General features: G+C 43.6%; 1 protein-coding gene across 2 annotated transcripts; it reads right to left on the bottom strand.

Annotated features, from left to right (window-relative positions):
• Nucleotides 1-12,931: 12,931 nt before the first annotated feature.
• On the bottom strand, nucleotides 12,932-65,562 carry ANXA2 (annexin A2). 2 transcript variants are annotated; one of them, XM_077264066.1, is made up of 13 exons: nucleotides 65,399-65,562; nucleotides 28,219-28,277; nucleotides 27,888-27,990; nucleotides 25,593-25,687; nucleotides 25,338-25,451; nucleotides 24,626-24,716; nucleotides 23,907-23,986; nucleotides 21,445-21,504; nucleotides 20,857-20,950; nucleotides 20,674-20,769; nucleotides 20,349-20,407; nucleotides 17,522-17,644; nucleotides 12,932-13,152 (listed from the first exon to the last, which is right to left on the bottom strand). In XM_077264066.1, exons 2-13 carry the CDS (start codon nucleotides 28,264-28,266, stop codon nucleotides 13,093-13,095), a joined length of 1,023 nt encoding a protein of 340 aa, XP_077120181.1. In that variant the 5' UTR covers nucleotides 28,267-28,277; nucleotides 65,399-65,562; the 3' UTR covers nucleotides 12,932-13,092. The 2 variants fall into 2 exon arrangements, with proteins under 2 accessions (XP_077120181.1, XP_077120182.1); XM_077264067.1 differs by lacking the exon at nucleotides 65,399-65,562 and adding an exon at nucleotides 34,617-34,736.
• Nucleotides 65,563-72,089: the final 6,527 nt, after the last annotated feature.

Raw genomic sequence — 72,089 nt, 5'->3', positions numbered from 1 at the left:
TCGGTTCGGCTCCCATATCTCTGAATCTAGTAAGTTCGGTTCTGCTCCCATATCTCTATAATAAGCTCTGTTCTGCTCCCATATCTCTGTAGTAAGCTCTGTTCTGCTCACATATCTCTGCAGCAAGCTCCGTTCAGTTCCCATATATGTGTACCAGCCTGTTTTTAAAGCCTGTTATCTCTGCTACTTTAATGCAGTGGCCAGATATAAGCAGGGAAAAGGAGGGCCACCGCAACTCGAGGGCCACTGCCTTGTGATTGCCCCCCAGGCTGAAAATTGCCAGCCAGCCCCTGTCGCCAGTGCTATAAGAAATTAACATTTAATCCCCTTCTATCTTATAGATCACAACTTGGGGTGCTTTTACAGGATGCAAGGGACTCAAATCTTATTACTAAGGAGATACAGGATTTACTTAATATCAAGGAACCAGCTATATCCACTATTTATTTATTACCAAAGATCCATAAAGATCCCGTATGTCCCCCAGGTAGGCCGATTATATCTGGTGTTGGAACTTTGACAGAGAATGCTTGCCGATATATTGATTCACATTTGAAACCTCTTGTTGAAACCCTACCGTCATATTTATGTGATACCACGGATCTACTTCGCAAAATTGAATCTATGGTTATCGATGATGATATGCTTTTAGTCACTTGTGATGTTGAAGCATTATACACAAGCATAAAACATGAGGATGGTCTTAGGGCTTCTAGGTATTTTTTAAGCATGCTAAATTTTAATGTTGAGGAGATTGATTTTATTATAGTACTTTTAAAATTCGTTTTAACTCACAATTTTTTTACTTTTAATGGCTCCTTCTTCCTGCAGCTCCAGGGAACAGCCATGGGTGCAGCATGTGCACCCTCTTGCGCCAATCTGTTCCTGGGGCTGTGGGAGAGGGAGCTTTTTTCTACCGATGCCATGGATCGGGTGGTTTTTTGGACCCGTTTTATTGATGATATATTTTTTATTTGGCGTGGTACTTCGGTTGAACTTTTAGATTTTATAAAATTATTAAATACAAATCAGCTCAACATTAAATTGATGTGCCATTTTGATAGGAATTCGGTGGATTTTTTGGACATAACTATTAAGCGTGATAATTTTGGAATGCTGCAGACTGATTTATTTTGCAAAAAAACGGCAGTCAATTCAGTCTTGCACGCTTCTTCTTCACACCCGAAACATTTTGTTAATGCCATACCTATTGGACAATTTTTAAGGTTAAGACGGGTGTGTTCATCATTTGATGATTTTAAAATGAGAGCAGAGGAGATGAAGCAAAGATTTCTTGACCGGGGATATAGTCACAGATGTGTCAAGAAAGCTTACTTTCGTGCGTTAAAAACAGAACGGGATAATCTAATTTTCTCCACTAGTAAGTCTAAGAAGGAAATGAAAACAAGATTTATCACTGAATACCACTCCCATTGGGAGTTAATGCGTGATATTTTATCTAGACATTGGTCTATACTTACCAGTGATCCTATTCTAAAACAATATGTTTCTGAACGACCGTGTGTTACGGCACGTCGTATACGTAGTTTAAAAGACGATCTTACCAGGAGTTTCTATCCCGTCAACAATCAGTCATTACTTTTTCCTTCTCTTCTCCCTAAACTGTGCCCCATGTGGCAATTGCATTGCATATTCCAACATAGATCACGCTACAAGTTTTGTTGGGTCTGATTGTAAGACATATAAAATCACGCAGACAATTACGTGCAATACTAAAGCAGTCATTTATCACGCAACATGCCCGTGTTCAAAAATTTATATTGGGCTTACTACTAGATCATTTAAATTACGTGTGCGTGAACACGTGAGGGACATTATAGCAGCAGAGAAGGAAGAAACTGTGGAACATCTTAAAACATTACCACGGCATTTTAAGATCCATCATGGATGTGATCCTACTGGTCTTCGTTTTGTTGGGATAGACAGAATTATTACTGACTTACGTGGAGGTAATGTTAGCCATAGGTTGGCTCAGAAAGAGAGCAGATGGATCTGGACTCTCCGTACGCTTCAACCTCTGGGTCTCAATGAGGCTTTAAGCTATGTGTCATTTCTCTGATCATCTTTGTATTAACTATTATATTATTCTTTTAATATCTTTTTTTAAAAAAAAATTTGTATATATTTTTTATATCTGTTATATATTTATATGTGTATATGGTTCTTTGTATCACATTTAAAGAAAGGTATATAAACAGGTTTTTATATTTATTAATAAAGAATTTGTATTTCTAATATTTTGCAGTTTCTGTTTTAAGATCGTATTTTGGACTGTATACCTTGGTGGGAATGATATCGATTTCTTGGAAGATCCGGATCCATATGAAGAAATTTCTGTATTAATGTGTTATCTATTTATATTTGTATCATTATATAAAATCTTATGTTCTGTAGGAATTACTTTGTTGTTTAAATATGTGTATAGTTGTATAGTATATTCTTTCTATTTTGCTGTATTTGCGCTCTGTGTTGTGACTGGGCGGTTGTGCGCGTGCGCGGTCTTCCTTGGCTTTGGTCACATTCAGCTCGGCGTTCTTTGGTCCTGGTGATGTGCTCTCCGCCTCCCCCGATCACGTGATCTACGTGGGCGGGGTTTGGCGGCGTGCGCGTTGCTGGGGTAACGCTGGGTGAATGGGTCCGTGGTCCGGGCGGTTGCGCATGCGCCAACGTGCCGCTCAGCTTTTTCAACTCAGAGGCAATCAGCACAACATATAAACCAGCCCCTGTTTAGCCTCTGTATACGCCCCCGGAAGAAGGCATCAGCCGAAACGTGCGTAGGGACAGAGCACTTATAGGTATGTGGAACCTCTGTTAGTTAGTTATTTATAATATTTACCCCGTTGCTGCTAGGCTGTAGTGGCCATATAGGTTAGCACTATTTGCACTTTACCCTTAAGCAGCCAGGCTTTAGCAGCCATATTGGTTAATACTATTTGCACTTTAGGTACTTCCTGGTCTCAATATTATTTATGCTGCACTAGTTTCTTTTGGTTGTTAGGTGGAGTTTTTACTGGGTCTTAATATTAGCACAACAGCACGTTTAACACTTTATTATCCCACAATTTAGTTGGGTTTGCAACATTGCATGTGTTATTTTGCACTATTTATGCCCTGATTCATTATATTATATATATATTTTTTTAGTATTTGGCATAAGTGCACAGATATATTTGGGTTTGTGCAATATTTTTAGTCACAATTTTCAGTTTTTACATATATATTTATTTGTGTGCAATATTTTACATTTTTTTCACCATTTTTATCACACATTTAGGTTTTTTCTTGCATGAATTAATTTATTATGATCAGGGATTATAAATGTTTATTTATTTATCCATTTTAGTGCAATATTTACATTATATATGAAATATAGGGGTATTTATTTATTTATTGGAGGTGTCCTATCATGCCATTATAAATTGTTCTATAGCTATCAGCTTTATTTTTATTTATTATTAAATTTTATTGTAATATTACTAATAAAGAAATAATTTTAATACTATGTCTTTGTGTTGCACTTTTTATGTTTGGATGATTTACGTTTAATGGTGCAGGATGTATATTTTGCATACAACTGGTTATTGTTCTGATTAACTACCATAAAAGTTACAGATACCTCCATTCTTTGTAAGTGGGAAAAGTTGCAAAGCCGGCAGTGTATCAAATACTAATTTTACCAACTGTATACGCACAGCAAAATGATGGCCAGCTTCAAGGATTTGGCTTACCAGCCTATCCACTTCACTCATGGCTGGAAAGCAGAGCACCATGCTCGGCTGAGATCATCAAACAGACAATGATTCCATGCATACATCATTGCTCCAATTAATTCAGTCCACGAAGACTAGTTCACTTGCTAGTAAGTAGAGTTGATTGAATAGCTTCGGATAAGTGCTTGACTGTCACACAGCCGTGACACATGCAGCTGCGGAGCCAAACAGCTAATTATCGGGAGCGCTCCAAGAATCTGGGTTACCGGAGCAGCTATTCAGTAAGAACTATAGCTGTTTGGATAAGCACTTAGCTGAAGCTGGGGCGTGTCCTAGCTGGCCATGTGAGCAGTCGCGTAGCAGAGCGCTCCCGCTGCTAAAAAGTGATTTACCCTGTGCAGACACCGTGAGCCGGGCTTTTCGGCTGCTTACTGGCTGGCTGAGGGTTGGGGGAACTGTGCGGTGCAGAGCGGTGGATCCGACAGTGGAGGAGATGACCAGGCGGCGGCAGAAAGACGCGGGAGCTGGCGAAGCAGGAGTCCAGCCAAAGATGGCGCCGAGGCCAGGGAGCAAGCTGATAAAGAAAACGCCGCATGCCAGAGATGTATGGAAGTGGTGGCGAAGCTCCAGCAGTATGCCAGAGTGGAGGCTGTGGAGGAGTCAGAGCAAGGAACCGGAGCTGGAGCTGATAAGGAGGAGGAGGATACAGTCCTGGCTGCAAAGCATGAGGTACAGAGGGGGAAGGAGAGAGGCAGCATGGCGGGGGCAAAAGGCGGATCTGAAGGTTTGATGCAGGAAGAGGAGCCGACCCTCAGATGTTATTGCGTTGATCTCATCGTGCCAGCAGTCCCTGAATTCCCTGACCCTGCAGATGCAGGAGGTAAAAGGGGACACAGCACAAATTAATGCAGCCCTGCAAAAGATGGACAGACGCATGGGGGTGGTGGAGGAGAGAGTGAGCACGGCAGAAGATCACATAGTTAAGCTGCAAAAAGCGGAGAAAAAGTTCGCCCAAGCGAAAACAGATCCAGAAGGAATAATATACGTATAGTGGGGTTGCCTGGAAAGACTGAGGGGAGAAACCCCACAGAGTTTGTTGAAAGCTGGCTGCTGGAGAAAATTGGGGGCTCAGTGCGGACAAAAGTTTTTGCTGTTGAAAGAGCTCATAGGGTCCCGCCGCAGCCCCCTGCTCCAGGAGCGAATCCCTGTACCATGCTTGCCAAAATACTGAACTACAGGGACAGAGACATTATCCTCAGAAAGGCTAGAGAAATGGAGGATCTGACAGCTGGAGGTCAAAAGATTGCCATTTACCTGGATTATTCTGCTGCAGTTCAGAAACAACGGATAAAGTGCACTGGGGTCAAGAGACGACTGAGGGAACTGGGAGTGCAATACTCTATGCTGTTCCCCGCAAAGCTGAGAGTGGTGGCTTTTGATAAGACCCACTTTTTCCTGACACCAGAGGACGCTACCCAGTGGATTGATACTAATGCTAAAAAATTTAAGGGAAAAGGCGATTGACATTTTATGGGGATCCAGATGGGAGATATTTCTCTGTCGCTGAAGGAGGGATCTGCGCTTAATAGCATATTTGCCAGATGGTTGAGCAATTGTTGAGGATTGTGCCAGGCCATATTGAGCGTTCGGCCGAAGAGGGCAGCCACTGTTAATAAATATGGGGGAGGAGGGTTCTGCGGGGTACTGCAAGTTTGATTTGAAGTTTCTCTACATATGTATATAAGTTGGATTGTTCTGAAAACAAAAATTGTGGGAAATTCTGTTTGCCTTGGCAGCGGGAGGCGGGTGGAGAGGGTAAAGCAAGGTAGAGTGTTCGCAATGGGCGATGGAGCCCCACTCTTGATAAGAGGTAGAATGTGTGGTATTGGATGGGTTAGGGGGGGTAAGTTTGGGGTGATAGGGGGTGTGGGAGGGATTAGACAGCTCAAATTTGGAAATGAGGTTGCTATGAAGGATGATGACGAGCCACAGGATGGAGGGCCACACTAAAATATTGAGTTGGAATGTGAGAGGCCTTGCGGATGGGACCCGGCGGGCGGCGAGTCTACAGTATGTTCAAGAGCAGAGAGCCTCAATGATATATCTCCTGGAAACGCATTTGGTGCATGAAAAAGTGGATGTATTAAAGAGACGCTGGATACAGAAGGCATAACACTCTAGCTTCTCTGTGTATTCTAGGGGTGTGTCTGTGTTGGTACCTGTTGTGAATTAGACTTTTTTGGCTCCCTCTTGTGGTCACTAGTGATATGACTCTGGGATTGTCTTTCCTCGGTTTGGCACCCACCTGGGTCGTTAGTCCAGGGGTGTTGCTATATAAACTTCCTGGATTCTTAGTCCAGTGCCTGGCATCGTTGTAATCAGTTCCTTTCTGCTTGCTCCTGTCTGCTGGTCCTGGTTCTTGCATAATTAAGCTAAGTCCTGCTTCTTTGTTTTTTGGTTATTTGCATTGCTCTTATTTTTGCCCAGCTTGTACTAAATGTGATTCCTGATTTTGCTGGAAGCTCTAGGGGGCTGGTGTTCTCCCCCCGGGCCGTTAGACGGTTCGGGGGTTCTTGAATATCCAGCGTGGAAATTTTGATAGGGTTTTTGCTGACCGTATAAGTCATCTTACTATATTCTGCTATTAGTCAGTGGGCCTCTCTTTGCTAAATATCTAGTTCATTCTTACGTTTGTCTTTTCTCCTTACCTCACCGTTATTATTTGTGGGGGGCTTGTATCCAACTTTTGGGGTCTTTTCTCTGGAGGCAAGAAAGGTCTATCTTTTCCCTTCTAGGGTTAGTTAGTTCTCCGGCTGGCGCGAGACGTCTAGAACCAACGTAGGCACGTTCCCCGGCTGCTGCTATTTGTGGTGCTAGGATTAGATATACGGTTAGCCCAGTTACCACTGCCCTATGAGCTGGTTTTTTATGTTTGCAGACTTGGTATGTACTTCTGAGACCCTCTGCCATTGGGGTCATAACAGGTACCCGTGGGAGTGCAGTATGAAGAGGTGACGGTACAGGTGGATGTGGATGGTCAGTATGTGATGGTGCAATATAAAATAAATGGAGTATTGATGTGTATAGCGGCAATGTACATTCCGTCCCCGTACTCAAGTAAGAAAATTAGGGAGGTGTTGGAATGGGTGGAACGCCGAGGCCCGATACCTTTTCTAATCATAGGGGATCTTAATAACATATGTGATGAATTTTGGGATAAAAATAAAAATCCCCAGAACAGGACAGTGGGACACATTACTACGTTTGGGACTCATATTCGCGAAGTTGGTATGACTGACCTATGGAGAGTTAGGCAAGTTGGGAAAAGGGGGTATTCATGTTACTCACCGACTCATAGTACTCTATCAAGAATTGATCTGGCACTGGGCAATCGTCTGTTGGATACTATGGTGGTGGATGTTCGATATTTACCCAGGGCTCTCTCAGACCATAATCCGATTGAAGTGGAGTTTCGACTGGTGGGGACGCAGGCTGTGGGCAGGAGAGAGTGGAGGTTTCACCCTAACTGGCTGCACAGTATAGATTTAGATAAGATAAAACAGGAGTTGGAGGAATTTTTTGTGTTGAATGATGGGAGTGCAGATGTTCTTAACATATGGGAAGCTATGAAGGCGTACTTGAGAGGACTACTGTTTAGAGATATTAGTAGATGTAAGCGGAGGACGAGAGAGGCAGAGAGGACAGCGGTTGATGGGCTGAGGGCTGCCGAGGATGAGATGGTAATGATGGGTACCCCTGAAGCTGGGAACAGATTAAAGGCAGCTCAGAGTCACCTGGAAAAAACTTTGCTGGAAAAGGCAGAAAGGAAGCGGGAGTTTCAGAAACTGGCGTATTATCAGGAAGGTGAGACTGTCGGTCACATGCTGTCGCTGATGGCTTCTGCTCAGAGGAATACTTCATTTGTTCACTCTTTGACTTCCGGGAATGGTAGGATTGTCTTCGAAAATTCAGAGATTCTGGGGGTCTTTGCGGACTTTTACGCTGACCTATATTCCTCTCGGGTAGACGAATCGGCAGGAGACACAGTGGCGTTTCTTGAAGGACTGGCGCTTCCGAGGTTGAGTGATGTGGATAGAGAGAGCTTGGAGACTCCCATCACGGAGGAGGAAATGGATCGGACATTACAATCTATGGCTAATGGGAAGGAGCCTGGTGTGGATGGATTTCCCGCTGAGATCTACAAAAATATGGGGGAGATGCTAATTCCCAGATTAAAGGTGGTCCTAGATGAGGCTAAGAGTAGAGGGTATCTGCCCGCATCCATGAGAGAACCCATAATAACGGTAATTCCTAAGGAAGGGAAAGACTTAGGGCAGCCTGAATCATACCGGCCGATTTCCTTACTCACTGTTGATGTCAAGCTTCTGGACAAGGTGTTGGCGACTAGGTTGACAAGTGTCATCTCCGGCCTGGTTAGACCAATCTGGCTTTATGCCTGATAGATCCATGGCGGTCAACCTACAGAGATTGTTTATGAATCTGCAGCTTAGGTCCGACAACTGTGGCCAGAGAGTCATTGCATCCTTAGATGCCCATAAGGCATTCAACAGTGTGGAATGGGGATATCTCTGGCAGGTATTGCAGTGTATGGGGTTTGGCTCGCAGTTTGTGTCCTGGATTTGGCTGCTATACTCGCGGCCGGTGGCTGGAGTCAGGGTGAATGGGGAGTTATCAAGGACTATACATTTAGCTAGAGGAACGAGACAGGGGTGTCCACTCTCTCCTCTTTTGTTTGCCCTGGCTGTGGAGCCGCTGGCTGCTAGGCTTCGACAGTCGGACGAGGTGTCTGGATTTAAATATGGGATGATTGAAGAATAGGCGGCGCTGTACGCGGACGACATCCTACTGTTTCTGGCTGACCCGGTCGTTTCCTTGGGGGGTGCCATTGGGCTTATTGAAAGATTTGGGGCATTGTCGGGGCTGATGATAAATTGGAGTAAGTCTATTTTGTTCAAGGTAGATGATGTAGGGGACGAGGGGAGTGAGCCGCTGGAGGATGGGCGATTGAGGGTCATAGGTCAATTTAAATATCTTGGGATATGGATCTCGATGCCTGTTGCGGACTACATGCATAAGAATCTGACTCCAATCTTAAGTATTCTTAAGGCAAAAGTGGATGCTTGGATTAAGTTGCATTTATCTGTGGTAGGCAAAGTGAATCTCATCAAAATGATTCTGATGCCGAAAATCCTATATGTTCTCCATAACGCGCCAGTTTGGATACCACGGGGGAAATTTAGGCAGATTAACTCCCTGTTTAGAAAGTTGGTATGGGGGGACGTCACCCACAGATCAGGCTGGAGATGCTTCAGCGACCCAAGGATGAGGGGGGCTTGGCGTTGCCTAACCCTGAAGTATATTTTCTTGCAGCTCAGAGTCAGCACTTGAAGGGCTGGGCGTATGAGGGATCGTCCAGTGCGGTACAGCAACTGATGGAAAAAGTTACAAACAGAGGACCGGTAGTGCAGTGTCTAGAGCAGAGGTCCCCAACCTTTTTTGCACCAGGGACTGGCTTTAAGCAAGACCAGTTTTCCATGGCCCGGGGGGGCAGGGGCGGGGCTTTGGTCATATGGGGGTGGGGTTATGGAGGGATGGAGCTTAGTGCATACTTATCATATAATTATGACATTTATAATGAGAATGTGACTTTGTTGAATGATTGCATATGCTAGCAATGCACCTTGCGGTGTGTTTACAATGTGCCGCACTGAACAGAGACGTGCCACCACAACTTCATGCCCTCAAGCAGCTATTCCGTGTCTTTCATGTGTGACAGGGCCCAGGAGCATCACTGGAGATCAGATTTTGCAAGTAAAAGGGTCAGTGAGCACGCAGCAGAGCAGACCCAGGCTCAGCAGCAGCAGGCTGCATCCCATATTCCCCCCGCCCCCGCAAAGTGCAGACGAGTCACTGACTCACTCACTGCTTCACCGGCCCGTCCATCGCCCTCGTTGTGGACACAGCAGGAGAGGGTGCTGCACGGTCCTCACTGCAGCTGCTGCTTGTCTTTTCCTGCTTGGCGCTGCCGCTGCTGGACCTCATGTCCTGGACGGTGACCTGGTGGACGCTGCGCTGGACGACGTGGGGCTCTCTCTCTGTCTTCTTGCTCTTAGGATGATGAGCCGACCGGAAGTAACAGGAGAGATGACCCAGCGTCGCCCGGAAGTGTATTGTGTGTATCCATGGTGAGGGCCGGCGGGGGTGAGTATTGCTGCTATTGCAGCTGCGCAGCGCCAGGAGCTGGCGAAACAGCTCAGACAGAGCTCTGTGGCTGTGGACCCCCTGCAGCCGAGGCGCCGCCGGGGATGATGAGGGATTTAATTGTGCGAGCTCTGACCAGGCGCAGGGCCGCGGAGCTAGCTGTCAGCGGCGCCGCGGACCGGCTGAAAAACCCCAACGGCCCGGTCCTGGTCCGCGGACCGGCGGTTGGGGACCTCTGGTCTAGAGGATGGATCCCTGGGGGCCTTGAGGAAATCGTATCCCACTATACTATTGATATGTAAGTTGTGGGGTAGACTGAGACACATACGTGGGATTAAGGGTCTGACCAGGTTCTTCCCGATATGGCATAATAATAACTTACCGGAATTTGTCGCACTGGGGGTATTACCAGAATTGCAGACCATGGGAATTCAATAAGTGTATCAGATAATTGAGCAGGGGGAGTTGAAATCCTTTTCCCGATTGCGTGCAGAGTTTGGTCTTGGGCCTAAGGGGGAATATCAATATTAGCGGTTGAGGCATGCATTTGGAGCTCAGAATAGGGACCGAAATGTCAGTATTCAAAGGGATATAGTGTTGGAATATATCTGTGGTGAGGGGTCTACTAGGGGGGTTATTTCTACTCTTTATAAAGACTTGCTGCATACTTACCTTCTGGGATATCCGATCACGGCAAGAGCTAGGTGGGAGAGAGATGTGGGCCAAATGGAGAATGAAACTTGGGAATCGGTGCTGGAATGGGTCCCAAGGCTGTCACTGAGTGAGCCGTATAGGCTTTCACAGCTCTATGTGATACACAGAGTCTATAAATCTCCGGAGGTGTTGTTTAAGGCAGGTTTGCGTGACGACTCTGAATGCCCAAGGTGTAGGTCCGCAGATGCTGACATATTTCATATGATGTGGACATGTCCGAGACTGGCTGCTTTTTGGTTGGTGGTTTTGAGTCGTGTGGAAGGAGCATACAGATGCACGGTGCCAAGAGACCCGTTGGTGTGCTTGCTGGGATGTGTGGATGAGATTGGAGTGGATAACAACCTGAAGATTTGCCATTGCCAGATTACTGTATATGGCCCGAAAGGTAATAGCGCAAAATTGGATTAAGGATGAGCCGCCTACAAGAAGGGAATTTCTTCAGTATGTAAAACAGGGCCTAATATTAGAAAAATGGATTTATAAGAAAAGAGGGAAATTAGGAACCTTTGATAAATTGTGGTCTCCGTGGCTTGTCATGGGATAGGTTCACTATTAAAGAAGGATGCATAATATGAGGCATGCAGATTTACATGTGATGATAGTAACTTTATAGTCCTGATGGTTAAAGTTAATAAAAGAGGTGGGAGGGGGTGGTTTAAGTTGGGAATGGGGGGGGGTTTGGTTTGGGGTGAAAACTTCGTATTGAAATATAAGAATGTAACAAGTAAATTGTCATGTGATCCTAAATAAAAATGTATTTGAGTTAAAAAAAAAAAAAAAAAAGCAATTAGCCGAAGCTATTCGATAAACACTACTAGTAAGGCTGATGTTTGTGTTGATTGCAAGTATTAATGAAAAATTGGAGACCCATTGTATAACCACTATTATTTACACATGCGAGCAAAAGGGTAACAATGTTTTGAACGGTTGACTTTCAGGCTCCATATGTCAGCATCCATTACTGCTTTGAACGTGAGACTACCATTAATTTATAGACAATCATCTTGTTTAGTTACAGAGATACTGCATCATCAAGCTCACCTATTATGGTCTCTCAGCAAAGAAAATTGCCAAAGTGTATGATGTGAGTGCCATGACACTTGGAATACAAAATGAAGTCTGTTCATTCATTCAAAAGCCAAAGAGGTGGATGTCCTGGACAAAATATGCAAATTGCCTCTTCTGAGAAAAAGAGGACTTAACTCTATAGCGCCACCTGTTGGAAGTAGCGATCCTACAAGTCACAATCAACCCTCTAACGAGTCTTGCAATATGACTTAGGATAAAAGCCAAATCAGTATCTCAATTCGCAGACACGGTGTTTCGGGCTGTTGGCCCTCGTCAGTGCGAAGCATGAGAACTGATTTGGCTAGGTGAGAGGCTCTGGACTGGGGTCTAAGGGGTAACGTTTCTCCTTATGGAGAGTGACATACCATCTCTGGCTTGTCAAGGTAAGGAGGCTTATTTGCCGTACAATGCTCCTCTGGGAAATTAAATATGCAAATTGCCTCTTCTGAGAAAAAGAGGACTTAACTCTATAGCGCCACCTCTCAGAAGAGGCAATTTGCATATTTAATTTCCCAGAGGAGCATTGTATGGCAAATAAGCCTCCTTATATTATCCCTGCTGTAACGTGATCAAAACATCGTATCTATCCCAAAAATGTCAATAAAAAAAGTCAGTTCAGCAAAAAAAAAAAAAAAAAAAGACCTCATCCAGCCCCAGATCATGTAAAATTGAGACACTACGGGTGTCAGAAAATGGCGCTTTTTTTTGTTCCAAACTTTGGATTTTTTTTTCACCAGTTAAAATAAAAAAATAACCTATACATGTTAGGTATCTATGAACTCATAATGACCTGGTGAATCATAATGGCGGGTCAGTTTTAGCATTTAGTGAACATGGTAAAAGAAGAAAAAAAAAATCTCCAAAAGCACCACACTTAGAATTTTTCCCCCCTTTTCCAGTACACAATAGGGTAAAAGCAATGGTGTTGTTCAAAAGTAAAACTCGTCTTTACATATTGATGGAAAAATAACTACGTTTTAGCTCTGGGAAGAAGGGGAGCAAAAAATGGAAATCCCCCTCGTCCTTAAGGGGTTAAACTGATTATCCGAATTTCCTTTTTACCAGGGCATGCATCCCATTATAAGAATACAGTTTGACAAATATAAACTTCTAATATAGCTTATGAATATTCATTGGCTAAATGCATCTGGAAACAGCAGAAATAGAAAAATAAATAGAAACCACTGGAGACAAAGTACAGAAAAAAAATATATATATTTAGATGGCAGAGTTGTTGTTTTGGTCATTATACTGGATAGGAACAGGTTGCGGCTCGGGAATTACAGGCCATAGGAAGCTCTGTGCAGACTTTTGAGCCAAGAAGAGCAGTAAGGCAGGAGGGCAGATTTCCAGAAGCTCAGTCATCACCACCACATAGGTTTAGCAGGGCACGCTGATAGTCGCCTTTTGTATCTTGCTGCAACATAAAAAAGGAAAACCGTAGAATTTTTAGGAAAGTATTTTGACATGTACAATATCTACAAGATGTTTTTTTAAAGACATTGCCACCTTAAAGAAAAATATGCTGTGTAGAAGACAGAAATTAGATTAATTTCATTTGTGCACATTAAGGTTACAATAAATTTATGAATACACGTCCACCTACACTGTCTAAGAGGAGCCCAAAGGTTTTGTATTCTGAGGTCTTCAGTTGGCTGTTCCATCACCACTGGTCCATGCGCTTCTTTCTCAGGGAGTGTACCGGTTTGTTCACAAATTACATATTTGCAACAGATTTTCCAACCATAATGTCCAGACGGTAAATCCACTGCTTTTTGTAGTACCAGTGTGTTTCCAACGTGTGGATGGATTTCATAGAGTCTCAGAAAATTGTAAAGTGAACAGTGCTGGAGATTTGTCATCCCAAGTATGTTTGTTTCTGTTGTGGATACCTACTGTAGATTTTAACCTTTTGATGTATATAGTCACAACATTTGTGCAGCGGACACTTGAGCAATATCTGCATAGCTTCTACCACAGCAGATTTGGTGTGAGGTTTCTGCAGCAAATACATCTTGTGTGATGTCACCTCCTTTTATACATATCCTATGTTGGTACAACACAAGACTTGTCTGTGGTTAGATCCATTATACAAGTACTATCTGATAATTCTAACCAGATGTCTCCAAACAACCCATTCAATCAACACAAGCAAAGAAATCAAACCATAGATGGCTATGCATGGTTATGTGTAATAATAAGAGATGACACAGGAAATAAGTATTGAACACAAGGAAAGAGGTGCAAAAAGTCATAGAAAATCATGACACCAGCTGAAGTCTGTCAGCAATTAGAAAGCAATCCTGCCGCTTAATGAAAAATATCAGCTGATTCAACTGGTGGACTATAAAAAGGTGTCTCAAAACCAATGTACCACACAATAAACATCTCATGATAGGTAAAACTAGTAAGCTGTCTCAAGACCTTCACACCCTTTTTGTTGCAGAACATACTGTTGGCATTGGTTACAGAAGAATTTCTAAACTACTGAAGATTCCTGTGAGAACTGTTGGGGTCATAATCTGGAAATAGAAATAACATAATTTCGCCATAAACTGGCCATGGCCAGGTGCTCCCCGTAAGATTTCAGACAGACAAAGTAGTGAAAAGATCTATCAAATGAGTGGTCTATGGACCACCTGTGCAGAGCTACAGAAAGACCTGGAATCAGTAGATACAATGGTTTCAAAGAAAACTACAAGTAAGGCTAGGTTCACATTGCGTTAGTGACATCCATTTTAACGGATCCGTTAAACGGATATGCTAAGGCTGATGACCAAAATCTCTTTTTCTACAATTGCACTAACACATGGTACCATTGCATTGGCATGCGTTAGCAATAGAGGTCTATGCACAGCGAATGAGTCAGTTCGCTGTGCGTTAGACCTAATGTACCCAAAAACGCAGTAAACCGCGTTCGAAGGTGCGTCACAAAGTAACGAATCATAGCTAACACATGCATTAGGATGCGTTACGATAATGTAAGTCTATGGGCACGTTAACGGGTCCGTTACATTGCGTTAGTGCCGCTAAGTAACGGATCGCCCTAACGCAATGTGAACCTAGCCTAATGCACTCAACCTCCATGGCCTGTATGCAAGCTCACCACGTAAGACTCCATTGCTGAACAAAAAGCATGTTCAAGCGCATTTAAAGTTTGATCATCAGCATTTAGACAAGTCTGAGAAATACTGGGAGAATGTAGTTTGGTGAAATGAGACAAAAACTGAACTATTTTGGATGCTGCAATACACTCCATGTTTGGAGGCCAAAAGGCACAGAATATCACCCCAAAAACACCATAACTGTGAAGTTTGGAGGTGGGAACATCATGGTGGGGGACTGTTTTTCAGTATACGGCTCTGGCAAACTTCATATAATTGAAAGAAGGATTAATGAACAAATGTATCAAGACATTCTTGATAAAAATTTGCTGCCATCTACCAGGATGAAATTGGAATGGACATTTCAGCAAAACATTGATTACAAACATACAGTCAATGAAACTCTCAATTGGTTTCAGAGAAAGAAAATAAAACCTAGAATGGCCCCACAAATCACTTGTCCTGAATCCAATAGAAAATTTATCATAGGAACTAAATCTCAGTTCATAGAAGGAGCCCAAGGAACTATCAGGATTAAAACATGTTTATGTGGCAGAATGGGCCAAAATCACACCTGATCAATGCATTTGACTAGCTTCTCCATACAGGAGGTGTCTTGAAGCTGTCATCACCCACCAACAAAGGCTTTTGTACAGAGTGTTAATTAAATTTCAATAAGTGTAGCAGGGATTAGATTCTAACACCCATGTAACATCATGGCATTATCCGATTACCATTCCTTCAAGAGAAATATAATTTTCCTTTTAGAGAAATATTTTGTTATCCACTATGACTCAGAATGGTCCCAAATCTGCTGATCCTCCACTGGAGGAATGCTAAATACCCTAATGCTAGAAACTAATTATAAAAGCCCCAGCTAGAGTGGCCAATGCAGTTCCTGACTATTCATCTAATTGCCTTAGAGGCTACAATTCCACCGACAATATGCATCATATATGGTGGTCATACTCCATAGACCACAAACTCTGGATTAGGCCGGGGGTCACACTTGCAAGTTCAATGCGAGAAACTCGCGCGAGTCTCTCGCATCAAGTCCCGGCACTGCCACCGGCACTCGCGAGCAGAGCATGTGGCTGCATGTGTTTCCATTATACATGCAGCCGCACGCTCTGGTCCCAAGTGCCAGGGGCAGTGCCGTCACTTGATGCGAGTTTCTTGCATTGAACTCGCAAGTGTGACCCTGGCCTTAGAGTATACTTCCTTATTCTTTTTCTCACTGAGATTAACCTTAAAAATTCCTCATCCCATAAATATTTTTTATGGCTAAGGAGACCATAGCCTCGGTCTGGAATAAAATCAGATCTAGACCTATCTGAAGTTAAAAGACATCTTTTGTGGTACGTTAGTAACAAGAAATTATCAGCCATATACACAGATAAAGTCCACAAATTTGAGAAAGTTTTGATCCCCTGGGCGCAATATGCCAATCATACCCCATTCGCCACTTCAACCAACAATTTCTACCTGTTTCAGTAAGCCTGTTGAATACCTTTTCACTGAGTTATTCTCATATTTTCAAATTGTCTCTTCAGAGAGGAAGAGGACTTGAACGCTAATGCCACCTAATGGAAGTAGCAATCCTAAAAGTCATTATCAACCCTTTAACTAGATAAAAGTCAAACCAAAATCTCAAGTTGCCAAATCAGATCTCATACTCATACTGCATTTTGGGGTTTTGCCCCTCATCAAGTGCAAATTGAGATTCTGGTTTGGCTTTTCTCCTAAGTCATATGGCAAGGCTCGTTAAAGGGTCAATAATGACTTTTAGGATTGCTACTTCACATAGGTGGCATTAGCGTTCAAGTCCTCTTCCTTTCTGAAGAGGCAATTTGCATATTTAATTTCCCAGAGGAAAATGCATGGCTTATACTTTAGGGCCCCTTCACACTGGTCGATTCTGCTACGATTACGACGCATTTGCGTCATATTCGACATCGCAGTACGAGCTCGTAGCCAGCGGTCACACTCTACGATGTTAACGCTTTTTCTGACGTAGTTGCGATGTGAACGTCACGCGTCGCAATCGTACGCTACCCTTCACACCGCCATAGTCCTACGACTCCGAGCGTGACGTATTACCAGCATGGGCGTGCTAAAACGTCACGCCCAATCAGGAGACAGGTATGCGGAAGCCCAACCCACGTAGTCGCATTACGAGCTCGTATGACCGCCGTCACATACTACGATTTCGACCGCCACAGCGAGACATTTACGACGAAAGAAAGTTCTGCTCTTTCTTTCACATCGTACGATGCTGGGCTGCGTCGCAAATCGTAACGCCATGTCACACTTTGCAACCTCGGAACGAGGACGGATAAACGTCACAAATCGAACGCTCGTTCAGACTTTGATTGCACAGTGTGAAGGGGCCCTAAGTCTCCTCACTCTGACATGCTAGACCTGGCTAGTTACCCTTTAGATCCCATTTCTTACACATAACTTATGCACATCTATGGCTTGATTTCTTTGCCTGTGTGGGTTGGATGGGTTGTTCCCGACATCTGATGAGAATTTCATGTCAATAGCACCTTTAGAAATAAATTTACTTGCAAAATTGGTGACGTGTGCAATACTTATTTCACCTGCAACTGCAGCAATATGAGACACAGCATAACTAGTCGAGCAATAATGTAGAATAAAGATGTGCCATGTAATACTTACGCTAATGAAGTAACTCAGAGATTTGCCATATTTCTTCTTGAACTCTGCTCTGATTTTCAGCATGTCGACTTCACTTCGGGAAACCATACTACGAATTAACACTTTATCCCTTGTTCCTTTGCCCTGAAATAAAAAAAATTATAAATATATAATATAATTGTGGCAACTGAGTCTCTGCCATAAAGTTTCATAACTTTAGTGAAATATATTTGAAAAATATAAAAATAATAAAAGCTGTGTCAGGAGTGTATAACAAAATGTGTGACCGTACAGAAGTTCTGTTCAAACATTACAGCATTAAATATAGAAAATTGCAGCAGTTACAATATGTCAATTTATCTTGAAAACTTATTAGTTTGGAAAACATTAAATTATTATATACATAAACCTGCAGCTATCAGAAGTGCTAATTGACCCCAATAGGGTATTAATCTAGAGAGTATTAGCATGACAGCACACGGGTCATTTTGCCCACCACAGCGACCTACAGCACCACATACAGCAATAGCTGAGCAGTCATTAGGATGTGACTAGTGATGAGCGAATATACTCGTTACTCGAGATTTCTCGAGCACGCTCGGGGGTCCTCCGAGTATTTTTTAGTGCTCGGAGATTTAGTTTTTCTTGCCGCAGCTGAATGATTTACATCTGTTAGCCAGCATAAGTACATGTGGGGGTTGCCTGGCTGCTAGGGAATCCCCACATGTAATCAAGCTGGCTAACAGATGTAAATCCTTCAGCTGAGGTGAGGAAAACTAAATCTCCGAGCACTAAAAAATTCTCGGAGGACCCCCAAGTATGCTCGAGAAATCTCGAGTAGTGAGTATATTAGCTCATCACTAGATGTGACTAATTTTACAATGGTCTGTCTACATTCGCCCTGAATTGAGTGGCTTTATTCAGTGCTATTCTACAGTCATGCATTAAGCAGGTGATTTCAACCAGTGGCTTGGTAGCCACATGTGGCAGATGGAGCCATAATGTCTGGCTCGCGGCTGTCTGTTAGATTGGTGTATCAGTAATGCGCAAACCTTAATGTGCATATATTGGCATTGTAAATGGAGAGATAAATATGGGAAGCTGGAAATTGAATGATGCTGCTAGTTAAAGGGGTGTGTGAAGCTGGAAGCAACAGTATGGTGGGAGTGCTTGATGAGAGCAGGTTCACACTGAGCTCATGTGACAGATGTAATAGTGTCTTGAGACGCTGTGGAGAATGTTCAGCTGCCTGCAACATCCTCCAGTAGGACCGGTTTGGCAGTGGGTCAGTAATGGTGTGGGGAGGCATTTATTTATGTGTTAGCCAGAGGTACTCTGAAGAGATCATCATGTGGTGCTCTGATTAGGCATTCATAATGCAGACAGGTCCCTAGATTATATTATATCTCTATCATATAAAAAAAACTAAAATCCTTCTGCAGGCAGGCACCAGCCATGGCACCTGCACTGCAGCATAAATCGCATATACTGTCTATATACTTATTGTGGATGAGGTTATCCTGATAGAAAAAAAAAAAAAAAAAAATTTGAAAATAGCACCCGCCACACCTGCGCAGTAGCAGCTATCGGTGTATATAGAGGTGATCCAATAGCTGCTATTGTACAGGTGCCACCATCGCAGCTATCAGATCACCGCTATATACACAGATAGCTGCTACTGCGCAGGTGTGGCGGGCCCTATTTTGAAATGTTTTTATTTATTCTTATTACCAGGATAACCTCAACCATAATAATAAGTGTATTTATATTTAGATACATACATACATACATACACACACCTAAGCAGAGCATCACATGAAGACCCCCCACATTCTGCCCCCCGAAGCACGAGCATATCACAAACTGAATAATGAAAAAGATTACACAACAACCACAAGACGGATTTCATCAACCAAGGTATCATTTTAATAAGTACAACGTCGCCAATCAATCACTGTCTGTAGGTTACTGTGCACAACACTGCTGACAGGTTCCCTTTAAACAACATTTCCCACCTCTACTTTACATTAACACATTTAAAAAAAAAATGTTACAAAGTTATACCCTCAAGGTGCTCAATACCACATGCAAAAACTTTATTAACCCTTCAGGTGCTTCACAGAAATTTTTGGAATGTGTGTGTGTGTGTGTGTGGGGGGGGGGGGAATGATCATTTAACTTCTTTTCACAAAGAAATTACTTTAGACCCAATTTTTTTTATTTTTACAAGGGTAACAGGAAAAAATGCTCCTGAGCTACTATTTGGGCACTCGGCAGATCTCTGAAGGGAAGGAGCGCCATTTGACTTTTTGAATGCTAAATTTGATGGAACAATTAGCGGACCCAATGTCCCGTTTGGAGAGCCTCTGATGTGCCTAAACAGTAAAAGTCCCCCAGAAGTGACACAATTTTGGAAACTAGAACCCTCAATGAATACATTTAGATATGTGGTGAGCATCTTGAATCCCCAGGTGCTTCACAGAGGTTTATAAGGTTGAGCTGTGGAAAAATAAAAAATAATTGTGTGCAATTTCTCCTGAGTATGTTGATACCCCATATGTAGGGGAATACTACTTTTGAGGCACAGTGAAAAGCTCAGAAGAGAAGGAGTGCCATATTGGAGTTCAGATGTTGCTGGAATGGTTTGAGGGTGCCAGGTCACATTGGCAGAGTCCCTGAGGTGCCAGAAGAGTAGAAATCCCCTATATGTGAACTCATTTTACAAACTACACTCCCCAATGAAATAAAAATGAAAGCACAAAAACGGAATTGCCTTGTTAGGAAGGGGTTAAATAGGTGTGAACCACTTCTACATAATTTCTTATGGGAAGAATTATAAATATTTTACCTTCATGGAGTCGTACAACCTGTCTGCAAAATACAGTGGCTTGTTCTGAATACTCTGCACTGAAACAGGAACACATTAAGGAATACATTAGATTGTGCTGTTTAGAACTAGGACTAATGTCAGAAAATGGTTAGGACAGACATCACAAAAGTGGAGCGATAAACTGAGTGATGGGCGATAATAAAGATCTATTTATTCTACAAATCATACTGGATTTGTTAAAAAAGGAACTTATTTTGTAATAATTAAAACCAAATAGTGATATACAGTATATCTAAGGTTCGAAAAAGAATATGTATCATAGGTATGATTTCTATGTGCTCACCCAAATTCACGAAAGCATTCTCCAGGTCACCCTTCACTTCCTTCTTAATGCTCTCCTGCATGTCATATGGACTGTAGCTCTTGTACCTTTCAAAGACTGAAGCATGAAATGCAATGGTCATTTAGCGGCCTGCGCCATAGTCCTCGCTATAGAAATGCAACCAGTCGTAGATAAACCCCTTACCTTTCTGTAGGTGTGTAATGCTTCTTTCGGTCATGATTGAAATCCACTTGCTCACGTCTGTCCCCTTCCTCTTTACTCCAGCCTCATACAGATCCTGTGGCACATAGATTGTGGGATTAGTTTCCATTGTATTTACATGCATACATTTTTCTACCATATTTTGTCCTTTCTATAGAAAAATGTGGCAGGGTAATTATATTTGAGAATAATTAAAGACATGATACCAAATATTTGTAACTGCAGGCAGAAAGGGATGCACAATGGTGATCGTAGTGATGATAATTGGGTTTCAACAGCAGATAAATGCTGCCCTGTAAAAACAATTTGATTTCTAAGACGATGACTGTCTACAGGTTGAATCAGGGGTGGATACAGACAGAAATGGGCCTCTGTGAAAGGACAGTATATGGGCCCTTTGCAGACCAATAGTGTGTCTATGAAAGATTTGTTTGCCACTTTGGAGGTTTAATTGGACCACCTAACCTCTTGTGCCCCTGTGTGGTGGCACCAAAGGTATGTCTGCCTCTGGGGTAAATATACTCTCCATATGCTTGATGAAAGCGGAGATAGATCCATTCATCTACTTACTCTAGCGTCCTGGTCAATCTTTTCATAATCTACTACATTACACTCTTCCTGTCTTTTCCCCTGCAAACATAAAAATTAAAAAAGTTAATAAAAGGAATAGTAATACAGAGCTTTCAGGTCTTATAGGAATAGCAGACCCTATCTAGCATTATTAAAAAAAAATATACAAACAATCCACACACAACACAAGACGTATTGATCAACTAGTAATGTTATGAAGCTAATACACTCTTAAGATTTTTACAAGGAAATCCATAAAGCTGAATATATCCATGTTTATCTATCAACAACCTCACCATCAACCAAGTTATGGACAAAGATTTGCTACTTCAGTTTTTATGATGGCAGTATATATCAACTCTAGGATTGTTATGAAGAGTGATCAGATGAATTGCAATCAACTATAAAGTTATCCTTTGTCATGGTAATTAACTTAATTACAAAAATCCCATTTCCACTGAATTTCATCACTGCCATAAAATGACCTGATTACATAATTTCTGTGATCTTCTCCTCAGCGGAGGTGAAAGTTAACTAGGACTAGGGAGCGGATATGCTGTTACTCTTATTGAATGCAAAGAGTAGGCTTGTTGTTTTAACCCCTTCGTCGCCAGAGGTATTTGCGTTTTCATTTTTTGCTTCCCTTCTTCCCGGAGCCAAAAAGAAAGCAGCATGATGACCATTCTTCAGCCATTTTCCGCTCTGAAGGCACTCTACAAGTTACAATACAAAGTAATGCAACAGCTAAAAAAAATTTCAGTGGGCCAAAAATAGTGAAAAAAAGACTCAGTAAACTACCAAGATTAAAAGAATTTAAAAAAAAAAAAAAAAAAGCAGTGTTTTCTTAAGCGTATTTCTCTTGGAAAGCTTGGAGAGTTTGCCCAGATGCAAAAGAATGTGAGAAAATACTCTAAAGAGGATTAAACCACAGGATTGGTTCATCACTAGCATGGAGCTTTCTCATGAACGGCAGCAGGTGTCCATGATTCTGCATGCACGCTGGGGATAAGGCTCAGGCCGGTTTCACACGTCAGTGGCTCCGGTACGTGAGGTGACAGTTTCCTCACGTACCGGAGACACTGACACACGTAGACCCATAAAAATCAATGCATCTGTTCAGATGTCATTGATTTTTTGCGGACCGTGTCTCCGTGTGCCAAACACGGAGACATGTCAGTGTTCGTGGGAGCGCACGTATTACACGGACCCATTAAAGTCAATGGGTCCGTGTAAAACACGGACGTTCTCCGTCTGGGGTCCGTGTGCGTGCAGGAGACAGCGCTACAGTAAGCACTGTCCCCCCCACTGGTGCTGAAGCCGCGATTCATATGTTCCCTGCAGCAGCGTTTGCTGCAGAGAAAATATGAATAATAGTGTTTAAAATAAAGATCTATGTGTCCGCCGCCCTCCCACCTCCTGTGCGCCCCCCCGCTGTTCAGAAAATACTCACCCGCTCCCTCGTTGGCTGTCACTCCTTCCTCTCTGCCCCGCGCCTCCTACTGTATGTGGTCACGTGGGGCCGCTCATTTACAATCATGAATAGTCGGCTCCGCCCCTATGGGAGGTGGAGCCACATATTCATGACTGTAAATGATCGGCCCCACGTGACCGCATACAGGAGAAGATGGGGCCAGACCAGGAAGGAGCGACAGCCAACGAGGGAGCGGGTGAGTATTTTCTGAACAGCGGGGGGGCGCACAGGGGGTGGGGGGGCGGCGGACACATAGATCTTTATTTGAAACACTATTATTCATATTTTCTCTGCAGCAAACGCTGCTGCAGGGAACATATGAATCGCGGCTTCAGCACGATGCAGGGTACCACACGCTCCGTGTGGTACCCACTCGCCATACGGGCGGCACACGTGTGCCGCACGTATGGCCTACGTGAGTTCCCAGGCACACGGACACGGATAACTCCGGTACCGATTTATTCCGGTACCGGAATTATCTGGACGTGTGGGACAGCCCTCATGTAGGGTGCGCTGATGTCAAGTGCATGAAAAAAGGCACGTCTCTGAAAAACAAAAGTACAGACTGACATTCTGTAGGAAATCTAGAGGACTGAGAAAGTTATTTTCTCTGATGACGCCCCCTTCAGACAATTTGGCACATCTAGAAAAGGAAAAGTGAAGCACTACAATGAGTCCTGTATCATGCCAACAGTAGAGTATCCTGAGACCATACACGTGTGGGGCTGCTTTTTCATCCATGGAGTGGGCTCACTCACAATCTTGCCTAAGAACATTACTACAAATAAAGAATGGCATCTAAATGTCCTCCAAGAGCAACTTCTCCCAAACATCAGGGATCAATTTGGATAATGAACAACGCTTCTCCCAGCATGATGGATCACCTTCAAAACATCTCAAAATTTTTGACTGAGACTGCACAGAAAGACTGTAGATTGTGATGTGGTTGCACAGTTCATTTTTCTGGGGGGAGGAAGTCCTTTTTATTTACCTTAGCCAGAGCGACCATTAACTTTCTGAAGTCTCCTGATGTGTCGGACACAATGTCTTTTTCTAATTCTGTCTTGAATACTAAAAAGGAAACAGTATTATTTAATTATCAAGAGGATTGTAAGATACATTAAATACAATCTAGCAATAGCAATCTTACGGCTGGTTTACAGTTTTCAACCCATAATACAACTCATTTGGCTAAGATGCTAGACTCCGATAAAGAGAAGAAGACACCATATCACAAGAATAGAGGTGAAGGATGATATTACTATAAGCAGAATGCCATTCGAGTGCTTATTACCTCAGACTGCTGACAGCATTTGTTGAAGCAGTCTGTCCGTTACTATGGATATGGTTATGATCATTAATCCTTACTACTCACCTAAAGGCACAATCACAGACTAAACTAAAATGTACTGTGAAGGTCAGTGTGTTATAGTCTAGTTATAGCAATTATATACTTGGATAGAAATACATATATTTGAGCATTATAAGTAGTATTAATTTGCTTTATGTAGAAGATACTGGTTGCATGATCTTTACAAGTTGAAAATTTCATATAAAAACACATACAAAAGTGCCTGCAGTACATTCTTACACCATTCTACCCCTAGGAGGCGGCATCAACCCTCCTTTTAAGGAAGACTGTATATTGCAGCAGTGCAAGTGCCGACAGCGTGCAGCTTACATAAGGTGGAAATATGTTTTTATACTCACATTCTCTGTACGCTGCTTGGATTGCTTGTAGTTCTTGATTATCCCGAGAGCAAATAATTTCTATAAGAGTGTCTTCATCTGTACCAAGGCCCTGCAAAATCAGTCAGTTTAGCTAAATGCAAAGACCACATGTGAAGACATAAGATTAAACATGCATATTCCACAATGTAGTAGTCACCGTTTAATCATTAAGTGACTTAGTACATTATGGTCAGTCCTCCCTTTTTTGGAATGCTGGAGGGCAGCATTGTTCTCCTAAAATTATAGGGGTTGCTCCCTACTCGAACAATCCTTTCTCAATCACTAGGTTTCCTCCAATTAAAATAAAAGCAGATTTAACACCCCTGGGGTGGGCACAGTTCCAGCAACATCAGTTCCTGCTCTCCTGAGACTCACCTAACATTGGCTGCAGAGACCAGGTGACATAAAAATCAGCGTGTCACGTGATCCCTGCAGCCAGTGTCACTTGATCCCTGCAGCCAGTGTCGACGCAGCTGGAACGGTACTTAAGAAGGGTTTGTTCGAGTAGGGGGCAACTCTTTTAATATTTAAGAAAGCAATGCTGTACTGCTCTTTAGAATATTTTGATATGAGTGTTGGGTAATGAATAAGTGTCTTGCTCTAGTCAGCCTCAAAATATAAAGGTTAAAGAAGTATACTTCATATTAAGTGGAGAAGAGGAACTAGACCCAATAACTTGTACACAACTTGCCTTCATTGAAGATTTCAGTTCTGATGCATCATACTGAGGTCGTGTTTTCATCAATCCAAGGATCAATGTCTCAAGATGACCAGAAAGTGCTCCTTTCAATGCTGATGGGAGATCCTACAAACGAAGGAAAAAGTACAACATTACTTGGATCAAGGATTAAATGGTCAAAGTTTAATTTCTTCAGATAGAATAACAAGATATGTCCATAGATACCATCATTTACAAGAAGACCTAATGTACCGTCTCAACTATTACCTTCTTGGTTCTCCTCTGATAGGCGAATGCTATGTCCTGCCTTTGATCATTGCTGCGGTTTGTTAAAATGTTGATGATTGTCAGCTCATCCACGCCTGAAATATATGAAATGTTTTAGGAATGAGATAACTGTATATAAAGAGCTGAAGAATAGATAATACTTAAGGATGAGAACAAAACCCAAATTATCAGCATTTATCTCTTAAAAAATGTCACCCCACCAACAATAAAGCAGTGGTACAGAGTTTCATGAACGTTTAAAGGGAACCTGTCACCCCCAAAATCGAAGGTGAGCTAAGCAAACCGGCATCAGGGGCTTATCTACAGCATTTTGGAATGCTGTAGATAAGCCCCCGATGTATCCTAAAAGATGAAAAAGAGGTTAAATTATACTCACCTAGGGGCTTTCCCGCTGCGGTCCGGTCCGATGGGTGTCGCGGTCCGGTCCGGGGCCTCCCATCTTCTTACAATGACGTCCTCTTCTTATAGTCACGCTGCGGCTCCGGAAAGGTCAGAGAGGCCCGGCGCTTGTGCACTACAGTACTTTGCTCTGCCCTCAACAGGACAGACAAAGTACGCCTGCGCCGGAGCTTGAAGACAAGAAGAGGACGTCATCGTAAGAAGATGGGAGGCCCCGGACCGGACCGTGACGCCCATCGGATCGGACCGCCGACCAGGTGAGTATAATATAACCTCTTTTTCTCATCTTTCAGGTTACATCGGGGGCTTATCTACAGCATTCCAGGATGCTGTAGATAAGCCCCTAATTCCGGTGGGCTTAGCTTACCTTCGATTTTGGGGGTGACAGGTTCCCTTTAAGTCACCAGTTGTCCCACATATGGAAAAAGAAGTTCTTTTTTGCCCCCCCAAGAAGTGAACTAGACATTGGTTACTCCAGGTAAACTTACATAACATCCACTTCAGTACCTACTACTCTCTTTGCATTTAAAAACATTATTGTTCATTAATTATTTAAGATAGATATGAATAGGAAACAATATATTTGTACCTTTCCATTAGTCATTGCCCTATCTGGAATCAGAGTGGAAATTACTGCCCCATTGAAAGGCCAGGATTAAAAATAAGCAATCAGAACTCGGACGATGAAGAATAATGCATGATATTTTTAGCCAGAAAAAGTGCTTCTGAATTATGCATAGTCCGTGCACTCTGCGCTCACATGTTCCTGTACAACGCAAATAAACACAATTATCCTCAGGCAAAAGGACTATTGATTGCAGCAGATACAGGAACTGCTTCTAATTGGGTTTAACTGTGTAGTCATGAAAACCAGACAAGGAAAAAAAAAGTCTGCAATGTAAGGAGGGGAGGAAAGAAAAGTATTTCACAGCTCGTAACTGGTACACACCTCTCCCTTTCTGGAATGTTCCATTATATACTGTATATATATAAAAAATAATATCGTAAAAGTAAAAAAAGCAGAGCTGAGAGGAAATCTGTCCTGCTTCCTCCATTCCTGCAACTTGTTTAGATCCACTCAGGTTATTTCTGGCACAAGCACAACATTTGGGTGTAATAAATTAAAAAAAAAAGTTAGTTTGGGTACAGATGTCTGGGCTTTTAACAACAGCAACTATTCCAATTATATGGAGCACATGGTATCCACAGGAAGGAGGGAAAACATGTGGCGGAAACTAAGTGGAAAAATAAAACAGGCTGTAAACTTCATGGAAAAAAGGAATAAAGGAAGCCACATAGGCTGGAGATTTACAAGTGGTATTGAAGCATGTACGCTATGTTGGAGATGATGCCAACATGTCCTACAGAGGTTTACAACCAGGGGAGATAACACACATAAAAGGTGAGAAATACAAATTCAAAAAGAGAGAGGACCCTGACTATTAGCGCTTACAATCTCACATCAGAGGCAACACAATTCTTATGCTTGGCAATCAATTATGGATTCCTTGTAAGGTTCCCTTGTCTGCAATAGTGGACCAGCCAAGCTCAACCAGATCATCTTCAGTTGAAGATGGAAAAGACCAGGGGGCAGATTGCCAATATGGGCAAGGCATGACGATTTGGGGAGTGGTCACCCACACCCATTAATAGTTGTATGCCAGCCACTAGCAACGGCACACGCTGGGTAGAAGACCTTTATTAAGATTTAAACGCTGCTTAATTAGTCAGGTCAGTATACTCCAGTGTACCCTACTCCAGTCTTAATAGGTCGAACCTGGGAGTATATGGAATCGTGTTACTTTTCTCACTGATCATTTTTATCCTGTTTCTTTACTTAAACTCTTCCTTAAAAAAAAAAAAAAAGGAACCAACCTTTAGTCTTAATGGCAGTTTCAAGGGCTGCAGCATCTTTCTCTGCATCAAAGTTTGTGGAAGGCCTCACAGTACCAAGAGCTGATGTACTGGAGCTGGATTGCTGAATTGGGTAAAGCAAGAATTAGAAGTGGAAATATAAAACTGTAAAAGAATATAAATATTATATATGATAACATAATCACTGCAGAGGATCAGTACAAAAAATAATGAGCAATGAGACCTTACAATTATTCTTTCCACTTTGAGAGTAAAGAATAAAGTTTTATTAAAGTGAAATTATGAGTGTGATGTGACTCCATATTAGCTCATGCCATGCAACTGTACTTACGGTGCCTTCCAATTTCAGCTTGCATAGAATTTCATGGATAGTAGCCATGGCTATAGACTCTGAAACACAGAAAGCAATAAACAAAAAATATTAGGAAAAGAGCAGTAAAGTCACATACCATGAACAAAGTAACCTAATCTCAGCTACATCTGAAAATTCTTAAACCGTAGAGTATTTATAGATATAATCTATAGTTACTAGATAAATGTAACGCTGTATGTTGGAATATTTCTAGCTAGGTAGTCAATGTAACAACTGATCATTTTTTTTGCTGTTTTACATACAGTATATAATGCATGCAGGCGAACATCAATAGTTAAAACCCCACGATCATGCATTCAGAGCCAGCTAAACTTAATGAGGTGTTAAGAATCACGTCCCGGTCACTGTAATGTAATATTATACACTCAGCTATGAGATCTGCTGACAGCAGCTTGTTGACTGAAACAAAGAAACAGGCGATTTTTATACACTACAAAATGAAAATTAAGCAAACGACAAATATTTACCTTTGCTAACTTTAAAGCCACTGCTATGTAAAGTTTTTTTAAAAAAGGAATCCATCAGAATGATTCAGTTTGCCCCCCACCTCCCCCCATAAAAAAAACAACTTTATCTTTCAGAGAGCAACATATTCATAGAATGTTTTCCTGTTTTCCACACTTTTACTTATGCAATCTGTTTCCATCTGCATGAATAGTTTTTTTTTTTCCTTTACAGATATAATTCAGATGAAAATGAGGCTTAAGTTCTCTGGGAGTGGCGCACTCTTCCCAAGCTCACTGGCTGTGCAGACAAGTGGAGGCCAGAGAGCTGTCAGTCAAGCAGGGGGAGCTTATCGGGGAATAAAGTCAGGCAGGGAGAGGCTTGGACAATCCCAGAGCACATAACGGGCATCTGTCCGTAGAATTATTATTCTTATTCATTTTTATAGCGCCATTTATTCCCTGGCACTTTACGTGTGAATCGACCCTTCTAAGCCCACTATATAGGCATGCAAGTCAAAGGAAGGTGAATAGAATTATACCTCGATATCTGAGATCCGATGTCTTATTCCAGATAAATCCATGTTCTTCTTAATATGTAAATTAGCTCTTAAGTTCTATGGGTCAGACACAGATCTTAGTGAAAATCTGCATCCAGAGGTTATTTTAAATGAACAGTTACCAATATGAGACATGTAATGACTGAGACTGCTCTCCTGATCTACATGACTCACATTGGTAACACTCACTTTCATTCATAATAATCTCTGGAGGAACATGCCGCGACTTGATGCGAGTTTCTCGCATTGAACTGTCAAGTGTGACCCCGGCCTAAGTCTCATTTGCAAACATTTTTAGACAGGGAGTAACTGATTGCTTAAATAAAAGTTTGGATAACATTATCTCGAGAAAGCAAAACATGACCAAATATACAGTTTCCTTTTGATACATTTCTGACATTCTCTTTAAAGGGGTTGTTCACGTTTTGGACAACCCCTTCTGTAGTGCCCAGAGTAAAATAAGAAGCTTGTACTCTCCTCCCGCACATGCTCATTTTCAGCCATATTGGTAAAGGATCTCTCTGCGCTCGCGGACATTTTAATGTCAAATGGGCGCTGCAATCAACAGCCACTGACCGCTTTACTATTTTGGATGTCCATTCTGACAAAACATGGATGAATAGCAGTCAGCTTCCGCTGATTAGCTGCAGCGTTAAATGACTTAATATCATGTGAGGGCACTGCCCTGGGACCTGGAGCAAACATTTTACTCTGGGCACTCAGAAATTAAGAAGTGTTTGTCTATTTAGTGGAAAACCCCTTTAAACTTCACATATCTCATGGTCCTGTGTGATTTATAGTTCCCTGCAAGTGAGATATAAGAATGTGACCATTTACTTTGGTGGAAACTCTGTATGAATACTGATGCATAACTGCTTTGTTTAAGCTAACAGACCATTTTCAGAAAATTTCTGCTGAGGATTTGGGTGGAAATTTATAGTAACACACACTTATTTGTTAAACCCACCTTGAAAATCTGCACTATAGCTGAGTATAACGGAGCTTGGTCCAGCCTGCATGTGTTATCAATAGGAGGGGAGAGGAAATAGCAGCCAGCAGACATTTTTTCTACGTTCAGAACAGTTTTGGGTATTTGAAATTCATCATGCCGGATCCTTCTTTTCCTAACATCTGCTACAGAGGGAGAGTTGGGACAACACCATATACACAGACACTCACACATTGTGTATGGCCACATTTAGAGAGCTTAAGTGACCTTTTTATCAGGTAGCCAAATGCATATCTTTAGGGCTAAAGCCTCCTCTCAACATTTATTTATTTTATTCGCTTATATAGAGCCAATTAATTCACCAGCGCTTGGCAGACATCATCATCATCACTGTACTCATTGGGGCTCACAAGCTACATTTTCTAAGTCGGCCAAACCTGGCTTGAGATATTGGCAGACAGACAGATGTATATGGGGGCTCCGGCTTCTCCGCCAACAGATGATTTCTGGGGAACAAGGGATGTGGCAGATTGGCATTCTAACAGTCGATCCTTTTGATCTCTCAGGAGACAGAAGAAGCCGCCAGATGAGTCTGGCAGTGGCTCTCTCAGAGGGCACCGGAACTGTCCACCAAACTGAGCATTTCTGTATATGCGAAAGTTGGGATAGAGACCTGTCAGCCAACATCTATCTAATGTATATGGAGGCCTTGAGATCTGAGTTTTCTTTCCAAAAAAAAGATAGATATTGCAGGGCGTGTTTTACCAGTCACAAGCCTAAATAAAAGAATCGTACTTCAGAAGCAACTAGTTAGACCTCGCTCTTTCTTCTGTTTTAACAGTCTAATTTTAGAAATTTCCATCTTGAAAAATGCTAAATTTTAAAATCAGCCCACATATCACTTCGATGTATCCTTAACGCATAGTTTATATATCTGTCCCACATATGCCCCCACAAATGGACCTAATGGCAGTGTTTAAGGGGAATCTGTCACTCAATTCATGCTGTCTAAACCATGGGCAGCATGAAACAAGAGTCTGGGTGCATGGTAAATCCCTCACAGTAAGACATAGTTTGAAGTTGGACTATAGGGAGACCCCTGACTAGTTCGATGAGGTCCCTGCTCCTGTTAATTGACAGGTCTCTCCCTTGTATTTAGGGAGAGACCAGGCAATCACCTGAAGCAGAGCATGGTGAAGCTGGTAGGGGCATTGCCAGACTAGTTATGTCTCTCACTATAGTCCCCCGGAGGCCCTTCAAAGTTAAACTATATTCTATCTGAAATACCAGGGCGTTTCAGACACAAACATACCTAGATGCAATCGTGCAGCCAGGCTCGGATTCATGCTGACTCTAGTTTGGGCAGCATGAATTGGACAGTTCCCCTTTAACAGAGGCATTCCAACAATTGTAAAAACTAGATAGAATATTGTAGCCGGCTTTAGTAAACACGGATGTTTCACACAAGAAGAGTCATTAGCATAAAACTGTGGGATAATATCTGGCAGGAACAATACAAGCCCGTGGCAATAGGACTACACCCCTAGGGAGGGAAAACAGAACCTGAGTTCACAGTTTAATCTCTCAGATTATATTTATGCAGTTAGATTCAGATCCACTAATCACAACGACACCATTTAATAGTACGGATGGAAGCTAACTAAACAAATCATTGCACAGTGCCATAGTGTGTGAATTGTGCTGCGTTCAGGCACGTTAAAGGGTTAATGTCTCCTAGACAGCGAGCTGCAGTTTGCCACATGCAGTTGTACCTAGGGTGTGGTGCGGAGATGTCACTACCGCCTGCTCTACTACATCCAAGCTGAACAAATACGCTCCTCATGTCAAAAATGTATAGATGTGATGTCAGCGCCTCAACGGATCAGTCAGCACCCCTGACATGTTCGTTCATGGAGAATTCAAGTCTTTCCTAAAACTAACAACTTTTTTACAGCTCTACATTGTGCAGTTCTCCCTAAAACAATATGAATAAAGTGACAACTGGGTGTTCCTATTCCCTTTGTCAAAGGGGTGTGGCTCCACACAGCCAGTCATCTCTGATTGGACAGTGTCAGGCTGTAGGGACACACTCCCATCTGGTAACACCCAGTCATGGAACATTTAGGAGGAATTATAGATTCTAAGAAAAGATGCTCCAGAATTGTTATTCCATGAGGTCTATTATTTAGGACAAGAGACGTGTCAGGGGAGACAATGGTGCCCTATTAACTTACACTCAAGATGGTATATATTGGATTACACAGAGCTCAGATCAAAAGCATGCCCAGAATGTAGAAACAGGGGAGACCTCCCTGAAGAGTTGGCAAATCTCTCAAGTGTCCCCTAATTTCCATCCCTCGATTCAGTCATTTTAGTCTAGGGCTTCTTGCTGCTTGAAATCTAGAAAAAGCCATGATGATCCCAAGATGTTTTTTCCCCAGAAATGATAAAATGTATTTACTTGTGTGTGAATTGTCATTTCTGTTCTAGTTTTTGTATGCAAGCTCAGCGCTCCTGTAAACTTTGCTCAAACTCCTCTGGGTCACGACCTTGCATTATTACAAGACGTCTCTATGAGATATGGCATTGTCTCTAGGAGATATGGTGTTGTCTCATGACACTACATTCTGCACGGCTTCTCAGCAGCAGATTATATGGAAGGGTCTCAGTAATGCAGTGTAATTTGGCTTTTGGTAAAATCCTCCCACTCAACAGAAGAAGTCAGAGCCAGCATCAGGCTCAGTGCCAGCATTTACTCCACCCAAATCATAAATCTCCCTGCCACACCTATCCTAATCCACAGTGCCTGCTCTCATTCTGCAGGGCCTGGCAAAGCCTGCTAGGTAGAGAGTTGTAACAAAGGATAGAAAATCATATATTTAGTGAGAGAATATACAGAACGTAGAAGTCATTTTCCGGAGACTCTATAAGGACTCTTCTTCTACATTACCACCTACAGACTGATGTATAGACAGAGGGGCATATTTAGGTTTCTTAATGGTATGCTAGTCTAGAGAACAGGCGTAGGGTGTTCCTTTAGTTTTTTACAACTGAAAAAGTGAGGTACACCTTAGTGACCCATACCTGGTTGTACCAATATCCTCTTTTGAAAAATTCACTTTTTGGGAATGAAAAAATTGTCTCTATCTCCACGGCATTTACGCTGAACATCATGTTTTTCAAGGCAAATATGTAATGAGCCGCTTAAATGTGATTGATAAATCTCCCATAATGCACACAAAATCTGGAATGTAGATCACAAATGCCGACTCCACGCTCTGAAGACAAAGAATGAAGAAATGGGACATGCTTCAAAGATCGCACCCACTAGATAAAAACACAGATAGGAGACAGGAGCTCCTGGAAACATCTACTTTAAGTAAAAGTTCTGTCCCCTGCATTTCATATATGAACATGGTGATCCTGATCCAGGGCAAATGTTTAGCTTGTTCCCAGAATACAGTGGCCAAGAAGGAATGGCAGCCCTGGTACCTTACACTCAGCTTAGGGAACAAATACACCCCCAGTGCTGAAATATCTCCCGCAGATCATGGCTCTCCTAACCATAGGGAAAACAAGGAACATGAGCAAACGTCTCCAGCAATAATCAACGAGTCATTACATACTATGTACTTTGTACAGGACTAAGTGGCCATTTATGAAGTCAACAGAAAACAAAGTGTCTTAGAGAGGGTAGTAGGGCTTTCAGGAGGTCATAGAAAGGTGTAGATAGCGTTCCAGATTCCATCAATGGCCACAGGATCAAGGAATCCAGAAATGAATGAATGATCATGGGTGGGGACGATCACAATCACATCCCCATTACTGGAAGCATTCGCTGATTCACAAGCCATCACCCTGCTCCCACCCCAGTGAAGTACTGGCCCTCTCCTCCCCCATTCATATTCAATGCAACATCCCAGATAACGATGTACTATTGTCACTTTATAGTGTGTCTAAAGAGAAATACATATATACACACATATACATTATATACTCACACTCTGACAGATTGGGGGACCTATCTGCCCTTAGAACTCGCAGAGTCACTAGACCACAGGGGGCACATCATCTACAGTCATGCCTTCATTGTTACAACACAGCATCTGTTCTACAGAAGAACACTACAGAGTTGGCTGATAACAGTGACCAATAGCTTGCACAACATAGGTGGGCATAGTTGGACTTCAGGACTAGAAGTCTCCATTTCAGACTTGCTGGGACTCTTGGTAGTTTGGCTGATAGTAACTAAGCACATATACTATCTAGTGACTTCTATGCATCGAGCTCTTATTTCCGGGACTAGCACTCTCAGCATGTGCAGAGGAGTAGTAGTACTGGGCTGCAGACTATGCATGTGGCAGCAGGGCTCAGTGTGAGGAGAGGACCAGGCTGGAGAATTACCTGAGGCGCCGCAGGAGGAGGAGGCAGGAGCAGCCGCTGGCTGGGACGGAGGAGCAGTGAGTGCGCTCAGTATCACCCGGGCGTGGCATTTATCAGGCGGCCACGTAGTAGTCTGCACCAACCCTCCACAACATCCTCGTACCCGCCCTGCTGTTCCTCCCACTGCCCGCACTACCACTAGTCCTCCAGCTCCGCTATGCGCCGCGCCAGGCACCGCCACCTCACCTACTGCTGCTGAGAGGGTGTATATGGGCTGCTGCTGCTGAGGAGAGTGTGTGTATGGGCTCCTGCTGCTGAGGAGAGCGTGTATGGGCTCCTGCTGCTGAGGAGAGCGTGTATGGGCTCCTGCTGCTGAGGAGAGCGTGTATGGGCTCCTGCTGCTGAGGAGAGCGTGTATGGGCTGCTGCTGCTGAGGAGAGGGTGTGTATGGGCTGCTGCTGCTGAGGAGAGCGTGTATGGGCTCCTGCTGCTGAGGAGAGGGTGTGTATGGGCTGCTGCTGCTGAGGAGAGCGTGTATGGGCTGCTGCTGCTGCTGAGGAGAGTGTGTATGGGCTCTGCTGCTGAGGAGAGCGTGTATGGGCTCCTGCTGCTGAGGAGAGCGTGTATGGGCTGCTGCTGCTGAGGAGAGCGTGTATGGGCTCCTGCTGCTGAGGAGAGCGTGTATGGGCTGCTGCTGCTGAGGAGAGGGTGTGTATGGGCTGCTGCTGCTGAGGAGAGTGTGTATGGGCTCTGCTGCTGAGGAGAGCGTGTATGGGCTCCTGCTGCTGAGGAGAGCGTGTATGGGCTCCTGCTGCTGAGGAGAGCGTGTATGGGCTGCTGCTGCTGAGGAGAGGGTGTGTATGGGCTGCTGCTGCTGAGGAGAGGGTGTGTATGGGCTGCTGCTGCTGCTGAGGAGAGTGTGTATGGGCTCTGCTGCTGAGGAGAGCGTGTATGGGCTCCTGCTGCTGAGGAGAGTGTGTATGGGCTGCTGCTGCTGAGGAGAGTGTGTATGGGCTCCTGCTGGAGAGAGCGTGTGTATGGGCTCCTGCTGCTGAGGAGAGGGTGTGTATGGGCTCCTGCTGCTGAGGAGAGGGTGTGTATGGGCTGCTGCTGCTGAGGAGAGGGTGTGTATGGGCTGCTGCTGCTGCTGAGGAGAGTGTGTATGGGCTCTGCTGCTGAGGAGAGCGTGTATGGGCTCCTGCTGCTGAGGAGAGTGTGTATGGGCTGCTGCTGCTGAGGAGAGTGTGTATGGGCTCCTGCTGGAGAGAGCGTGTGTATGGGCTCCTGCTGCTGAGGAGAGGGTGTGTATGGGCTCCTGCTGCTGAGGAGAGGGTGTATATGGGCTGCTGCTGCTGAGGAGAGTGTGTTTGGGCTCCTGCTGCTGAGGAGAGGGTGTGTATGGGCTCCTGCTGCTGAGGAGAGCGTGTATGGGCTCCTGCTGCTGAGGAGAGCGTGTATTGGCTCCTGCTGCTGAGAGGGTGTATATGGGCTGCTGCTGCTGAGGAGAGTGTGTATGGGCTCCTGCTGCTGAGGAGAGGGTGTGTGTGGGCTGGGGCTGCTGCTGAGGAGATGGTGTATGGCCTGCTGCTGCTGCTGCTGAGAGGGTGTATATGGGCTGCTGCTGCGCTGAGGAGAGTGTGTATGGGCTCCTACTGCGCTGAGGAGAGCATGGATGGGGCTCCTGCTGCTGAGGAGAGTGTGTATGGGCTCTGTACATAGTCTGTATATGAGGGGACGTCTTGTAACATGGCACCATGGGCTGCAATTTATTATGCTGTTGTGTTGGGAACTGCAATAAATATAGAAAATATAGAGTTCAGTGTCAGGCTGGAGTCACACTAGCGAGTTTTACGGACGTAAGAGCGCAGAAAATACGTCCGTAAGACTCGCCAAACAAACGGCACAATTATTATCAATGGGTCTGGTCCTATCAGCCGTATATTACGGATCCGTATTATACGGCTTTCTACGGCCGTACAAAATCGCAGCATGCTGCGTTTGTCAGCGTATTGCGCAAATAATACGCCAATGAAAGTCTATGGGGGCGAGAAAAATACGGATTCCACACGGACCAGCAGTGTGACTTGCGAGAAATACGCAGCGGTGTTAGTGAAAAGCCGGTAATTCAATTGCCGGCTTTTCATTTCTCCTTCCCAAACCCGACATGATATGAGACATGGTTTACATACAGTAAACCATCTCATATCCCTTTTTTTTGCATATTCCACACTACTAATGTTAGTAGTGTGTATGTGCAAAATTTGGTTGCTGTAGCTGCTAAAATAAAGGGTTAAATGGCGGAAAAAATTGGCGTGGGCTCCCGCGCAATTTTCTCCACCAGAGTGGTAAAGCCAGTGACTGAGGGCAGATATTAATAGCCAGGAGAGGGTCCATGGTTATTGGCCCCCCTGGCTACAAACATCTGCCCCCAGCCACCCCAGAAAAGGCACATCTGGAAGATGCGCCTATTCTGGCACTTGGCCACTCTCTTCCCACTCCCGTGTAGCAGTGGGATATGGGGTAATGAAGGGTTAATGTCACCTTGCTATTGTAAGGTGACATTAAGCCAGGTTAATAATGGAGAGGCGTCAATTATGACACCTACCCATTATTAATCCAATTGTATGAAAGGGTTAAAAAACACACACACACATTATTAAAAATTATTTTAATGAAATAAACACACCGGTTGTTTTTATATTTTATTGCTCTCTCATTCCACCTGCAGACCCTCGCTTGGCAAAATAATAAACCCACAGTATACATACCATCCGAGGATCTGTCAGGTCCCACGATGTAAATCCTTCTGAAGGGGTGCTGAAAGGAAAGCTGGGTGATCTGTACTTACAGTGAGTCACGGTGAGGCGCCCTCTGCCGGATGTCCTCATGAACTGGAGCCTTGGAAAAGTTCCCACGCTCGAGTTCATATGAGTTCATCCATCAGAGGGCGCCTCACCGCAACTCAATGTAAGTACAGATCACCCAGCTTTCCTTTCAGCACCTGGGGATTACAGGTACGAGCGAGTGCTTTAGCGCAGCTCCTGCCTGTAAATTGATTTAACCCCTTCAGAAGGATTTACTTTATATTGTGGGTTTATTATTTTGCCAAGCGAGGGTCTTCCGGATGGATTGAGAGAGCAATAAAATACTAAAACAACCGGTGTGTTTATTTCATTAAAATAATTTTTAATAATGTGTGTGTGTTTTTTAACCCTTTCATACAATTGGATTAATAATGGATAGGTGTCATAATTGACGCCTCTCCATTATTAACCTGGCTTAATGTCACCTTACAATAGCAAGGTGGCATTAACCCTTCATTACCCCATAACCCACCGCTGCACGGGAGTGGGAAGAGAGTGGCCAAGTGCCAGAATAGGCGCATCTTCCAGATGTGCCTTTTCTGGGGTGGCTGGGGGCAGATGTTTGTAGCCAGGGGGGCCAATAACCATGGACCCTCTCTAGGCTATTAATATCTGCCCTCAGTCACTGGCTTTACTATTCTGGCGGAGAAAATTGCGCGGGAGCCCACGCCAATTTTTTCCGCCATTTAACCCTTTATTTTAGCAGCTACAGCAACCAAATTTTGCACATACACACTACTAACATTAGTAGTGTGGAATATGCAAAAAAAAGGGGGATATGAGATGGTTTACTGTATGTAAACCATGTCTCATATCCTGTCGGGTTTGGGAAGGAGAAATGAGAAGCCGGCAATTGAATTTCCAGCTTTTCACATATATCGCGCTGAATTAAATATAAATACAGAATATATATATGTGTGTCTCAATGACATATATATATATATATATATATATATATACACTGTATATATGTTTTAGCGGACATTTGAGCACATAAATCCATTAGATGTCGGTTTTGCAAGCCTGCGAGAAAATATCGCAGTACGGATGCCATACGGATTACATACGGAGGATGCTATGCGCAAAATACGCTGACACACCCTGCCTACGGATGACATACGGACCACTATTTTGGGAACATTTCTCCGTATTACGGCCGTATTGTCTTACGCTGAGTGTGACGCCGGCCTTAGTCACACGTGACATGCTTCTTGTCTGTGACTTATTTGTACTTGGCTGTTTTATTTACCTCAGACTCACCACTCTAACAAAGTCCTGAGCGTCGCAGTTACCGCACATTTCTGTAGCCCTAGCCTTACTAACATTTGTGTATGTCTCTTTCTAAGGGCTCATTCATATGCCAGTTTTTCTTGGACAAGTGCTCTCCATATTTTTCACGGCTAGCACTGGTTCCTATGAAAGCCTATAACGCTGTTCACATGTCCATGATTTTTTCCTTGTGCAAAATCACAGAGACATGTCTGATATCGATCCTAGAGTCGGATCAAAATTGGCAATGTAAGGCCGGGGTCACACTTGCGAGTTGATGCGAGTCTCTCGCCTCAATACACGGCACTGCCGCCGGAACTCGGGACCGGAGTGTTCAGCTACATAGAAATACATGCAGCCGCACGCTCCGGTCCCGAGTGCCGGCGGCAGTGCCGGGTATTGAGGCAAGGTTCTCGCATCACACTCGCAAGTGTGACCCCGGCCCAAGACAATGGATCAGTGAAAGAATCTGACAGCATTCTGATGCCATCTATTGTGCTGTCTGTTTTCACTGACTGAAGAGAAGGTGGAGAAACTTTCTTTTCGCATTAGTGAAAAAACTATTGGAACTCTTACCAAACTGATTAAAATCTGATAAAACTGTGGTAAAGTCACTGATGAACTTCAGTCCGTCTTTCTCGTACGTTTTTAAAAATCTGAGTGAGGCCTAAGAGCACGCACGGCACACACCTTTCACAAGCCCATTAACACCCTGAGCTTTCCAATAGGAAGACACATCAGAACAAGTCTGTGAAACATCATTTTTGGTAGTTTCCTGACCATTTATTCTACTTTTTTTGTTTAATATTTATTTTGGGGCTTATTTTTTACTGGCATTTTCTAATCTTTTTTTTTCCTTTCCATTCAACAAAGAAGAAACTGTTAGGCTACGTTCCCACGATGAGCTATTGGTGTATTTTTGACTGCGTATTTTTGCTGTGTCAAAAACGAAGCGTCTTACAGTTCTAGCAAAGTGGATGGGATTTTTAGAAATCTCATGCACACTGCGCTTCTTTTTAATGCTGCATATACTGACCTGCAGCGCGTGTTTCAAATCCACACTAGTTAATTTCTCTTGCGGGAACGCTGAGTTTTCTGTGCGGCTTTTCCACATAGACTTACATTAGATGCTGTCAAAGTAGAAACGCATCAGAAACGAATGTGAGCCACACCTTGGTATAGCAATAAAATTTTGTCAAAGCAAAAAAACAGGAAGTATAAAAAACAAGGTATGACATGCCAGAGACAAAAATACAGCGTAAAAAATGCATGTTAAAAAAACGCACACAAAAACACAATGAAAAAGTCAAGTAACCTAATATAAAAAATAGGTGCAGAAATTCCACAACATCAAAAATGCACCAAAAGCTCATAGTGGGAACATAGCTTAAGAGGTTTTTGAAAAAGGAACGCTGGGAAAACACTCATCTTCTGGGCATCTTTTGAGCCTTCCCATGGGCAGCACGGTGGCGCAGTGGTTAGCACTGCAGCCTTGCAGCGCTGGAGTCCTGGGTTCAAACCCCACCAAGGACAACATCTGCAAAGAGTTTGTATGTTCTCTCCGTGTTTGCGTGGGTTTCCTCCAGGTTCTCCGGTTTCCTCCCACATTCCAAAGACATACTGATAGGGAATTTAGATTGTGAGCCTCATCGGGGACAGTGATGATAATGTGTGCAAACTGTAAAGCGCTGCGGAATATGTTAGCGCTATATAAAAATAAAGATTATTATTATTTATTATTATTGACTTGTAAACAGTGGTGTACCGCCAATGGCAGCAGGTTACGTGACAGCTATGGTGCCCGTGAGTCAGGAGGGCACAGTGCTAGCACCAGAACTGGGCCCCCCACACCTGTCAGCGCATGTTCAACTGTATTGGCATCCTGGATGCCAATACAGTTGAAAGTAATGATGAAAAAGGAAGCATCAAATGATACTTCCTCCTACATCATTCTTCCTCGGCCTCTGGTGTCTCAGTGCAGAGGGCGCAATGACGTCACTACATGGCGTCCGCTGCTCTGAGATGTGCAGAGTTGCGGAATGGTCGCTGCAGAGACTGGAGCAGCAGGGGAATGACAAGATGTGAATAGTGCAGTATACTGTATGGAGGACTATGAGGAGTGCATTATACTGTATAATGGGGTTATGTTTGGGGTTATGTGAAGCAACGTGTACATTGAAAGTGTCAACGACATTAATCACTTAAAACAGAGAATCTCAGACGTTATTCACTCTGTTACACCAGACGACCTTACCCGTGTGTGGTAAGAACTTCACTATCATTTGTATGTGTGGGGCAACAAATGGAGCCCACATCAAACTGCACTGAATAGGTAGGAAACTGGGAGAGTTTTTATTTTATTTGGAGTAGATTTCACATTTCTATTGTTTTTTTGTTGCTTTCCAGTGACTGGTCAAAAGAGCACTATGACTATAGGGAGTGCCATATACTGTATGGAAGACTATTGGGAGTGCCATATACTGTATGGAGGACTATGGAGAGTGCAGTATATAAAAAAGGAGGACTATGGGGAGTGCAATATACTGCTGAGGACTATGGGGAGTGTATTATACTCTATGGAGGACTATGGGGAGTGCATTATACTCTATGGAGGACTATGGGGAGGGGTGTACACTGTATGGTGGACTATGTCAAAATGTCTCCTTCCCTAACAGTGCTAAGCTAAGGACCCGGTCATGTGGTCTCAGGGCTGCCACTAGGAATTTCGGGGCCCATACTGGTGACATTTTTGGGCCCCCTTCAGACTCCGCCCAAGCTCCACCTCCACACCTCAAATCTTCCAGAGTCCCACCGTCCACTCTTGGAAAAACTCAACTTCTGCACCACGTCCTTACCAATCAGATATTAACAGTTCCCAGCAAACACCATATCACATACATAGCCAGCAGCTTTTGTTTTGACCAAAAGATTTTTTAAGTCGCCACCACAACAAGGCAGACTCTTTTGGCAGTGCCCTATTATACTCTAACCTATTAAACATTTCTTAAAATATCCAATACTCTTTTTAGGTATATTTTTATTTATTTTTCTTTAAGGGAACGAGTCGCATACATTTTTTAGAATGACTTAATACCACATACAAGGGAGAAATACCACCACACCATGACAAGATCACATAATGACCGAATACTACCACATAAAAGTGAAAAATACAGCCACACCATGACTAGATCACATAGTATCATGGCATAGCGACCGAATAATACCACATACAAGGAACAAATACCACCACACCATGACCAGACCACATATTACCACCATATAGTGACCAAATACTACAATACCGATCATTAATTTAAAAAAAAAAAAACACAATACTAAGTTCTACAGTGTGTCCGTAAAGTCATGGTGCTCTTTTGACCAGTCACTGGAAAGCAACAAAAAAACAATAGAAATGTGAAATCTACTCCAAATAAAATAAACTCTCCCAGTTTCCTACCTATTCAGTGCAGTTTGATGTGGGCTCCATTTGTTGCCCCACACATACAAATGATAGTGAAGTTCTTACCACACACGGGTAAGGTCGTCTGGTGTAACAGAGTGAATAACGTCTGAGATTCTCTGTTTTAAGTGATTAATGTCGTTGACACTTTCAATGTACACGTTGCTTCACATAACCCCAAAAGTAAAAGTCTAAGGGCGTTAGATCCGGGATTGTAGTGGCCATGGTTTGACAGAACCCCCCTGCCTATCCACCGCCGGGGGAATGTTCTATCCAGAAACTCACGAACAATGGTGGTGTAGTGTGGAGGAGCGCCGTCCTGTTGAAAGATGACACCTTCTGGAAATTGTGGCACTGCATACAATTCCAACATATCAAGTTACGTGTTTGCCGCCACACCGCTCCGCGAAAAAAAATGGGCCCATCACCTTATGCATCAGGCTGTACCACACGTTCACTTTAGGGATGTTACGTTCGTACTCAACGTAGGCATGAGGATGTTCAGCAGCCCATAATCAGACATTATGGTGATGAACATGTCCACAGATATGGAAGGTCGCCTCATCACTAAACACAATCTTCTGCAAAAATCTTGCATCATTGTCAATCTCATGAATCATATCTGTAGCAAACGCGCATCGTTTGGGTCTATCTGCCAGTTTGATAGCGTGCAACAGCCACAATTTGCACCCCGTAAAACAGACGTTTCTTTAACACCTTATGAACTGTATTCTTCTTTAGGTGAAATTGTCGAGCACACGCACAGATTTTTAGGGCTCCTTAGGTAGCTATCCCGTATAGCCTCTACAGACTCGTCACTGACTGATGGCCTACCAGAGCGGGGTTTCTCCACCAAACTGCCTGTTTCCTTCAACTGCTTATCCCACCGAGTAATGTTATTCCTATGTGGTGACGCCTTGTTATATACAGTACGTGCCGATATTCACGTAGCACTTTGGTCACGGATTCGAATTTAGTGAGCGACAGAACACACTGAACTTTCCTCTGTACCGTACACATCTTGACTGGCATGGAAAACCACACAGCTGGCATACGCTTGTGGTTGCATTATGTCAGAGATCTGGAAGCATATTAATCAGAGTTCAGTTTATCAGGTGTTAGTCTCACTGGGGGCTCAGCAACAGCTTAAATGAGTTTGTGTTGTTTGATTGGTTCTTGTTATCTCTCCTCATGAACAGGTCGGTTGTGATTGGGCCAGAAAAATTTAAACTATAAATAGATCCTGTGACTGGTCAAAAGTGCACCATGACTTTACGGTCACACTGTATTATACACAGGAGCTCTGTATTTACTGTCAGTGTGCAGGTAATACAGTGATCATCAGTGACATTACACACAGGAGCTCTGTATATAGTGTCAGTGTACAGGTAATACAGTGATCATCAGTGACATTATACACAGGAGCTCTGTATATAGTCTCAGTGTACAGGTAATACACTATATACAGAGCTTGTATGTGGTATTTTTCGGTCACTATGCCATGGTAATATGTGCTTCCCGAAGTTGCCTCAGCAACCTGGATACCTGGAGCACTTCCAATAATCAGCTGTACAGCTGCATGTGTTGAAGCTGTGTAACAGGCACAACACATGCTTGGAGAACCTGCTTGCTGTGACTGTCACACAATCGCGGCACCGAACAGCTGATTATTGGGAGTGCTCCAGGTATCCAGGTTACCGAGGCAGCTATTCGGGAAGCGCTATAACTATTCAGATAAGCACTTATCCGAAGCTATTCGATCAACCCTAATAATAACTAATTATATAGATGTGTAGTGTAGAAAGGAAAGAAGTGGGAAAAGTGCTCTGGAAGCGGTGCTCTAGGTAACTATGTTATTTTATGCACAAACAAGTCCTGGCTGGTAGAAGTGATGGCAGTCTGCTCTGCATGAAAAAGAAAAGTGATTACCTGTACACTGACAGTATATACAGAGCTCCTGTGTATCATGTCACTGGATATCTGTTATGACCCCAATGGCGAGGGTCTCAGAGGTACGTGGAAGTCTGCAGAATACAAAAATCCAGCTCATAGGGCAGTGGTAACTGGGTTGACCATATATCTACTCCTAACGCCAACACTAGAAGTAGCCGGGGATCATACCTACGTTGATTCTAGATGACACGCTCCAGCCGGAGAATCTAGCTACCCCTAGTAGAGGAAAACAAAAGACCTTTCTTGCCTCCAGAGAAGGGGACCCCAAAGCTGGATAGAAGCCCCCCACAAATAATAACGGTGAGGTAAGAGGAAACGACAAACACAGAAATGAACCAGGTTTAGCACAGAGAGGCCCGCTTACTGATAGCAGAATAAAGAAAGGTAACTTATATGGTCAACAAAAACCCTATCAAAATCCACACTGGAAATTCAAGAACCCCCGAACCGTCTAACGGTCCGGGGGGAGAACACCAGCCCCCTAGAGCTTCCAGCAAAGGTCAGGATATAGATTTGGAACAAGCTGGACAAAAATACAAAACCAAAACAAATAGCAAAAAGCAAAAGGCAGACTTAGCTGATATAACTGGAACCAGGATCAGTAGACAAGAGCACAGCAGACTAGCTCTGATAACTACGTTGCCAGGCATTGAACTGAAGGTCTAGGGAGCTTATATAGCAACACCCCTAACTAACGACCCAGGTGCGGATAAAAGGAATGACAGAAAAACCAGAGTCAAAAAACTAGTAACCACTAGAGGGAGCAAAAAGCAAATTCACAACAGTACCCCCCCCTTAGTGAGGGGTCACCGAACCCTCACCACGACCACCAGGGCGATCAGGATGAGCGGCATGAAAGGCACGAACTAAATCGGCCGCATGAACATCAGAGGCGACCACCCAGGAATTATCCTCCTGACCATAGCCCTTCCACTTGACCAGGTACTGAAGCCTCCGCCTGGAGAGGCGAGAATCCAAGATCTTCTCCACCACGTACTCCAACTCGCCCTCAACCAACACCGGAGCAGGAGGCTCAGCAGAAGGAACTACAGGCACAATGTACCGCCGCAACAAGGACCTATGAAATACATTGTGAATAGCAAACGACACAGGAAGATCCAGACGAAAAGATACAGGATTAAGGATTTCCAATATCTTGTAAGGCCCAATAAAACGAGGTTTAAATTTGGGAGAGGAGACCTTCATAGGAACAAAGCGGGAAGAAAGCCATACCAAATCCCCAACGCGTAGTCGGGGACCCACACCGCGGCGGCGGTTGGCAAAGCGCTGAGCCCTCTCCTGTGACAACTTCAAGTTGTCCACCACATGATTCCAGATCCGCTGCAACCTATCTACCACAGAATCCACCCCAGGACAGTCAGAAGGCTCCACATGACCCGAAGAAAAGCGAGGATGGAAACCAGAGTTGCAGAAAAAAGGCGAAACCAAGGTGGCGGAACTAGCCCGATTATTAAGGGCAAACTCAGCCAACGGCAAGAATGTCACCCAATCGTCCTGATCAGCAGAGACAAAACACCTCAAATAAGCCTCCAAAGTCTGATTGGTTCGCTCCGTCTGTCCATTAGTCTGAGGATGGAAAGCAGACGAAAACGACAAATCAATGCCCATCCTACTACAAAAGGATCGCCAGAACCTAGAAACGAACTGGGATCCTCTGTCTGACACAATATTCTCAGGGATGCCGTGCAAACGAACCACGTTCTGGAAAAACACAGGAACCAGATCGGAAGAGGAAGGCAGCTTAGGCAAAGGAACCAAATGGACCATCTTGGAGAAGCGATCACATATCACCCAGATAACGGACATGCCCTGAGATAGCGGAAGATCAGAAATGAAATCCATGGAGATATGTGTCCAAGGTCTCTTCGGGACAGGCAAGGGCAAGAGCAAACCGCTGGCACGAGAACAGCAAGGCTTAGCTCGAGCACAAGTCCCACAGGACTGCACAAATGACCGCACATCCCTTGACAAGGAAGGCCACCAAAAGGACCTGGCCACCAGATCTCTGGTGCCAAAAATTCCCGGGTGACCTGCCAACACCGAGGAATGAACCTCGGAAATGACTCTGCTGGTCCATTTATCCGGGACAAACAGTCTGTCAGGTGGACAAGACTCAGGCCTATCAGCCTGAAATCTCTGCAACACACGTCGCAGATCCGGAGAAATAGCTGACAAGATAACTCCATCTTTAAGAATACCAACAGGATCAGCGACTCCAGGAGCATCAGGCACAAAGCTCCTAGAAAGAGCATCGGCCTTCACATTCTTTGAACCTGGTAAATACGAGACAACAAAATCAAAGCGGGAGAAAAACAATGACCAGCGGGCCTGTCTCGGATTAAGGCGTTTAGCAGACTCGAGATACATCAGATTTTTGTGATCAGTCAAGACCACCACACGATGCTTAGCACCCTCGAGCCAATGACGCCACTCCTCAAATGCCCATTTCATGGCCAACAACTCCCGATTGCCCACATCATAATTTCGCTCGGCAGGCGAAAACTTCCTGGAGAAAAAGGCACAAGGTTTCATAACAGAGCAACCAGGGCCTCTCTGCGACAAAACGGCCCCTGCTCCAATCTCTGAAGCATCCACCTCAACCTGAAAGGGAAGTGAGACATCGGGCTGGCACAAAACAGGCGCCGAAGTAAACCGGCGCTTCAACTCCTGGAAAGCCTCCACGGCAGCAGGAGCCCAGTTAGCTACATCGGAGCCCTTCTTGGTCATATCCGTCAACGGTTTCACAATGCTAGAAAAATTAGCGATAAAACGACGGTAGAAGTTAGCGAAACCCAAGAACTTCTGAAGACTCTTAACCGACGAGGGCTGAGTCCAATCAAGAATAGCTCGGACCTTGACTGGGTCCATCTCCACAGCAGAAGGGGAAAAAATGAACCCCAAAAAGGGAACCTTCTGTACACCAAAGAGACACTTTGAGCCCTTGACAAACAAAGAATTTTCACGCAAAATTTTAAAGACCAACCTGACCTGCTCCACATGCGAATCCCAATCATCAGAAAAAACCAAAATATCATCCAGATAAACAATCAAAAATTTATCCAGATACTTCCGGAAAATGTCATGCATAAAGGACTGAAAAACTAAAGGCGCATTGGAGAGCCCAAAAGGCATCACCAAGTACTCAAAATGACCTTCGGGCGTATTGAATGCGGTTTTCCATTCATCACCTTGCTTAATGCGCACAAGGTTGTACGCACCACGAAGGTCTATCTTGGTGAACCACTTGGCACCTTTAATCCGGGCAAACAAGTCAGACAACAGCGGTAAAGGATACTGAAATTTGACAGTGATCTTATTTAAAAGCCGATAATCAATACAAGGTCTCAAAGATCCGTCCTTTTTTGCCACAAAAAAGAATCCCGCACCAAGGGGGGAAGAAGACGGACGAATATGTCCTTTCTCCAGAGACTCCTTGATATATGAACGCATAGCGGTATGTTCAGGTACCGACAGATTAAACAGTCTTCCCTTAGGAAACTTACTGCCTGGGATCAAATCTATAGCACAGTCACAGTCCCTATGAGGAGGCAGTGCACTGGACTCAGACTCACTGAAGACATCCTGATAATCAGACAAATACTCCGGAACTTCCGAAGGCGTAGAAGAAGCAATAGACACAGGCAGGGAATCCCCATGAATACCACGACAGCCCCAACTTGAGACTGACATAGCCTTCCAGTCCAGGACTGGATTATGGGTCTGTAACCATGGCAGCCCTAAAACAACCAAATCATGCATTTTATGTAAAACCAGGAAACGTATCACCTCGCGGTGTTCAGGAGTCATGCACATGATAACCTGTGTCCAATACTGCGGTTTATTTGCTGCCAATGGCGTAGCATCAATACCCCTAAGAGGAATAGGATTTTCTAATGGTTCAAGAGTAAAACCACAGTGCTTAGCAAATGACAGATCCATAAGACTCAGGGCAGCACCTGAATCTACAAACGCCATGACAGGATAAGACGACAGTGAGCAAATCAAAGTTACAGACAGAATAAATTTAGGTTGCAAATTACCAACGGTGACAGGACTAACAACCTTAGCTATACGTTTAGAGCATGCTGAGATAACATGTGTAGAATCACCACAGTAGTAGCACAAGCCATTCCGGCGTCTATGAATTTTCCGCTCATTTCTAGTCAGGATTCTATCACATTGCATTAAATCAGGTGTCTGTTCAGACAACACCATGAGGGAATTTGCGGTTTTTCTATCACATTGCACCGAATTAGGTGTCTGTTCAGACAACACCATGAGGGAATTTGCGGTTTTGCGCTCCCGCAACCGCCGGTCAATTTGAATAGCCAGTGCCATAGTATCATTGAGACCTGTGGGAATGGGAAAACCCACCATAACATTCTTAATGGCTTCAGATAGGCCATTTCTAAAATTAGCGGCCAGTGCACACTCGTTCCAATGTGTCAGCACGGACCATTTCCGAAATTTTTGGCAATACACTTCAGCCTCGTCCTGCCCCTGAGACATAGCCAGCAAGGCCTTTTCTGCCTGAATCTCAAGATTGGGTTCCTCATAAAGTAAACCGAGCGCCAGAAAAAACGCATCAATATCAGCCAATGCCGGATCTCCTGGCGCCAGCGAAAAAGCCCAATCCTGAGGGTCGCCCCGTAAGAACGAAATAACTATTTTTACTTGCTGAGCAGAGTCTCCAGATGAACAGGGTCTCAGGGACAAAAACAATTTACAATTATTCACAAAATTCCTAAACTTAAACCTGTCTCCGGAAAACAGTTCAGGAATCGGTATTTTAGGTTCTGACCTAGGATTTCTGATAACATAGTCTTGTATGCCCTGCACACGAGTAGCCAGCTGGTCCACACTTGTAATCAAGGTCTGGACATTCATGTCTGCAGCAAGCATAGCCACTCTGAGGTAAAGGGGAAGAAGAAAAAAAAAAAAAAAAAACTCAGAATCTTCTTTCTTATAATCCCTCTTCTGCAACGCATTAAACATTTAATACTGGCCTGGCAAACTGTTATGACCCCAATGGCGAGGGTCTCAGAGGTACGTGGAAGTCTGCAGAATACAAAAATCCAGCTCATAGGGCAGTGGTAACTGGGTTGACCATATATCTACTCCTAACGCCAACACTAGAAGTAGCCGGGGATCATACCTACGTTGATTCTAGATGACACGCTCCAGCCGGAGAATCTAGCTACCCCTAGTAGAGGAAAACAAAAGACCTTTCTTGCCTCCAGAGAAGGGGACCCCAAAGCTGGATAGAAGCCCCCCACAAATAATAACGGTGAGGTAAGAGGAAACGACAAACACAGAAATGAACCAGGTTTAGCACAGAGAGGCCCGCTTACTGATAGCAGAATAAAGAAAGGTAACTTATATGGTCAACAAAAACCCTATCAAAATCCACACTGGAAATTCAAGAACCCCCGAACCGTCTAACGGTCCGGGGGGAGAACACCAGCCCCCTAGAGCTTCCAGCAAAGGTCAGGATATAGATTTGGAACAAGCTGGACAAAAATACAAAACCAAAACAAATAGCAAAAAGCAAAAGGCAGACTTAGCTGATATAACTGGAACCAGGATCAGTAGACAAGAGCACAGCAGACTAGCTCTGATAACTACGTTGCCAGGCATTGAACTGAAGGTCTAGGGAGCTTATATAGCAACACCCCTAACTAACGACCCAGGTGCGGATAAAAGGAATGACAGAAAAACCAGAGTCAAAAAACTAGTAACCACTAGAGGGAGCAAAAAGCAAATTCACAACAGATATCACTGTATTACTGCTATTGGGGTACATTATACTGCTATGGGGCCGCATTATACTGCTATGGGGGTGCATTGTACTACTATGGGGCTGCATTATACTATGGGGTGCATTATATTATGGGGTGGATTATACTACTGTGGGGCTGCATTATACTAGGGGGGTGCATAATACCACTATGGGGATGCAATATATTATGGGGTGCATTATACCACTATGGGGCTGCATTATACTGTGGGGTGCATTATACCGCTATGGGGCTGCATTATACTACTATATATGACTATGGGATGCATTATACTACTATATATGACTATGGGGGCCTCAACGCATTAACCTAGCTATCCCTGTGTGGCCCATTAAAAAAAAAAAAAAAACCTTAAACCTTAATCAGGTTCCTCACATCATGTTCTCATACATTTCATGCAGTTAATAGCCCTCTGTGTCTGTACTGTTACATACTTAGGCTGTTAACCGGTTCATGCAGCTTTACATGAACACCCGATCCTTACATTATGGCTGGTCCGAACAATGAAAGCAATTGTTACCATCCAACTCTCGTGTCTCCCTTTTTCCTATAGATTGTAAGCTTGCGAGCAGGGCCCTCATTCCTCTTAGTATCTATTTTGAACTGTGATTTTTGTTATGCTGTAATGTCTATTGTCTGTATAAATCCCCTCTATATTTTGTAAAGCGCTGCGGAATATGTTGGCGCTATATAAATAAAATTATTACTATTATTATTATTATGGGGGCAATATGGAGAGACAACGGAGAAATATAGAGAGACATGAGGCAGAAAGGGTGGCCACGTGGGGTTCAGAATGGGAGGACACATGGGGTCCAGAATGTGAGATATTACTGTAGGGGGCAATTAAAGGATATTATTTTTGAGGATACTGTTTTCAGTGTGGGGGAGGAGAGGTCCTGTTACTGTGCAGGGTGACACAGTTGCTTTTTTCTTCATCTGACGTACTATAGAGTTTGGGGAAAAATTGGGGAATGTGCTGTAGATAACATTTTCTGCAGAGACGAGTCCTGGCTGGAGGAAGTGATGGTGGTCTGCACTGAACGAAGAAGAAAAGCGAAGATGAAGGACTACAACTAGAGATGTCACCGGTGAGTCAGTGTGTTACACTGTATACTATATACAGAGCTCCTGTGTATAATGTCACTAGTGGTCACTGTAATTGTACACTGACACTGTATACAGAGCTCCTGTGTATAACGTCACTGGTGATCACTGTATTACCTAAACACTGTATACAGCATGTGTGTATAATGTCACTGGTGATCACTGTATTACCTGTACACAGACACTATATACTAACTATAGATCTCCTGTGTATAATGGCATTAGTAATGTGTTTTGTTTTATTAATGATCAGTATTGTAGTATTCGTTCTTGTGTTGGTAATATGTGATCTGGTCATGTTGTGGTGGTATTTGTTCCTTGTATGTGCTATTATTCTGTCACTGTGGTGGTAATATATGATCTGGTCATGGTGTGGCGGTATTTGCTCCTTGTATGTGGTATTATTTGGCCACTATGTGGTGGTGGTAATATGTAGTCTGGTCATGGCATGGTGGTATTTGCTCCTTGTATGTGGTATTATTGGTCACCATGTGGTGGTAATAAGTGGTTCAGTCAAGGTGCGGTGGTATTTGTTCCATGTATGTGATATTATTGGTCATTTTAAAAATTGAAAAATACATAAAAATATAGCTAAAATTGCATTGGATATTTTAACAAATGTTTAATACGTTCCAGTAGAGTAGAGCATGGCTAAAAGATTACCTTGTCGTGGTGGCGGATTAAAAAAATATTTTGGCCAAAACAAAAGCTGCTGGCTATATGTGTGATCTGGTGATGGGAACTGTTAATGTGTGATTGGTAAAGATCTGGTGTAGAAGTAGAGTTTTTCCAAGAGAGGGTGGTGGGACTGTGAAAGATTCGAGGGATGGAGACAGAGCTAGGGTTGAGCCTGTGCAGAGTTTCAAGGGGACCCAAAAAAATTTCCCAGTATGGAGCCCTGAAATTCCTGGTGGCAGACTGGGTCCTTGGCTTAGCACTGTTAGGGAAGGAGACATTTTGTGTGTACTAATGTGCTGCTCATGAAAACTAAAGGAGCAGGTAGGAAACAGCCAGAACTCCTGCAAAAGAGAAATCACAGCCTAAGCTCAGACAGCTGTGTGATAAGGACCATGCGTATGAGCAGAACTTGGAGCTCAGGAATCACTGCACCATTCTTATATCTGTAATACTATACTGGAAAGTAACTGTGACTGCTACTTTGGAATTGAATCTCTGTTATACCATCATTTATCTGGATGTACCTGTGTATTCATATGTTTCTGTTTGTTGTCACTTTTACCCCTATAATCTTTCACTTTCTGCTACCTCCCCCAATCCCCACACCAAGTAAGGAACTGTTCATCTCCTCTTCAATCCTCCCCATCCATCTCACCTCCTCCTCAGAACTGTTCCTTAACATACAATCCTCTGTCTCAAAACACAGGCAGCCCCCTCATGCCCTCTCCTGCTCCCACCTGCTAACACTATCCCTGCTCCTTCTCACTGCTGGTGATATCTCTCCAAATCCTGGTCCTCCTCACCACATTCCCACAGTCATTTCTACCTCCCATCCATGCTCCATCACAAACTTCCGTAACCTCTCTAACCTTATACCCATTCGCCCAGCCCCCGCTTCCCCAGTCCCACTAACAGGAGCTCTGTGGAACGCTCGCTCTGTCTGTAACAAGCTTTCCTACATCCATGATCTCTTTGTTACTACCAAACTTTCCTTCCTCGCCATCACCGAAACCTGGCTCACCCCTTCTGACACAGCCTCTCCTGCTGCACTCTCTTACGGTGGCTTCCACCTTTCTCACACACCCCGCCCCAGCAGCAAGCATGGCGGAGGAGTTGGTTTTCTCCTGTCAGATAACTGCTCCTTCACCCCAATCCCACTGCCACCCTCTGTTACCCTCCCTTCCTTTGAGGTGCACTCTGTGCGCATCTACTCCCCCTCCAACCTCCAACTGGCTGTCATTTACCGCCCCCCAGGGCCAGCCACCATCTTCTTTGACCACTTCACCACCTGGCTACTTCATTTCCTTTCTGCAGACATCCCCACTATCATCATGGGCGATTTTAACATCTCCATTGACACTTCCCTCTCAGCTGCCACTAAACTTCTATCTCTCTCTTCCTCCTTCGGCCTCACTCAATGGTCTTCTGCAGCCACTCACAAAGATGGTCACACACTGGACCTCATCTTCACCCGCCTCTGCTCCCTATCTAACCTCTCTAACTCACCTCTTCCTCTCTCTGACCACAACCTTCTCACATTCTCATCTCTCTCCACTCCATGTCTAGAGTCCCCACCCCACAAACTTTCACACCCTCGCAGAAATCTTAAACATCTTGACCTACATTCATTCTCTGAATCCCTCCTACCTCTCACTGACATAAGTTCCATACACAATGCGGATGACGCTGCTGCTCTATATAACACCACAATAGCTGTAGCTTTGGAATCTGCTGCCCCACTTACACATACCAAAGCTCGCAAAATCAACAGACAGCCCTGGCACACCAGCCTGACCAAGGAACTGAGGCGAGCTTCCAGGGCTGCTGAGCGCAGATGGAAAAGATCCCACTCCAACGACCACTTAATCGCATTCAAACAGTCCCTCACTACTTTCAAGACCGCACTCGCCACAGCTAAACAAACCTACTTCTCATCTCTCATATCCTCCCTGTCTCACAACCCTAAACAGTTATTCAACACCTTCAATTCTCTCCTCCGTCCCCCAGCACCTCCTCTCTCCCCACTTATCTCTGCTGAAGACTTTGCCTCATTCTTCAAGCAGAAGATTGATAACATCAGAGACAGTTTTGGTCAACAAGCCCCAGAGCCCTTCCTCCCAACTTCCCTACCCTCCACCTCCAAAACCAACTACTCCACCATTACAGAAGATCAACTCGCCACTCTACTCTCAAGATCGCATCTCACCACCTGTGCACTTGACCCGCTCCCATCCCACCTCATCCCAAACCTCACCACAATCTTCATCCCAACCCTAACCCATCTCTTCAACCTATCACTAACAACTGGTGTTTTCCCCTCAAGCTTTAAACATGCCTCCATCACACCTATCCTCAAAAAGCCCTCTCTTGACCCATCCTCTGTATCTAGCTATCGCCCTATATCACTTCTCCCCTATGCCTCAAAACTACTGGAACAACACGTCTACCTTGAACTGTCCTCCCATCTCTCTTCTTGCTCCCTCTTTGACCGCTTACAATCTGGCTTCCGGTCACACCATTCCACTGAAACTGCCCTAACTAAGGTCACCAATGACCTCTTAACCGCCAAGAGCAAGCGACACTACTCTGTCCTCCTCCTCCTCGACCTGTCGGCTGCCTTTGACACAGTGGACCATTCCCTATTATTACAGACCCTCTCATCCCTTGGCATCACAGACTTGGCCCTATCCTGGATCTCATCATACCTAACAGACCGGACATTCAGCGTCTCCCACTCACACACCACCTCCTCACCTCGCCCCCTATCTGTCGGAGTCCCACAAGGTTCAGTCCTTGGGCCCCTGCTCTTCTCCATTTACACCTTTGGCCTGGGACAGCTCATAGAATCTCATGGCTTTCAGTATCACCTCTATGCTGATGACACACAGATCTACATCTCTGGACCAGATATCACCTCCCTACTAACCAGAATCCCTCAATGTCTGTCCACTATTTCATCCTTCTTCTCCGCTAGATTTCTGAAACTTAACATGGACAAAACAGAATTCATCATCTTTCCCCCATCTCACGTGACCCCCCCAACGAACCTATCCATTACAGTAAATGGCTGCCCACTCTCCCCAGTCCCACAAGCTCGCTGCCTCGGGGTAATCCTTGACGCTGATCTCTCCTTCAAACCACATATCCAAGCCCTTTCCACTTCCTGCCGACTTCAACTCAAAAATATTGCACGAATCCGTTCATTCCTCAACCAAGAATCTGCAAAAACCCTAGTCCATGCCCTCATCATCTCTCGCCTTGACTACTGCAACCTTCTGCTCTGTGGCCTCCCCTCAAACACTCTCGCACCCCTCCAATCTATTCTAAACTCTGCTGCCCAACTAATCCACCTGTCCCCCCGCTATTCTCCGGCCTCTCCCCTCTGTCAATCCCTTCACTGGCTCCCCATTGCCCAGAGACTCCAGTACAAAACCCTAACCATGACGTACAAAGCCATCCACAACCTGTCTCCTCCTTACATCTGCGACCTCATCTCCCGGTACTTTCCTACACGCAACCTCCGATCCTCACAAGATCTCCTTCTCTACTCCCCTCTTATCTCCTCTTCCCACAATCGCATACAAGATTTCTCTCGCGTATCACCCCTACTCTGGAACCCTCTACCACAACACATCAGACTCTCGCCCACCATCGAAACCTTCAAAAAGAATCTGAAGACCCACCTCTTCCGACAAGCCTACAACCTGCAGTAACCACCGATCGACCAAACCGCTGCATGACCAGCTCTACCCTCACCTACTGTATTCTCACCCATCCCTTGTAGATTGTGAGCCTTCGCGGGCAGGGTCCTCTCTCCTACTGTACCAGTTATGACTTGTATTGTTCAAGATTATTGTACTTGTTATTATGTATACCCCTCCTCACTTGTAAAGCGCCATGGAATAAATGGCGCTATAACAATAAATAATAATAATAATAATAATAATAATTCATACAACAAGTAAAGTTTATCAATAGCCCCTCTGGCCTTCCTGTTTTCTGGAGTATTTGGAGTGCACCACATTACATCACACTACCAGGAAGCATAGGTTCATTAATTGCACCCTGGTATCACAAAATTTGTTTTCTTTTGTTTTTGTTCCTGCCATCGCAAAGTGATACCATCCGCATACCACATGGTGTATAATCTATGGCATAGTAGTGCATCTTGGCATTACACTTGCAGGGATGTCTGTGATCTCACTATTATGAAGAATACAAGCCATCTCCACTGCCGTGTTTGTCGCGCCAAAACTGATAGACCTTGGGATGAGCCGACTTGTTGATTACGATATTTGCCTGGATGTCCACCTCTTGGCTTTTGAATGGATGGACGGACTTCATTTCATATTCTTCCAACTGTCATGGCACTCATGTGAGCAGGTGCGGGATGCAGTAACAGACAGGAGGCAGAGCAAACGTTAAAGTTAATTTTACTAAAAAGGGTATACTCCACGCAGGGAGGGGAAAGTAAAGGCAGGGATATGGCATGTGATATGAGCACAGTTGTTGTGCTGAGGGAGGTAATGAGGGCAAAAGGTTTAACAACTGTTCATTAAGGGTAAATTCATCAATCTGACGGCTTCCTGACTGCAGAGTCTTAGGTTCTAATGGTGGTGCCGATGCAGTCAGCACGTGATAATTCCGGTGTTGTCCTGCAGGCGATGATCCAGTTCCTGGCGGTGATGAGTCCTTGACCTCTTGTATACGGGGTCCTGGGTCCAGGATTTGGGTTGCAGAGCAAAGAGCAATCTCGACACTGCCGGGGCTTGACGAGGCTCAGCAGAAGTATGCGGGTGAGAGAGGGAACAGTTCTCGGTAAGTCACCCTGTGTTTCTTAGGCAGCACGTTGCGCGTTATTTACTGACCCGTAGCGTTGGGTGCCTTGAGCAGGGGGAGTCAGCGGGCAAAATACAGTTCTCTGCTCATAGTCTTTGTAAGTGGCAGCAGGGACAATATAGCGTGGACCTGCACTGTCACGGTGCTCAGAGGACGGACCACCAAACATCCCCTGCTGCCCGCCTATTTGCGCGCTTTGCCCTTTTATCATAGCTATGCCCCATGCTGTCGAGTGCAAAGGTCGGTCCAGGTCTCTAAGCTTTTCCCCGGACAACAAAGCTGACAGTCCCGACAGTTCCAGAGCCAGCGCAAGAAAGGTACCCCAGGTCCGGTCCCTCTTCCTACACTCACATGATGCAGTTTAGCAATTTTCTTGGCTGAGAGACCATTATTGATAAGCTGGATTTATGCGATTTCTCTTTTCTTTGGAATTTTTCCTCATGACTGCTCCTCGACTTTAACCATTGACCTTTCCCTTGGGAATCAACCTAATAACACACTGAGCCATTAGGAAATGTGAAGACAAGTTGTAATTTGTAGTATTCAGGAGGAAAAGATTTTTTTTCCTCCACCAGGAGCAAAACAGTAACAATGCAGTGACATTACAAGAATCTGCATAACTAATCGTATGCTAAATAGTTGCAAGTCAAATATACACTCACCGGCCACTTTATTAGGTACACCTGTCCAACTTCTTGTTAACACTTAATTTCTAATCAGCCAATCACATGGCGGCAACTCAGTGCATTTAGGCATGTAGACATGGTCAAGACAATCTCCTGCAGTTCAAACCGAGCATTAGTATGGGGAAGAAAGGTGATTTGAGTGCCTTTGAACGTGGCATGGTTGTTGGTGCCAGAAGGGCTGGTCTGAGTATTTCAGAAACTGCTGATCTACTGGGATTTTCACGCACAACCTTCTCTAGGGTTTACAGAGAATGGTCCGAAAAAGAAAAAAAATCCAGTGAGCGGCAGTTCTGTGGGCGGAAATGCCTTGTTGATGCCAGAGGTCAGAGGAGAATGGGCAGACTGGTTCGAGCTGATAGAAAGGCAACAGTGACTCAAATTGCCACCCGTTACAACCAAGGTAGGCCTAAGAGCATCTCTGAACGCACAGTGCGTCGAACTTTGAGACAGATGGGCTACAGCAGCAGAAGACCACACCGGGTACCACTCCTTTCAGCTAAGAACAGGAAACTGAGGCTACAATTTGTACAAGCTCATCGAAATTGGACAGTAGAAGATTGGAAAAACGTTGCTTGGTCTGATGAGTCTCGATTTCTGCTGCGACATTCGGATGGTAGGGTCAGAATTTGGCGTAAACAACATGAAAGCATGGATCCATCCTGCCTTGTATGGAGCATCTTTGGGATGTGCAGCCGACAAATCTGCGGCAACTGTGTGATGCCATCATGTCAATATGGACCAAAATCTCTGAGGAATGCTTCCAGCACCTTGTTGAATCTATGCCACGAAGAATTGAGGCAGTTCTGAAGGCAAAAGGGGGTCCAACCCGTTACTAGCATGGTGTACCTAATAAAGTGGCCGGTGATTGTATGTATGAGATAACCAAAATGATTGTCTGTTAAATGATATTAGTCTCAAAGCAGTAATGGATGGTGAGATATGAAGCCTGAAAGTCAAATGTTAAAACCATTGATACCCTTTTGCTCGTCAGTGTATGTCGTGTCCCTGACTTTGATGCAGAGTCCGACGCTGAGCCTGCATTGAGAAAACACTTTGATGTGAAGAAGTAAAAGCTGCTGGAGCTCCTGCTGCATGCGACACCAAGAATGATGACACTTGTCTCAAGAAAACACTGTTTTTGTTATATCTTACGGTGCTGAAGAAAGCAATTTTAGTTGAAGTGTGAATAAATACAATAAACGATCATTAGTGTTTGCAGCGAGACCTGCGCTTGTGCCGAAATTAGTGCCTACTTGTGAGCTGAACCCCCACATTGTCCATAAAAAATAAAGTTGACAACCCTTGGTCCTCTCATCCAACATCAGTGTTTGACCTCACAATTATTCTCCTGAATTAATGGGCCAAATTTCTTACAGACAAAGTCCAAAATCTTGTGGAAAGCCTTCTGAGAAAACTGGAAAATGTTATAGTTGCAAACAAGGGACCAGAGCTATAGAGATTTAGGATGGGATGTCATAAAAGCTTTTACATGTCCTCTTTCAGGCATCAGTGATTTTTCACATGCACAAAAATCTGTCTGAGCTTCATCAGTGTTTTGGATCGGAGTTTCATCAGTGTTTTGGATCGGAGTTTTAACAGTGTTTTGGATCTGTGTTTCATGAGTGTTTGGTCCAAGTGTCAGTTGTTACAATCAGAGTTTCATCAGTGATTTTCATGTATGAAAAAATAAGTTACAAAGCTTCTCCTATCCATTGCAATGTGAATCACCAACAGCACATGGACTGAACCAGATCTATAGATTAGTACTGATCATTTTCATCTATGACACGGACATGTCTCTGTGATTTTTTTTTTTTTTTACACACAGTAAAAAAAAAACCACAGATATTTGACCAGCTCCCTAAATTATAATGTCCTTTCTAGCCGTGAAAATGGACGTCTGATTGAGGCCTAATGTGTAAGTGCAATTTGACCATATAGTGTATATATAATAATAATTTGCTGTATCTGTGACACAAACATATTCCACAGCACTGTACACAATGTATCGTGCCACTGTGACTATAGTTAGGAGTCCCATTCTTGTGGGAGTAATACATACACAGTCTGTAAAGCGCTGTGGAATTATTGGCACTATATACAGGTCCTTCTCAAAAAATTAGCATATAGTGTTAAATTTCATTATTTACCATAATGTAATGATTACAATTAAACTTTCATATATTATAGATTCATTATCCACCAACTGAAATTTGTCAGGTCTTTTATTGTTTTAATACTGATGATTTTGGCATACAACTCCTGATAACCCAAAAAACCTGTCTCAATAAATTAGCATATTTCACCCGTCCAATCAAATAAAAGTGTTTTTTAATAACAAACAAAAAAACCATCAAATAATAATGTTCAGTTATGCACTCAATACTTGGTCGGGAATCCTTTGGCAGAAATGACTGCTTCAATGCGGCGTGGCATGGAGGCAATCAGCCTGTGACACTGCTGAGATGTTATGGAGGCCCAGGATGCTTCAATAGCGGCCTTAAGCTCATCCAGAGTGTTGGGTCTGGCGTCTCTCAACTTTCTCTTCACAATATCCCACAGATTCTCTATGGGGTTCAGGTCAGGAGAGTTGGCAGGCCAATTGAGCACAGTAATACCATGGTCAGTAAACCATTTACCAGTGGTTTTGGCACTGTGAGCAGGTGCCAGGTCGTGCTGAAAAATGAAATCTTCATCTCCATAAAGCATTTCAGCCGATGGAAGCATGAAGTGCTCCAAAATCTCCTGATAGCTAGCTGCATTGACCCTGCCCTTGATGAAACACAGTGGACCAACACCAGCAGCTGACATGGCACCCCACACCATCACTGACTGTGGGTACTTGACACTGGACTTTAGGCATTTTGGCATTTCCTTCTCCCCAGTCTTCCTCCAGACTCTGGCACCTTGATTTCCGAATGACATGCAAAATTTAGCAACAGTCCAGTGCTGCTTCTCTGTAGCCCAGGTCAGGCGCTTCTGCCGCTGTTTATGGTTCAAAAGTGGCTTTACCTGGGGAATGCGGCACCTCTAGCCCATTTCCTGCACACGCCTGTGCACGGTGGCTCTGGATGTTTCCACACCAGACTCAGTCCACTGCTTCCTCAGGTTCCCCAAGGTCTGGAATCGGTCCTTCTCCACAATCTTCCTCAGGGTCCGGTCACCTCTTCTCGTTGTACAGCGTTTTCTGCCACATTTTTGCCTTCCAACAGACTTACCATTGAGGTGCCTTGATACAGCACTCTGGGAACAGCCTATTTGTTGAGAAATTTCTTTCTGGGTCTTACCCTCTTGCTTGAGGGTGTCAATGATGGCCTTCTTGACATCTGTCAGGTCGCTAGTCTTACCCATGATGGGGGTTTTGAGTAATGAACCAGGCAGGGAGTTTTTAAAAGCCTCAGGTATCTTTTGCATGTGTTTAGAGTTAATTAGTTGATTCAGAAGATTAGGGTAATAGGTCGTTTAGAGAACCTTTTCTTGATATGCTAATTTATTGAGACAGGTTTTTTGGGTTATCAGGAGTTGTATGCCAAAATCATCAGTATTAAAACAATAAAAGACCTGACAAATTTCAGTTGGTGGATAATGAATCTATAATATATGAAAGTTTAATTGTAATCATTACATTATGGTAAATAATGAAATTTAACACTATATGCTAATTTTTTGAGAAGGACCTGTAAGTGAGTAAAATAAATACATAAAATATGCTAAAATGTGGGAATATAGCGGCTTTCAAAAATTGTCTAACTGGTGTCCTAATAAATGTGTTCAGAAGCTTCTGGACACAATCCTTATAACAAACCATGCACACTTTTCTAACTTTGCTGAAAGCTGTTGAAACAATCTAAAAAAAACCAGAGTGGATAAATATATAACAGAACGTTTCAGTATTGAATACAGTGTATATTATTCCTAACATCAAGACAAAAAGCCAGACATCTATTTCTAATGTAAAATATGGAGGAAATTATTAATAATAATCATCTTGTTTTCCAGTACAGGCAAAGTCTGTGTAATGTTTCATAGATAAATGCTGAGTTTGGAATTTGGGGTTGGACCGTGCATAAAGGAATGTGAGAAACTGCCATCCTGTGATGCTGAAATAACTCTTCTATTACTTCGGAGATATCCACATTTTCCAGACATGGCTCAATTAAATACTTTTCCATCAGATCTGCATCATATGTATATCAATATTAAAGGGAATCTGTCAGCAGATTTTTGTTATGCAATCTGAAGGCAGCAGCAGATAAAGGCTGAAACAGATTTCAACAATGTGTCACGTTTTTGCCTGTGTGCTGTTTACTTACAATGAAAGTTTTATCAACAGGAAATTATAACTGCTGGATTAGGTCTCAAGTGCTTTCTAGACTTACCACACCCCCTCCTCTTAAAAGCAGCTCACTGTCAATAGACGATATGTATACAGACCCTGGTGTGGGTAGGAGCATCTCTCTCAGCTCTGCTACATGCTGAAACTAACAACTCTAATTGTGTCACAACTGCTGCACCCAGTAAACTAATTGCTGAAATCAGGCTCTCTTTTCCTACATTATGTTGCTTTCAGATAGGGTAGTAAAAACCTGGTGATAGATTCCCTTTAAATGGAGTACTGCGCCACCTATAATCCAGCTCAGACCCAAAGGAATATACACTCACCGGCCACTTTATTAGGTACACCATGCTAGTAACGGGTTGGACCCCCTTTTGCCTTCAGAACTGCCTCAATTCTTCGTGGCATAGATTCAACAAGGTGCTGGAAGCATTCCTCAGAGATTTTGGTCCATATTGACATGATGGCATCACACAGTTGCCGCAGATTTGTCGGCTGCACATCCCAAAGATGCTCCATACAAGGCAGGATGGATCCATGCTTTCATGTTGTTTACGCCAAATTCTGACCCTACCATCCGAATGTCGCAGCAGAAATCGAGACTCATCAGACCAAGCAACGTTTTTCCAATCTTCTACTGTCCAATTTCGATGAGCTTGTACAAATTGTAGCCTCAGTTTCCTGTTCTTAGCTGAAAGGAGTGGTACCCGGTGTGGTCTTCTGCTGCTGTAGCCCATCTGCCTCAAAGTTCGACGCACTGTGCGTTCAGAGATGCTCTTAGGCCTACCTTGGTTGTAACGGGTGGCGATTTGAGTCACTGTTGCCTTTCTATCAGCTCGAACCAGTCTGCCCATTCTCCTCTGACCTCTGGCATCAACAAGGCATTTCCGCCCACAGAACTGCCGCTCACTGGATTTTTTTTCTTTTTCGGACCATTCTCTGTAAACCCTAGAGATGGTTGTGCGTGAAAATCCCAGTAGATCAGCAGTTTCTGAAATACTCAGACCAGCCCTTCTGGCACCAACAACCATGCCACGTTCAAAGGCACTCAAATCACCTTTCTTCCCCATACTGATGCTCGGTTTGAACTGCAGGAGATTGTCTTGACCATGTCTACATGCCTAAATGCACTGAGTTGCCGCCATGTGATTGGCTGATTAGAAATTAAGTGTTAACAAGAAGTTGGACAGGTGTACCTAATAAAGTGGCCGGTGAGTGTATAGCTGTCCATACACAGAGGCATGTTTACATGTCCAAGTACAAAGTTGAGGAGACATGTCTGATTTTGATCAGAGTCACGGATCAAACTTGCCAACGCAAATCTATGGATCCATGAAAAAAATCAGACATGGATGCCATTTGTGTCCGTTCCATTTTTCTATATTACCATATTGCATATGAAAAAAAATACCCTAACTATAGACCCTGTTAAAAACATAACTTTTAATTCATATGTTAAAGTGAATAATGGAAAATACCCTTAGGATATGTTTCCATGTTCAGGAAACCCAGCGTTTTGATGCAGCGGATACCCCGCCCCGCTCAAAGCGCCACCCTGTTATACGCGCGGTGATTCCAGATGTGTTCATTGAGCACATGCGGAATCACCGCATCTTATTCGTTGACTGTGGTATTTATCCTGCAGAGACGGAGTATCTCCGCAAGATAAATAGACATGCTGCGGTCTATAAAGACGCGCCGCATGTCCGGATACGCAGGGCCGCGGGACGTGGCCTAAAATCCCCTCCACTATGCTGTAACATCTGGCTGCTGCGGATTGGACGCTGCGGCTGTACGCAGCGTCCAATCCGCAGCAAATCCTGATGTAATCTGGCACGTGGAAACATACCTTAATATATTAAAATCACATGTTGCCATGATAGGGGGAACCTCAGCTACGTATAAACTTTAACTTTTGTTAGGTTGAGCACTAAATACTAACTGCCATGGGTTTAGTGCAGTGTCTACCTCAATTATATTGCTGCACACTATCCTACTTATCATGTGATCCTCCCTATTTGGGATATGCTGTTAAAATTGATCAGCTACTAGCCTCCCCAACATCTTTTACCACTCAAGCATCATCATCATGGGAATGAGGCCATAAGGACCATTCTTCATTGACTATTTCATAGGATCTGATTGAGAAACCACCATCATTTTTTTTATATTTTTTTTTCATATGAGAAAATACTGATTAAGCTCTAATGGTAAAAACTGATACACTGATCAAACTCAAAGGGCTAGGGCTGATGGCATTGGCACTGGTCCTATCAGAGGTCAGTGGAGGGTTTATACTAGTCTCAGTTCTGGCTGGAAGGATGCTGTTCATAGAAGTTCCAAGCATTACTGAGGCCTTGCATGCTGCACTCTAAAGTGACCTTTCCTGTATAAACTCTAGCGGTTGTCTGTAGTCAGATGAAACAGCTGGACACCACATTATTGCACAATGATGGCAATAACATGGTACACCCCCTTCAAGTCATCCCACCGTGACTGGTGGCAACAGAACAGAGACAAATTATATGGATCAGTGAATTGTATGTGTACACTCTTACAGGGAATTTTCATGGTGGAAATCCCACATAAGAAATGCTGCTGAGGACATAGTTGTGATAATGGTGCGGTTGTGCTGCACATTTTCATCCTTTGGTTTGCAAAGAGTGGAATCTGTAGAACATTCGTCAAACTATAAAGAAGTCGCTCCTCTGTCGAAGAGACGTCCGCGGAAGCCACTAAAATCGCCAGAACAAGTGGTCTGTGACGCTCCGTGCTGGCAGGGATCAGCACTGGGCACAGCAAGCATGTAGTGGGCAATCCCTTACCTGTCAGTGCTTAGACAAGCTGTAAAAAAAAGTCCCAGATAACCCCTTTAACTTATGGTGAGAGTAGTCTCCATAGCGTGTGCGTGAGGTTTCTGAGTCTCATGCATACCATGGGTACTGTAAAACAAGGGATTTTCCATGTGCCACCCACAGAAACATAACGTGAAGATCCTAACGACTCGCTCCCTAAACAGTTGGAAATATTTGATACGGTATTTATACCCATATCTAACATTATAACAGGATACCGATAATGAACAAAACAGATTGGACCCAACCTACTTTATGTTTATATAGTCATAAAGAAAATCAGGATCACACCCAATTTGATATTATTCTGTCCTTTGGAAAACCTCAGACCTACTGATCTTTGGACGGTGTTAACATACAAGTGCCAAAGTGCTGAATTCCTGTATTGTTCCCGTCCTGTTTGCTCACTGCCTGAGATAGCCCTAAAGCCTTTGTCTTCTGACTATCTCTTGCTTGAATATTGTGAAGACATCATAAAAATAAGCTGCTCTTGAGAGACTAATCAAGTGTCCATAAACATGGGACTATTCAATCAAGCTATCAGTATTAATGAAATCTGTTACATACTTGGATGCTCATGGGTAGCTAAATAACTGTTGTCATTGCACTGATTCAATAAAGTATAATGTCATGTGAAAAACCATAAACTTACCCACATCAGTTGTCTGGTGAAATTTATTGGAGCCGAGTGGATCAATGTCAGCTAGAGAGCTCGAAAAAGTTATTGTCAGGGGGGAAACAATGGATTTAGGGTCTGTTTACACTGAGCAATTATTGTGAAGTTTAGAAAATTTCCAAACAATAATAATGCTTTTCTAACAAAAAAAAATATGTCTCCATTATAAGAAAGCAGAAGAGAAAAAAGAGAGACAAGTGCACACAGGGTGATACAGTATCAGGTAGAGGACATTAGTGGAGGTGAGGGGGTGCTCACCTGACCAGGTTGTCTATGTCACAGCCCCATTACATGCCCGTAGAGTATACAGCTGCTGCAGTCACGCCTGGGGATAGAGGGAAATTTTCATCTGCAAATATATTGAGAAGTAAATGGAGATGGAAGTTTTTGGTTGACCGCGCTGCTGCTGGAAAAGTAAACACACAGAACAGAAAGTGAAAACAAGAAACTGACTCTCCTATGAATTACTCAACTTTTTTACTTTATTTACTTGAATACACCAGTTTGTAAAATACCAATTAGAGTCTACTCTGCAAGGTGTTGAATTTCATGTATAACTTCAGACATAATCTACTTACCTGCTCAGTGTTTGCTTGTTTTCAGTTTCTGTTTGGTGTGTTTACACCCCTGATGTGCCTGAACAGTGGAAACCCCCCACAAGTGACACCATTTTTCAAAGTAGACCCCCTAAGGAACTAATCTAGATGTGTGGTGAGCACTTTGAACCTCCAAGTGCTTCACAGAAGTTTATAATGTAGGGCCGTAAAAAAAAAAATTTTTTTTTTCACAAAAAATGATCTTTTTGCCCCAAATGTTTTATTTTCCCAAGGGTAACAGGACAAATTGGACCCAAAAGTTGTTGTGCAATATGTCCTGAGTACGCTGATACCCCGTGTGTGGGGGTAAACCACTGTTTGGGCGCATGGCAGAGCTCGGAAGGGAAGGAGCGCCGTTTGACTTTTCAATGCAAAATTGGCTGGAATTGAGATCGGATACCATGTCGAGTTTGGAGAGCCCCTGATGTGCCTAAACAGTAGAAACACCCCACAACTGACACCATTTTGGAAAGTAGACCCCCCTAGGGAACCAATCTAGATGTGTGGTGAGCACTTTGAACCCCCAAGTACTTCACAGAAGTTTATAATGTAGAGCCATAAAAAAATTATTTTTTTTCACAAAAATCTTTTCGCCCCAAATTGCTTATTTTCCCAAGGGTAACAGGACAAATTGGACCCCAAAAGCTGTTATTCAATTTGTCCTGAGTATACTGGTACTTCGTATATGGGGGTAAACCACTGTTTGAGCGCATGGCAGAGCTCGGAAGGGAAGGAGCGCCGTTTGGAATGCAGACTTAGATGGATTGGTCTGCAGGCGTCACGTTGCATTTGCAGAGCCCCTGATGTACCTAAACAGTAGAAACCCCCCACAAGTGACCCCATATTGGAAACTAGACCCCCCAAGGAATTTATCTAGATGTGTTGTGAGAACTTTGAACCCCCAAGTGTTTCACTAAAGTTTATAATGCAGAGCCGTGAAAATAAAGAATTTTTTTTTTTTTCCACAAAAATATTTTAGCCCCAAAATTTTTATTTTCCCAAGTGTAACAGGACAAATTGGACCCCAAAAGTTGTTGTCCAAATTGTCCTGAGTACGTTGTTACCCCATGTGTGGGGGGGGGGGAACCACTGTTTGGGTGCACGGCAGAGCTCGGAAGGGAAGGAGCGCCATTTGGAATGCAGACTTAGATGGATTAGTCTGCAGGAGTCACGTTGCATTTGCAGAGCCCCTGATGTACCTAAACAGTAGAAACCCAGCACAAGTGACCCCATATTGGAAACTAGACCCCCCAAGGAACTTATCTATATGTGTTATGAGAACTTTGAACCCCCAAGTGTTTCACTACAGTTTATAACGCAGAGCCGTGAAAATAAAAAATCCTTTTTTTCCACAAAAATTATTTTTTAGCCCCCAGTTTTGTATTTTCCCAAGGGTAACAGGAGAAATTGTACCCCAAAAGTTGTTGTCCAATTTGTCCTGAGCACGCTGATACTCCATATGTTGGGGTAAACCCGTTTGGGCGCATGGGAGAGCTCGGAAGGGAAGGAGCACTGTTTTAGTTTTTCAATGCAGAATTGGCTGGAATTGAGATCGGACGCTATGTCGCGTTTGGAGAGACCCTGATGTACCTAAACAGTGGAAACCCCCCAATTCTAACTGAAACCCTAACCCAAACACACCCCTAACCCTAATCCCAACCATAACCCTAACCACACCCCTAACCCTAATTCCAACCGTAAATGTAATCCAAACCCTAACTTTAGCCCCAACCCTAACTTTAGCCCCAACCCTAACCCCAACCCTAACCCTAGCCCTAATCCTAACTTTAGCCCCAACCCTAACCCTAATGGGAAAATGGAAATAAATACATTTTTTAAAATGTTATTATTTTTCCCTAACTAAGGGGGTGATGAAGGGGGATTTGATTTACTTTTATAGCTTTTTTTGGCGGATTTTTATGATTGGCAGCCGTCACACACTAAAAGACGCTTTTTATTGCAAAAAATAGTTTTTGCATCACCACATTTTGAGAGCTATAATTTATCCATATTTTGGCCCACAGAGTCACGTTAGGTCTTGTTTTTTTGCGGGAAGAGTTGGCGTTTTTATTGGTACCATTTTCGGGCACATGAAATTTTTTGATCGCTTTTTATTCAGATTTTTGGGACCAACAATTCCTGAATTTCTTTTAGGGGGGGCGTTTATACCGTTCCACGTGTGGTAAAATTGATAAAGCTGTTTTATTCTTCAGGTCAGTACGATTACAGCGATACCTCATTTATATAATTTTTTAAATGTTTTGGCGCTTTTACACAATAAAAACTTATTTATTTTTTATAAAAATAATTGTTTTTGCATCGCTTTATTCTGAGAGCTATAACTTTTTTATTTTTCTGCTGTTGATGCTGTATGGTGGCTTTTTTTTTGCGGGACAAGATGTCGTTTTCAGCGGGACCATGTTTATTTATATCCGTCTTTTTGATCGCATGTTATTCCACTTTTTGTTTGCCGGTATGATAATAAAGCTCTGAGCAGGCGCCGGCTAGCCACCTCACTTCAGGATCCGGAAGGAGCCCCGCGGCCATCTTGAATCCGGGGACTCCTTCCGGAACACCGTGATTGCATCGCGTTGTTCCGGTGGGAGAGCGCAGGGAGCCCCGTCCCTGCGCGATTCCCCTCTATGTCGCTGTCACTACTGACAGCAGCATCAGAGGGGTTCAATGCCCACGATCGGCGCTAGCGCTGATCGTGGGCATTGCTGCGGGGTGTCAGCTGTCATATACAGCTGACACCGGCACGCGATCGCCGCGGCGCTCACTGTGAGGCCGCGCGATCGTGCCGCCGTACTAGTACTGCGGTTTGCAGGAACTCAGTTCCCGCAGAGCAGTACTAGTACGGCGCATATCGGGAAAGGGTTAAAACCTTACCATGTGTCAAACTGACATCAATGTGAATAAGGGTTTAGCGGGGTAGTATTAATTCCTACCACAGCGTGTAACGACTGTTTCCAGTAGCAGCGTGGTGAACCAGAAACTTCCATCTTCTTTTACTCCTCTATATAAAAAAGTTGTCCATTTATTATACTCCTCTATATGATAAAAAAAGTTGTCCATTTATTATATATACTGTATATATACTATATATATATATATATATATATATATATATATATATATATATATATATACATACAGTGGGGCAAAAAAGTATTTAGTCAGTCAGCAATAGTGCAAGTTCCACCACTTAAAAAGATGAGAGGCGTCTGTAATTTACATCATAGGTAGACCTCCGCTATGGGAGACAAACTGAGAAAAAAAATCCAGAAAATCACATTTTCTGTTTTTTTATCATTTTATTTGCATATTATGGTGGAAAATAAGTATTTGGTCAGAAAAAAACAATCAAGATTTCTGGCTCTCACAGACCTGTAACTTCTTCTTTAAGAGTCTCCTCTTTCCTCCACTCATTACCTGTAGTAATGGCACCTGTTTAAACTTGTTATCAGTATATAAAGACACCTGTGCACACCCTCAAACAGTCTGACTCCAAACTCCACTATGGTGAAGACCAAAGAGCTGCCAAAGGACACCAGAAACAAAATTGTAGCCTTGCACCAGGCTGGGAAGACTGAATCTGCAATAGCCAACCAGCTTGGAGTGAAGAAATCAACAGTGGGAGCAATAATTAGAAAATGGAAGACATTCAAGACCACTGATAATCTCCCTCGATCTGGGGCTCCACGCAAAATCCCACCCCGTGGGGTCAGAATGATCACAAGAACGGTGAGCAAAAATCCCAGAACCACGCGGGGGGACCTAGTGAATAAACTGCAGAGAGCTGGGACCAATGTAACAAGGCCTACCATAAGTAACACACTATGCCACCATGGACTCAGATCCTGCAGTGCCAGACGTGTCCCACTGCTTAAGCCAGTACATGTCCGGGCCCGTCTGAAGTTTGCTAGAGAGCATTTGGATGATCCAGAGGAGTTTTGGGAGAATGTCCTATGGTCTGATGAAACCAAACTGGAACTGTTTGGTAGAAACACAACTTGTCGTGTTTGGAGGAAAAAGAATACTGAGTTGCATCCATCCAACACCATACCTACTGTAAAGCATGGTGGTGGAAACATCATGCTTTGGGGCTGTTTCTCTGCAAAGGGGCCAGGACGACTGATCCGGGTACATGAAAGAATGAATGGGGCCATGTATCGTGAGATTTTGAGTGCAAACCTCCTTCCATCAGCAAGGGCATTGAAGATGAAACGTGGCTGGGTCTTTCAACATGACAATGATCCAAAGCACACCGCCAGGGCAACGAAGGAGTGGCTTCATTAGAAGCATTTCAAGGTCCTGGAGTGGCCTAACCAGTCTCCAGATCTCAACCCTATAGAAAACCTTTGGAGGGAGTTGAAAGTCCGTGTTGCCAAGCGAAAAGCCAAAAACATCACTGCTCTAGAGGAGATCTGCATGGAGGAATGGGCCAACATACCAACAACAGTGTGTGGCAACCTTGTGAAGACTTACAGAAAACGTTTGACCTCTGTCATTGCCAACAAAGGATATATTACAAAGTATTGAGATGAAATTTTGTTTCTGACCAAATACTTATTTTCCACCATAATATGCAAATAAAATGATAAAAAAACAGAAAATGTGATTTTCTGGATTTTTTTTTCTCAGTTTGTCTCCCATAGTTGAGGTCTACCTATGATGTAAATTACAGACGCCTCTCATCTTTTTAAGTGGTGGAACTTGCACTATTGCTGACTGACTAAATACTTTTTTGCCCCACTGTATATATGAATTGTCCTAAAGCCAAATTATTGGATATAGTTCCACACAAACATAAAAAAGGGGGTGGACAAAAGTATTGGCACTGTTCGAAAAATCATGTGATGCTTCTCTAATTTGTGTAATTAACAGCACCTGTAACGTACCTGTGGCACCTAACAGGTGTTGGCAATAACTAAATCACACTTGCAGCCAGTTGACATGGATTAAAGTTGACTCAACCTCTGTCCTGTGTCCTTGTGTGTACCACATTGAGCATGGAGAAAAGAAAGAAGACCAAATAACTGTCTGAGGACTTGAGAAACCAAATTGTGAGGAAGAATGAGCAATCTCAAGGCTACAAGTCCATCTCCAAAGATCTGAATGTTCCTGTGTCTACCGTGCGCAGTGTCATCAAGAAGTTTAAAGCCCATAGCACTGTGGCTAACCTCTCTAGATGTGGACGGAAGAGAAAAATTGACAAGAGATTTCAACGCAAGATTGTGTGCGGATGTTGGATAAAGAACCTCGACTAACATCCAAACAAGTTCAAGCTGCCCTGCAGTCCGAGGGTAAAACAGTGTCAACCCGTACTATCCGTCGGCGTCTGAATGAAAAGGGACTGTATGGTAGGAGACCCAGGAAGACCCCACTTCTTACCCCAAGACATTAAAAGCCAGGCTGGAGTTTGCCAAAACTTACCTGAAAAAGCCTAAAACGTTTTGGAAGAATGTTCTCTGGTCAGATGAGACAAAAGTAGAGCTTTTTGGGCAAAGGCATCAACATAGAGTTTACAGGAGAAAAAAAGAGGCATTCAAAGAAAAGAACACGGTTCCTACAGTCAAACATGGCGGAGGTTCCCTGATGTTTTAGGGTTGCTTTGCTGCCTCTGGCACTGGACTGCTTGACCGTGTGCATGGCATTATGAAGTCTGAAGACTACCAACAAATTTTGCAGCATAATGTAGGGCCCAGTGTGAGAAAGCTGGGTCTCCCTCAGAGGTCATGGGTCTTCCAGCAGGACAATGACCCAAAACACACTTCAAAAAGCACTAAAAAATGGTTTGAGAGAAAGCACTGGAGACTTCTAAGGTGGCCAGCAATGAGTCCAGACCTGAATCCCGTAGAACACCTGTGGAGAGATCTAGATAGATTTGGAGAAGGCACCCTTCAAATATCAGGGACCTGGAGCAGTTTGCCAAAGAAGAATGGTCTAAAATTCCAGCAGAGCATTGTAAGAAACTCATTGATGGTTACCGGAAGTGGTTGGTCGCAGTTATTTTGGCGAAAGGTTGTGCAACCAAGTATTAGGCTGAGGGGGCCAATACTTTTGTCTGGCCCATTTTTGGAGTTATGTGTGAAATGATCAATGTTTTACTTTTTGCTTCATTCCCTTTTGTGTTTTTTCATTTAAGACAAATTAAATGAAGATAATAATACCAAAGAATTTGTGATTGCAATCATTTTCAGGAAGAAACTGAGTATTATCTGACAGAATTGCAGGGGTGTCAATACTTTTGGCCACAACTGTATATATATATATATATATATATATATATATACACACACGCATACATATATACATATATATATACTTTTTGCAGATTTATGAATCTGTAA

The sequence above is a fragment of the Ranitomeya variabilis genome, chromosome 5 (assembly GCF_051348905.1).
Source record: "Ranitomeya variabilis isolate aRanVar5 chromosome 5, aRanVar5.hap1, whole genome shotgun sequence".
NCBI lineage: Eukaryota > Metazoa > Chordata > Amphibia > Anura > Dendrobatidae > Ranitomeya > Ranitomeya variabilis.
This window is presented reverse-complemented; position numbering and strand designations above follow the sequence as displayed.

Coding starts and splice junctions, on each gene's coding strand:
- ANXA2 (XM_077264066.1), bottom strand. CDS start 28,266: ATGGCTACTATCCATGAAATTCTATGCAAGCTGAAATTGGAAGGCACC. Junction 25,452..25,592: donor ATCAGAGGAGAACCAAGAAG/GTAATAGTTGAG, acceptor CTTCGTTTGTAG/GATCTCCCATCAGCATTGAA. Junction 20,770..20,856: donor CATTACACACCTACAGAAAG/GTAAGGGGTTTA, acceptor TTCATGCTTCAG/TCTTTGAAAGGTACAAGAGC.